Source organism: Canis lupus, chromosome 29, assembly GCF_003254725.2.
Source record: "Canis lupus dingo isolate Sandy chromosome 29, ASM325472v2, whole genome shotgun sequence".
In the NCBI taxonomy this organism is placed as follows: Eukaryota; Metazoa; Chordata; class Mammalia; order Carnivora; family Canidae; genus Canis; species Canis lupus.
Genome location: NC_064271.1, coordinates 28,557,861 through 28,629,949, shown reverse-complemented (window position 1 = coordinate 28,629,949; position 72,089 = coordinate 28,557,861). Strand labels below are relative to the sequence as shown.

At 38.4% G+C, this 72,089-nt stretch overlaps 3 long non-coding RNA genes across 5 annotated transcripts; 1 reads left to right on the top strand and 2 right to left on the bottom strand.

Annotated features, from left to right (window-relative positions):
- Nucleotides 1–25,611: 25,611 nt before the first annotated feature.
- On the top strand, nt 25,612–60,063 carry LOC112650792 (uncharacterized). 3 transcript variants are annotated; one of them, XR_007407141.1, is made up of 9 exons: nt 25,753–26,012; nt 28,758–28,814; nt 32,393–32,445; nt 35,148–35,197; nt 40,110–40,491; nt 44,992–45,147; nt 48,142–48,232; nt 58,583–58,748; nt 59,695–60,063. It is a non-coding gene; the product is annotated as an uncharacterized LOC112650792 (long non-coding RNA). The 3 variants fall into 3 exon arrangements; XR_007407140.1 differs by lacking the exons at nt 25,753–26,012; nt 28,758–28,814 and adding an exon at nt 25,612–25,746; XR_003130448.2 differs by lacking the exon at nt 28,758–28,814.
- LOC118352794 (uncharacterized) lies at nt 32,441–62,510 on the bottom strand. Its single transcript, XR_004810543.2, has 3 exons — nt 62,076–62,510; nt 57,699–57,806; nt 32,441–32,814 (listed from the first exon to the last, which is right to left on the bottom strand). It is a non-coding gene; the product is annotated as an uncharacterized LOC118352794 (long non-coding RNA).
- On the bottom strand, nt 35,469–40,684 carry LOC125753996 (uncharacterized). The gene is made up of 2 exons (XR_007407142.1): nt 40,204–40,684; nt 35,469–37,198 (listed from the first exon to the last, which is right to left on the bottom strand). It is a non-coding gene; the product is annotated as an uncharacterized LOC125753996 (long non-coding RNA).
- Nucleotides 62,511–72,089: the final 9,579 nt, after the last annotated feature.

Here is a 72,089-nt window from a genome sequence, read left to right as displayed (position 1 = left end):
TTTTCAACATCTATCAAGTTTATCACCGTTTTCATCTTTGATATAGATGGAACATGTTAATAATCTCTTAGTTGTCAATAAGGCTTGCATTCATTAATAAACATGTATATAGATATTTTGATAATATAAATACTTAAATACATATATAAATATTATATATCTTTATATATATATCTCAAATGAGAGTTTCAGTTAAAAGTAATTTATTAAGATTTATTTTTTTATTTTATTTATTTATTTTTTTAAATTTTTTATTTATTTATGATAGGCACACAGTGAGAGAGAGAGAGGCAGAGACACAGGCAGAGGGAGAAGCAGGCTCCATGCACCGGGAGCCTGACGTGGGATTCGATTCCGGATCTCCAGGATCTCGCCCTGGGCCAAAGGCAGGCGCTAAACCGCTGCGCCACCCAGGAATCCCTAATAGAGGGAGAAAAGGGGGTAGGCAGAGGGAGAGAAAGAATCTAAAGCAGGCTCCACATCTAGCACCAAGTCTGATCTCATAGCCCTGAGATCATGACCTAAGCCAAAATCAAGAGTTAGACGCAACTGATTGAGCCTCTCTGGTGTCCTTTTTTTAGATATTTTTTCTATTTGCCCAAATAATTACCTTTCTTTTTATTTTGTACAATCATGTTTGCTTTTCAAATATTACACTAGATACTTGAAATGAACTGATAGGTTTTCCATGATGTTCTATTCTCTGGAATCTTTTATATAACATGTGAATTAACTGTTGAAGTTCTGAAATAACTAATCATGATTTGTGAGTTTTTATTAAAGACACTTAAGTGATTCCCTCTCCAATTCTATCACAATATTTATTTTCCTGTTCTTTTAAGCTAATTAAAGCAATCTATGATCTAGTTTACTAAAAAATGCTTCATTGGTATTTCAACTTTATTACTACTAAATAGTTTGTTATTTTTCTACATTTAAGCTTGTCAAGCACGGCCCATTTTATTCTTAGAGAACCAGATTATGGATTGATTTATTAATTTGAACAGTTTGTGGTTTTGATTCATTACTTTCACTTTTATTATTCCTTCTTTCTTAATGCTTCTTAAATTGAATGCTCATTTCTATATTTCCCAAACTACTCAGCATGTTGCAGGAACTTTGCCTTTAGTGTCCGGGGTTGTTGGTCAAGCTGCCTAGAAGAATGAAAAGGGAGACCAGAGGAAGAGCAGTGGGCAGCAAAGCAAACTTCCCAAGGGATTGAAGAAAGCTCCTGGAGAGGGAGGGGGACCCGAGTGGGCTGCCCTCTGAGTTTCTAAGTTTAGGTGGTTTTATTAGTTTTTTTCGTGGAAGTATCTTAAGGAATTAGAGTGTGCTGAGTTGTGCCAATCAGGGCTTTGGTCATATATGGTCTATCCAGTAGGTTAATGTCCATGTGCTGATGGCCTTTTTTTTACTGACATCTGGGAGCTTATGTCTTAATTGCCCCTTGCCCGTGATAGAGATAAATGCTTTGTGGTTAATTGCCCTATTTTAGGACATTTTGCAGAAGTCATTTTTGTAAAATAGGGTGTCGGTGCTGTTTGATTTTAGTGTTCTGACTTCATATTCTCTTGTTGGGGACTCTGGCCCTGACTAACTGTCCAACTAACTCCTAACAAGAAGAGCTTTTCTCAGAGACGTTAATATGTACACTATGAAAAAAAATTTCTATGATCAAATAGTTTGGGAAACTGTGAATATTAAACTGTGAATACTATTTCTTCTTAGTGCTGTACAATGCTCATTATCATATCAAAGATACTAAAGAATTCTCAAATTAAAAAATGTATAGCTTCTTATTTTTTAAAAAATATTTTATTTATTTATTTGAAGAGAGGGAACACAAGCAAGGGATGCTACAGAAGGAGGGAGAAGCAGGCTCCCTGCTCAGCAGGGAGCCCAACTAGGAGCTTGATCCCAGGATCCTGAGCTGAGCCAAAGGCAGCTGTTCAACTGACTGAGCCACCCAGGTGTCCCAAAAATATATAGCTTTTGAAAATAGCATCTTCTAAATTGTTTTTCTACCCCAGGCCACCTTCTAGTGTATAGTATACTTCAACATAGTACTGAATAGTAAAGTATATAATTTATATACTTTGTATAGAATAGTATAGTATATTTTCTGTGGTATACTACTAACATAGTTTACTTTTTTTAGGATACTACTAACATTTTGTGACATGATATTGTGCAGGACACCAGTTCTGGAAATTCTGGCTTCAGGTCATTTGTATTCCTTTTGGTTTGCTTATAAATGAAAGCATTAAATGATATGAATTTGTCTCTGGGTACTTCTTTGACTACATCTCGTATGTTTTAATATGTAATGCTTTCCATTGTCATTTTCTTAAATTCTTTGATTCAAGAATTATATAAGGGAGTTTTTAATGTCTTTGGGTTATACTTTTTTTTTAAGATTTTATTTATTTATTCATGAGAGACAGAGAGAGAGAGAGAGGCAGAGACACAGGCAGAGGGAGAAGCAGGATCCCTGCAAGGATCCCAATGTGAGCCTTGATCCTGGATCCCAGGATCATGCCCTGAGCCGAAGGCAGATGCTCAAACATTGAGCCACCAGGCATCCCAAGGATTATACTTTTTTAATAAAGACTAACTTTATTACACACATAGCCTGTGTAATTTTTGCTCTGAAGAACTTACTGTGTTTTTTCATGACATAGTAAGTGGTATATTTTTTAGAATACTCACAAATCCTGAGGAAAATGTCTTCTCTTTGTAAAGTGCAGAGGTGGTGCACATTATATACATATATATCAATAACTCGACATTTTAATGGCACATTGTTAAAGTTCTCTATATCTTCTTTTATAGCTACTTGTTGGTCTGTGAAAAAGTGAGTGAATTGTATTAAAGAAGATGTACGGTAACTGTATTTCTGTTTCTCCTATTTCTATCAGTGGCTTTCTTTACGTATTTTAGGCAAAATAATTCTTTACTATATCTTTATCCCCTCCACCCTAACCTCTATGTCATTCTCTATCACCTTGCCCTGTTTTATTTTCCTTTATACTTTCATCTGTTTGGCTCACCACTGTGCCCTCGAACATCTATAAGAGTATATGGCACATAGTGTGCACTCAATAAATGTTGGAATTAGTAAATCAGTTACACTGTATGTCAAATAAAAAATACTCTCTGCCCATTTAAATGCTGATCTAGTTTCTTTGTGTTTGTATTTATCTACTATGTTCTTACTCATCTTGTGCTTTGTTTTAGGTCTATTCCTTCACAACAGAATAGTTTAATTGACTCTATTTGAAAATCTCTTTTAATAGGGCCATTTAATCTTTAAATTGATTATGACAACTAATAGCTTTCATGTTCCTTTTTAGCCTAATTCTATGTTATGCCATTGGCTACTTTAAAATTTTAAGAACATATTTAACCAAATTCTTCACATTATCAATTCCAAGAATAAAATTTTGTATTGATCAGGGATCCCTGGGTGGCGCAGCGGTTTGGCGCCTGCCTTTGGCCCAGGGCGCGATCCTGGAGACCCGGGATCGAATCCCACGTCGGGCTCCCGGTGCATGGAGCCTGCTTCTCCCTCTGCCTGTGTCTCCGCCCCTCTCTCTCTCTCTGTGACTATCATGAATAAATAAAAAAAAAAAAAAAAAAAAAGGAATGGCCTAATTGTCCTATGCCCAGTTTCATACTTCCAGGTACTAGGGGAAAATTCTGTACTCTCTCCAGATAGTTTTCTGTATGGAGGGAAATTTATTTGTTCTGGGGAGCTGACCTCAGGACAGAGACCCACATATCTGAGTTTAAGAGTATGTGTCATCATGTACATGGGGAATAAGGGGTGTGGAAATTAAGGAGTAAATCTTTTTTCCTTGTTTGTGAAGACATCCTGGAGGAAAAATGGGGCAAGATAATTTATTCATATTTTAAGTTTTAAAATTAGCATGTATCATTTTTTATATTAGAAATTTTCTGTTCATCTTATTGAATTTGCTTTATGACCTGACAATAATTTATAATTAAGTCTAAAGAGCCTATTCCTGACCTTTTGCAGAAAGCATAAATTTTGTCTTATCATTGACCAATTTTCTAAACTCTTTCAAAGGAGAAATATTGTTGACTCCTTCAAAGGACACTTTCTAGAGAGTTGTTAAAGTTTGCTCTCAACCTTACATTTTGTGAAACTGGTTATCTCTGGATCTGTGATCTAGCAAGACACAAGTTTCGCTCCACAGGGATATGATTAACCATCAGGCCCTATTAGTAGCTTGCACCAAAGCAGGCTATTATATTCAAATGGAGGCATGATGAGCCATTTCCATACCCCATGCCACCCTTCTCTTGACATCATGTCAATACAAATCTTCCTGTATTCTTTCCTTAACTCAGTTAGACCCTGGGTTGACATTAGCATAATTGACCTAGAAATTATAGATAATAGCAGCAAGAAAAGGTTTTAACAGGCTAGACAACATTATTTAGTCTTTTTCTATAATGCCCTTCTTAGGACTGTTATTCCACTCTCTTTATTCTATTTACTACCCCTTGTGGAAGCACCAAGGCCTTTGAGGCTGCTGTGAAGCAGCACTCTTTATCCCAAAGACAAGCCTTCTTAAACTGTCATCATTCCTCACAATAACCTTCAAGGTCAGTTACTTAATGATTTTATGTTCCAAAGAGAATTGGGAAACTCTAGGTTAAGTGCTTTCCCCCAGACAAATCAGAAGCACAGCTGGGGTCAGAACAGTACTTTTGGCTCCAGTTAATTCAATTGGAAAAAAACGCACTCGCACTCCCCACCCCACTAGGATTGCTGCCAAGACCATTCAGAAGGTATAAATGTAGCATTCTGGTTATGGGCCCATATTCTAGCTTTAATAAATGGGCATGCTTATCCTTCCTAGGTGACCCATTATTGAGCCTTGGTCTTTCGGCTTTGCTACACACTAAGGTTTACATCAGGATAGAATCCAGAGCACTGCATGGGATTACAGTAATAAGAGCCTTTTTGTCTGGAAGCTTTCAATCAGCATTAATGTGGAAAACTCAAAAAGTACTTTTCTTGCCATATGTGAAGCAGAATAACCTGGCTAATGAATACGGAGCCTGTCCTACTGGCACGTAAACACCTTTGGCCATAGTCCCGACAAATCTTAGCAACTATCCAAGGTCAAGTTTTGTCAACACTTGGATGGAAGTCATCCAGAGAAAACCCCAGGTGTGGCAAGAGCTATGTTGATGATTCAGTAGTTGACATTCTCCCTTCTGAGTCAATAATTAACCCCAGCATGCTATTATTGGCATTCTGAAGCCTCCTGTAATTTGCATGCCTTAAAAATTAGATTCAGTAGAAACTACTGGTCATAAAGGTAGTCAAGAGAAAACAATGAACCTGGTTGTAATTACATTTCAGTATTAACTGGCTACATAAATCCTGTCAAGTTCTTCAGTATTTTCTGTAAAAAAAAAAATTGCCTTAATTTCTCCATAAAGACATAATTTCCTTGGAAGAATTAGTGTGGCCATTAGAGCTGTGAATAAGCATCTTGATAGTTGTGGGAATAGTTTTCTCATGCTGGAGAATTGCTTGAGTTTCTTAAAAAAAAAAGAGGCCACATGTGAGTTTGCAGTTGGGCAATGAGGATCAGACATTTCAGTCTCTCAGTGGCTACAGAAACTTTTCAAGAAAAGACATGACACGTTTCTGGAGAAATAGCAGCTGAAATACCTATGCCTATTTACCTTAAACTTTTTAGCTTGTATTCAGAATGTTGATGCTTAAGTTTCTTACTTATACCTTCCTTTTATTGGACCATAAATTCTTGATGTTTAGGATGAATATTGTCCCTGCTCTTTTGGAATAAAAAGAGCAGTGAACAGTTACCCATATTGAGTAACTACAGCAAATATAGCCTGGATTTCTTCCTGGTTCATAGTCCAGATGATGTATTCTATGTTAGCATGTTCATGATGGCAACACGTTCAAGCAGCTGAAGAAAATCACTTTCAATAAGGATTTGTGAGGGAAAAAAACTAATCTAAAGGAAGGATGAGGGAGTATAACTGGTCCAAACATATTGGCTCTACCAAGTAATATCTTTTGATGAAGGCCATTCCACTCTGACAAAGCTGGGAAACTGCTAAACTAAGTAAGAGATCCTTTAGAAGCAAAAATAGTAAATATATAAATGTTCAAACTACTCTTGCTAACTTGATAATTTTTTTAATTTTAGCTTTGTTCAGAAATAATTGACACATAAAATTGTCAGATATTTAAAGTGTATTTTGTAGTGATTTGATATATATACACATTATGGAAGGATTACCCAGTCAAGTTAATTGACACACCCATCCCCTCATTTATTTATTTATTTTTTTTCCATTAGGAACATTAAAGTTCTACTCTGTTAGCAAATTTCAATTATACAGCACAGTGTTATCAACTACTGTCACCATGTTTTACATTAAATCCTCAGACGTTATTTATTTTATAGCTAAATGTTTGTACACTTTCACAGACCTCTCCCTATTTCCATTCCACCCTGGAAACCAGTTTTCTATAATCCGTGTCTATGAGTTTGACTTCTTTTTTTGCTGCTTTTATTTATTTTTTTGGATTCCACATGTAAGTGACACCGTATTTGTCTTTGTCTGGCTTATTCTCCTTCACATTATGCCGTAAAAGTTCATCCAGGTTGCAGCAAACGGCAGGCTTTCCTTCTTTTTTCCTTCTCTTCCTCCTTTTTAAATATATGTATGTGTATATATGCCATCTTCTTTGTTCATTCATCCATTGATGGGCACTTAGGTTGTTTCCATTTCTTGGCTCTTATAAATACTGCTGCGATGAACATGGGAGTATAGATATTTCTTCAATACCTATCTTCATTTTCTTTAGATATATTATCCTGAAGTGGGATTGTTATATCATGTGGTGATAAAACATGCGGTGCCTATTTTGTTAATTTTTTGAGGAACCTTCAGAGTGTTTTCCATAGTGGCAATGCCAACTTACATTCCCACCAACAGTGCACTAGAGTTCCCTTTTGTTCACATCCTTGCTAATCCTTGTCATCTCCTGAGTTTTGATAATAGCTATTCTAACTGGAATGAGGTGATATTGTTGTTCTAATATGCACTTTCCTGATAATTAGTGATGTGGAGCATCTTTTCATGTACCTGATGACTGTTTGTATGTCTTCTTTGGGAAAATGTCTATTCAGTTTCTCTGGCCATTTTTAAATCAGATTTTGTTTTGTTCCACTTTACTATTGAGTTGTATAAGTTCTTTACATATTTTGGATATTAAGCTCTTATCAGATATAACAGTTTGCAAATTTCCCATTCCATAAATTGTCTTTAAATTTTGATGGTGTTTTCCTATGCAATGCAGAAGCTTTTTAGTTTCATGTAGTACTACTCTTTTATTTTGCTTTTGTTGCCTTTGTTTTGGCATCAAATAAAAAGAAATTATTCCTAAGATAAATGTCAGGGAGCTTATCCTCCCTTTTTCTTTAGGCATTTTATAGTCCCAGGTCTTATGATCAAGTCTTCAATCCATTTTGAGTTTATTTTTGTGTGTGGTGTAAGGTATTATGGTTCATTCTTTTGCATTGGCTGTTTGGTTTTCCCAACATCATTTATTGAAGAGAATACCCTTCCCCATTTTATATTCTTGGCTATTTTGTTGTGAATTAATCGACCATATATGCATGGATTTATTTCTGGATTTTCTTCTGTTCCAATGATGTTTATCTGCTTTTTTGCCAATACCAAGCTGTTTTGATTGCTATAACTTACTATATATAGTTTAAAATCAGGAAGTGTGATGCCTCCATCTTTGTTCTTCTTTCCAAGACTGCTTTGACTGTTCATGGCCTTTTGTGGTTCCAAATTTTAGGATTGTTTGTTCTATTTCTATGAACAATGCCATTGGAATTTTCTCAGGAATTGAATTGAATCTATAGATTGCTTTAGGTAGTAAATACATTTTCACATTGGTTCTTCCAGTCCATGGGTATAGAGTACCTTTCTATCTATTTGTGTCTTCTTCAATTTATTTTATCAGTGCCTTGTAGTTTTTAGTGTACAGATCTTTCACCTCCTTGGGTAAATTTATTCCTAGATATTTATTTTTTGTGATACAATTGTAAATAGGATTCTTTCCTTATTTTCTAGTTCTGATAACTTGTTTTTAGCATATAAAAGTGCAACTGATTTATTTTTTATATGTTGATCTTGTATCCTGCAACTTACTGAATTTGCTAGTATGAGCTTATTATTCTAAAAGCTCCTTGGTGGAGTATTTAGGGTTTTTTTTTTTTTATATATATATACAATATCACATCATCTGCAAATAAAAACAGTTTAGATGACTTTTATTTCCTTATCTTACCTAACTGCTCTGGTTAGGACTTCCTGTAGTAAGTTAAATAAAAGTTTTGAGAATTGGCAACCTTGTCTCATTGCTGATCTTAGAGGAAAGGTTTTCAGCTTTTTAATATTGAATATGATGTTAGCTGTGGGTTTGTCATATATAGATTTTATTATGTTGAAGTACACACTCTTTATATGCAATTTGTTGAGAGTTTTTAACGTGAATGGATGTTGAATTTTGCCAAATGCTTTTTCTGCAACTATTTAGATGATCAGATAATTTTTATCCTTCATTTTGGTAATGTGATGGATCACATTAATTTGAGGATGTTAAACCATCCTTGCATTCCTGAAATCCCACCTGATTATGATGTGTGATTCTTTTAATGTATGGTTGAATTAAATTTGCTAATATTTTGTTGGAGATTTTTACATTCTTTTTCATCAGGAGTATTGGCCTGTAATTTTTTTTCTTGTAATGTCCTTGTCTGCTTTTAGTGCCCAGGGTAATGCCAGCCTTGGAAAATTAGTTTAGAAGTGCTCCTTTCTCTTCAATTTTTGTGAAGTTTCAAAAGGATTGGTATTAATTCTTTTTTAAGTGTTTGGTAGAATTAACCGGTGAAAGTATTTGGTTTTGGATCCTTATTTGTTGGGAGGTTTTTGATTACTAACTCAATCTCCTTACTAATAAATTTGTCTGCTCAGATTTTCTATTTCTTCCTGATTCAGTTTCAGTAGGTTCTGTGTTTCTAGAATTTTATCCATTTTTTTCTAGGCTGTCTAATTTGTTGGTTGTGATTATCTAGTTCACATCTGAAATTTAAATAGAAAATCAAAGGTTTACATGACTGTTCTTCCTCCACAGATATTCCCTGAGAAACCATGAAAAGGGAAAATAGGACAATGTAATGTTCCCAACAACTCTAAGCAAAATGAGGCAGTAAAGGAGATATATTCAGAGACCAAAGCCAACCTCTTGGTAGTCAGACATTCTTCTGATTCTAAAGCTTCCTTTTAAATTTTTCCACTATAATGTCCTTTCCTAATCATGCTTGTCTGAATATTTTATAACCTACCTCCTCTGAAATGTGCATGCTTTATTTCCTCTTTCCCTTGGTACTGGATGGTAGACTTGCTAATCTAATAGACTTACTATAAGAAAATCTTATAATTATTAATAATAACTTAGTATGTTAACTCCTTAATGTTACATTTTAACCATTGCTATCCATGCCTTCACTCAGTGGTTTTCTTAATTACTTAAAAAAAATTTTTTAAATTGTTATCTGACTCATGGGTGGGTAGGAATAGATAAGAGGTAGTAATGATGGGAAAACATAATGGATATTTATTCAAAATAAGCTTCCTTAGAAGACACTGTCTATTAGTTGGTCTTATAAGCTTTTTTTTTTTTTCCAAGAGAATTAGGAAGTAGGGTAGCATGAGTGGGAAGGAATAGGAGAAGCATTAGAAAGGAAAGGAAGTATTGAATAAGAATGAGAAACACTGTCATTAAGAAAGTACAAAATGATTATATAGAGTGAAGAAGAAGGCTGTTCTTGTTAAATGCTTGCCTGAAATTAAGAAACCTAGTAGTTAAAATTAGTAGTATATTCTTGAGAAAAAATAACCATCTTCAAAATTATGCTGGCAATTTAGTGTTATTTTGTGTGTTATTCATGGTAGCCTAGAAAAAGAATTTTAGCCTAAGAAGAGAGTTTTTAAAAAGTGATTAATATAAGTCCCTTACTACAGATATAGAAACTGAAGCACAGTGAATTTAAGTAACTTGCTTAAGATTAATAAGTTACAGAATTGACATGAATAAATAGCCCCTAATCTAATGCTCTTAGGCTGAGTAATGGCCATTCAAAGATGTTCACATTATAATCTCCAGAACCTGTGAATATGTTACCTTAAATGATAAAAGAGACTGCAGATGTGATTAAATTAAGGATTATAAAATGAGGAAATTATCCTGGCTTATCTGCGTGGGTCTAATGCAATCACAAGAGTCCTTGTAAGAGAAAGATAGAAGCTCAGGAGCAGAAAAGGGATGTGATGATAAAAACAAAGCTCAGACTGATGTGCTTTGAAGATGAAAGAAAGGACCTCAGCCAAAGAATAGAAGCAGACTTGATAAGCTAGGAAAGGCAAGGAAGCAACTATCCCCTAGATCCTCCATAAGAAATGCGGCCTTGTCACACCTTAATTTTGGTCTACTAAACCCATTTCAGATTTCTAACCTACAAAAGTGTAATATAATAAATTTGTGTTGTTTTCAGCCATGAGGGTTACATTAATTTGTTATAGCAGCAATAAGAAACTAACACATGCTCTTTCCTTTTAAACACCTTACTTCATTTCATTAAAATAATCATGAATGTTATTGAAAGAAACAGAGAAATCTAGAACTTTACTGAAAATTCAAGTTACTGTTACCAGATAAACTGTAACACAGATAGACAAACTAATTGGCAATTTCCCCACAGGCTAACATGAGAACCAAACTCACTATTTAAAATATTTTTTCAGGGCAGTCCCAATGGCCCAGTGGTTTGGCACACCTTCGGCACAGGGCGTGATCCTGGAGACCCGGGATGGAGTCCCACATCGGGCTCCCTGCGTGGAGCCTGCTTCTCCCTCTGCCTGTGTCTCTGCCTCTCTCTCTCTCTGTATCTGTCATGAATAAATAAATAAAATATTTTTAAAAATAAATAAATAAAATATTTTTTCAGTTTAAAATATTTTTTTAAAAAGTGACTACATTGTTTTAAAATAAAATGAAAGAACTACTGTGTTAGAAATCATATTGTTGCAAGAAAATAAGCTAATTGGCTAACTGAAGTAAAATGGAAACGAAAGTCTAGAAGAGAAGCCAAACTACAGAAGGGATAGGAACTCTTATAAGAATCAAAGTGACTACTTTCACTATCTTTCTGTCTCATCTTGCATAGTCTCCTGGTTCTTCCTCTCTTGTACATAGGCTTACTTGCAGCCTAGCTTTTTTTGTTTCAGTTAATCATGGGTTAACTTTTTCTTAAATCCCAGTTGGAGTCTAGCAGACACTGACTGGAGTCACTTTTCCAGATCCGATATTCAAGGTGAGAAAAATGTGATTGGTCCAGTCGAATAAGATGCCTGCCCTTGTCTAATCAGTTGGGACTGTAGAGTCCCAAGTTCCAACTCATTAAAGGTTGTGCAGGCTATTAGAAAAGAGGAATATGTCATAAAGGGAGCATTATATCAATTACATCTCTAAACACATTCAGACATAAATATATAACATTAACTGCTATGATTGTTTTAAAAAGACGAAATACAGAAATTAACACTTTAAAGAAGCATAAAAGGATACACAATAAAACAAAGTAATATAAAGCAAAATACATTAATAAGAGGAATTTCAAGTAAAGCAGCAAACAGAATGAAGAAAGATAAAGGCAAAAACTAATGAGTTAGAAAACGAACAAAATTTAGAATCAATCATTTAATACGGTGCTAAAATATTCATAAAGTGAATGAAAAGAGAAACCCTCAGTAAGTCAAATCAAGAAAAAGTAGACAGCGAACAGAAGTAAATCTCATTATAAATGAAAGGTAAAATAAAACCACAGAAACCTAAAAGAATTAGAAAAGCGAGAGAGTACTATATATAACATATTATTGGTGAATATTATTTAGTAAAATAAACTATTACTCCAGTTCAAAGAGAAAACCAGAAACTTAGATTTTTTTTTTAATGTAATAGCTTTGCTCAACCTTTTTCCCATCTCCTATTTAGTAGACAAGAAATACCAAATAATATCTTTTGATGACAGGCCACTATGATTCACCAGAGTGGATGTCATATTATCACCAGCCATTATCTGTTCCCTCCTCACCCACTTCCATCTCACAGAATCATAAAGGCTTACTTAGCCGTCGATAAATTTAAGACTTCTAATAAAATGATGTTTTCATCAAATAACTACTGTGGGAAATGTCGGAATTTGCATCCACATTTTTTTTTCTCGTAAAGTTATTGCTCATCAGGAACTTTAATGCCTTAACCAGATAAGGCCCTCTGCTACCTCAACAATATTGGAAATCGGACCAGAAAGAAATCCTTGATCAAATATAAGAAAATGGAAGAAATCAACCAGGTTATAAATAAACTTTTGTAAGCTCAGTTAGGTAGCAGGACAAAGGGACTAGGGTCTCTAATGAGATATAGATATCCACAATGATGAAATCCCATGGGAAAACTTTGATGTTCAGGTTTAGGTAGCAGGAAGCATGTGAGGTAAGGTGCAAGGTAGGCACCACCCCTGCTTCGATGTGTGTAGTGGGAAGAGTGGAGGTGAGGCATGCTATCCAGGTGTAGACAGCAAGTCAGGCACAAGCCAGCTCTTGTTCTCTTGTAATGTCCATTCCTAGTAGTAATCAGCCCTGTGTGGGGAGTAAAGGAAACAAAGTCTAACTCTTTCTTTGTCCCCTCAGAGTAACCTGCTGAGGCCATTGATTTTTCCTTACTCTTCAGGATTGATTCAGGAAATGAAACAAGGCAACAGAAAAGCAGATTGACTTTTATAACTAGCCTTTCTTTTTAGAAACTGAGATCTTTCTTTCCAAGGTACTCCTTTTAATTCCGTACTGTGAACATCATAGCATATGGAGAAACCAGGAGTACTTAAGACTTGTCACAGATTAAATAAAGGATATGGGTGGCAATCTCACGTAGCAAAGAGAACAAGCTTATTTTAAATGGATATTTTTAAAAATTCAGTAATCGTTTTAGCTCCTTTGGTAGTACATGCCATTTCCATCAACAGGAGTTAACCTAGCTATGGCAAAATTAGCAAGAGTCAAGACTGACAAATTTCTTCAGCTTTCTCCAGTACCTATTTTCCCTACTTTCATTATCCTAACTCTGAATTTGGTGTGAAAATACATTATAATTAATGTCTAACATGATGCAGTGTATGATGTGGTTTTAGATTCCGCAGGAAACAGAATTAAGCTGTCAGACCCATTTGCTAAGTCTAAGGGGGAAAGGTTAATGGATTTACTAAAATGCCAAACAAATTCAAAATAGTATCCTTTGGAGAGAGAGAGATGAGGAAAAGCATCCAATGCTTGTCTGGACAAATTTTTTCTCCATTCTAAAAATATTCTAAATAACATCAAAGGAAATGCAGAAAAATTATTGAGGCTAAACAAATAATGATGAGTCCTTCATTACTGCCTTCCACTGAGGGTTTTCTAGTAAATTGGAGTTATCTTGCTTCTTGGAAGACATACGATAGTAAGTCAACAGCAAATGTTATCTACATGTAGCAGATGGTGGAGATGAGACTCCAGGAAAACCGTTACGCTCAGCTTCTCAATCGGTAGTAGAGAGGGGGAATAATATTCAGACCTGGAAATCCAACTACATTACTCGCTACTTGGACGGTCCTTTCTAAGTATTAAACGTAAGATATTGCACCTGAATAAATAAAAGCTGTATCGCTTTAAAAAAAAATGGGCTCAATTATAGATGAAGTAGAAAGCTATACTGTTGTTTAAAAATATCATTCCCTAAAAAAAAAAAAAAAAAAAAAAATATCATTCCCTTTCTACCTCCATAGGAGTCTTCTTTCCTGTCTTTAGAATTTGGGCTTGCCCATACAACTTGCTCTGACCAATGGGCGGTTGGCAGATGTGCCATCAGTAAGAGCTTGAAGTGTGCTTGTGCAATTATCTTCCTGTGTCTCTGCCATTGCCATAAAAAGAAATTCTTCTGCCTACCTGTTTGCCCCAGAATAAAGACAAGTGGAAGCAACCATAGCCAAGCCCGAAGCTTAAAGCAGAACCATCCAGCTGAGTCTAGATCACCCAACTCCCGTCAACAAGCTGAACCATGGAAAATAAGCACTTATTGTTGAATGGCACTGAGATTTTTATGGTTGCATAGTAATAACTGGCCAAACATGAGAATTATGGGGTCTACAGTCTACAGGCCTGAAGAGGGTTGATTGTCTTTCAGCTCTATTTCCAGAGTTACTTTTCCAATTTTTAACTTGAGAGCCTTAATTCCCCCAGTCTAGACTGATGTGCTCTAGCTCCCAGCCATTTCTCCAATTTTGTGCTCAGCTTGGGGCTATCTTTGCTACTGTCCCAATATTTACAACTTAAATTACCATTCCCTCTGTGTCCCAGGTTGATTGGGTTTTTCTGCTATTGCCCAGGGCAGTGCATAGAATCCCCAGGGATGTGAATCAGCTTAAGGTATTTACAAATTTCGTGACTGCATATTTTTGCTCCTCTGCTATATTTAGAGAAACACCATTCTGAGGTTGCTATTTGTTCAGGAGAGGTTTTACCACCAGGAAAATCTTATTTTCATATAACAATCAGAAAGTAACTCTTTTTTTTAAACTATACAATCTGAGTAGAATCCCATATGAACGAAGCGGATAAAATATAAAAATTGCTTTATTACAAGTCCAACTTTTATAGATATATCTAGTCCTAAAATGTATATAAGGGAATGTAATTCAGACTTTCAAGTGGCAGGATGCCCGGTTTCCATACTATTGACATTTGGGGCCAGGTAATTCTTTGCTGTGAGAGGTTGTCCTGTGCACTATAGGATGTATAGCAGCATCCCTGGTCTCTACTCCCTCGATGCCAATAGCACCTGTCCCTGGGCTGTCAACAAAAAATATCTCTAGACATTTCCAAATGCCCCTGGGCAAAATTACCCCAGTTGAAAGTCACCTATACAGAGGATATTTATTTTCATTTATTGACTAAAGATTCCTCATTCAGAAACTTCTCCACTTTCCTTTTCCTCTCTCTTGATTTTGCTAATCTCCCTGGCCTCATACTCTAAGACCAAAGATAGTCATTCTTTCTTCATATCTGTTAAAGTTTAAAGAAGTGCTCCACTGCATTGAGGTCAGTTACAGCGCAATGATAAATGTCAAGGCAATATTAATCAAGATGAACTCTTAAATAGAAAGGGCCTAGTAAACATAGCATGGTTATGCGAACTTGTTGGCTCAACAGTATATATTGAAGCCAGATCAACATGATACACTAACAATGGATCTTGTGTCTGAATCTGCACATAGTCTTGTTTTGTAGATGTGGGCATCATAATAGTCTTCATGAAAGTGATATTTTACCTCTATCTCATTTTTCTTAATTGTATAGAGGCAAGAGTAGGAAATCTCCCTAAGATTTGAAGAAGCTTTCCACTCCAAAACAGTAACAACTAGTTTGATTCTTATAATTAGACAATATAAAATCTCTTGCATGCAAACACCATAATCATATTTTGTTTTCAACAAAGAACCATCTGTTTCATCAAGGATGCACTCCCAGGCATGCAATATTTCATTTAGACATCATGGTGTTGCCATATTTTCCTTGCCACGTGAACCATAGTCATTGCAAGTGTAAAGTCCACAGCCTTGTATTGCAATAACGTGATCTCCTTTTCCAATGTGAGTTTAGAGGCAGCATGTCAATATTTTATTCATAAAGTGACATAGCAAATGTGGTAGTAATTAAAACAGTTCAGCATAGAGCCAACTACGCTGGCAGATGGCGAACACTTCTTTACTGAATCTTTGAGCAGAAGCTATAAAGTCAAAGATGTTTACTTGGAGAAGGCATTGGCCAATCTAATCACCACTTTTCCCTCCAGTCGAATTTTCAAGAATTCTTATTTTTAAACATTCTCATGTCATCCAATTAACCTTTGGACTATTCTTAGAAAGTGCTATGAGAGGTAATGCCTAACATCACATATATTATCTCATTTTATTCTCTTTAAGTTCTTACAAAATGGCCATCAACATCTTCATTTTACAGATGGGGAAACTGAAGCTTAGAAAATTTAAACTCCTCTTCCAACTGAGTGTCAAAGTAAAGATTTAATCTCAGGTCCAACCTGACGACACCACTACTATCTAGCGGTAGACCAGAGTCAGAGTCATAATCATATGATGAGTTTGTAGCCAAATCATAATATACAGGCCACAGATTTTTGCCACACACATCAAACTTTCTCCATCCTTCTTAAAATTCTGTGCCTTGTGTCACTTATGAGAAAGTTCCATATTCAACAAAAAACTGATAGGCAGTGAGGAGAACCATATTAATATCTTGCTACAAATAAAGGTCTGTTCTCTAGTTTTTAAGCAATTGTACTGGTTCAAAAGTATAATTAAATTTTTGATGTAAAAACTCAGCTAAAAAGGAACAATAAAGCCTTATCATTTTAATTTTGTTATTTCTTTTAAAACTGTATATGCCAGTTAGTGAAATGGTTTGTGTGTAAGTGTGTGTGTGTGTCTGTGTGTGTGTGTGTAAAAATTTGTAAGAAGTAAGTTTTGAATTTTGGATTTCATATTTATGCCATTCTTTTCCATACTTTCAGAAATACAGCTGAAAATACTATACTATTTTCTTGCTAGAAAACTATAAAATGAGATGGCTCATTGCAGTATATATATTATTTCAGAGCAAGATGAGGAAACATAATGCCAGAAGCATACACTAGAAATGCTATTTCTGTATAAAAATAATGAAGTGTCAGAATCAAGAGGAATTCCATAAATCACTATTATTCACTTCTCTTTCTTAGTTTATTGCATGAAGTGCATGCAGCTATGGATCTGTGACCTTTTCTCCTGTTAAACCTACAATCGACTAAATTGACGCAATTCTACTCTCTCATAAAAAAAGAAAAACACATCTTATCCAAATTACATGATTTTGTTTTATCCATTATTTGACCTTTCCTTAGCTCATATTTCTTGTTTATAGTTTAAGCTTTTGAAAGCTGGCTTGAGTTATAAAAGTATTTTCCTTATGGCGAACAAAATAAAGCAAGACAATTCCTTCAGAACATTTTATTGTATTTATTTCTCATCTTATTCCAAATGCTATTTCAAAGGACTTACAAAATGATGTATAGTAATATGAAAATATTTAAAGAGACAAAAAGTCAGAGCCAAAGAAAATAAGAATAACAAAAGGGAAGACTTTATAAAAGTGAAGATGACTGACCACTTTGTACCTATTATTTAAGATTATAAACAAAAGCACTGACTCCAGACAAATAGGTCCTACTAGTTTTATTTTACTGGTCATTTCCTTCTGCTTGTGGCCTATTCTTACTTATTTCATATGAAGTCTTTTTTTTAAGTTTGTATTAATTTATTCATGAGAGACACAGAGAGAAAGGCAGAGACACAGGCAGAGGGAGAAGCAGGCTCCTCACCAGAAGCCTGATGTGGGACTCAATCCCAGGACCCTGGGATCACGCCCTGAGCCAAAGGCTGATGCTCAACCACTGAACCACCCAGGTACCCCTTCAAATGAAGTCTTTCTAGAGGAACGCCAGGTTAGTAGTTGTGAAGTAGTAATGAGTATGGTTCATGAGCACCTCCTCTGTACTACACTCAAAACATCGCTCATTAAATTTGGTCACATCCTAAGCTGAATTCAATTCAGTTAGTGGACATTTCTGTACCATTATCTCATTTTCCCCCGTACATTTATTCCTTGTGTGCCATGTGAGCATAATCCTTTTTATGGTAAGGACTTTACTCCTTTATATTGCTCTCATTACCAATTTCACCATTCCCACCCATGCCAAAAGAAAAAAAAAAAGCTTTATTACAAAAGCACTATGTGGGAAAAGCAGGCTTTGACATCTTTGTCGTGTGTGTGTGTGTGTGTGTGTGTGTGTGTGTGTGTGTTCCATGCTAAGCCTACTCATTAGGGACACTCAATCCCAATCTGAAAGCTTATAAAGAAAACAAGACCCTGCAAGGAGAGTGGAGAGAGGTTGTCATGGCTTGAATTGTGTCCTTCCCAATATTCATATGTTGAAATCCTAACCCCTGGTACTTCTACAGAGGTAATCAAGTTAAAATGAGGTCACTAGGGATCCCTGGGTGGCGCAGCGGTTTAGAGCCTGCCTTTGGCCCAGGGCGCGATCCTGGAGACCCGGGATCAAGTCCCACGTCGGGCTCCCGGTGCATGGAGCCTGCTTCTCCCTCTGCCTATGTCTCTGCCTCTCTCTCTCTCTCTCTCTCTGTGACTATCATAAATAAAAAAAAAAATTAAAAAAATAATAAAATGAGATCACTAAAGTGGACCCTAATCCCATAGGACTGGTGTCCTATACGAAAAGGAGACTTGCACACAGACACATATAGGGAGAAGATGGCCACCTACAAGCCAAGGAGAGAGGCCTGCAACAGTTTCTTTCCTCTTGGTCCTCAGGAAGATCTAACACTACTGACACCCTGATCTCAGGCTTCTAGCTCCAGAACTGTGAGGTGCTTAAAGTTCTGTTCTTTAAACCATTCTGTCTATGGGACTTTGTTACAGCAGCCCTAGGAAACTGATACAGACGTCCTTTGTTTTTCTTGTTTGTGTTTTTTTTCTTGAAGCAGCTAGGTATTTTTTGAAGAAGTCTGAACTCATGGAGTTAAGAACTATATACACTTCACTCTTCATACCTATATATTGTGAACTATTAAGACTATATACACAATAGGGTCTGATTTCAATGTTTAGTTCTACTCGCTGATTAATGGGTGGTCATCTTTAACCACTATTTCCAAGAAAATAACATACATTCTGGTCCAGTCTGGTCCAGTCTGAATGATCCAATTTATAGTATCATCATCATCATCAAGAACATTTTATGAAAGTTTTACTGGGCGACTGTTACTGTATTAAGCACTTCATGCTAAATAATTTAACCCTTATAATTAGAAATGCTAGTATTTTCCATACCTGGCTGCTTTGCATGGTACCTCTTTCTTCAGGCCTTGTCTAGTAACTATAGAAAGTTCTGTTCTTCCTTTATGTATTTGCTGAAAGTATATTCTTTTAAGAACTGTTTGGTAGCTACTTTTCTCAGAAACTTTTTATTCTCTCCAATTTATTCTGCCAAATGCTGGATATAAGCATTATAAGCTAATGAAAGTTTTTCCTAAGAAGAAGGTCTTTATAATTCCATGGATCCACCTATTTCATAATTATCTTGGCTACTCATTCAGAATTCTCTTTCCAGGGCCCTATTCCAAACCTAAAGAGTTAATTTTTGTGAGTAGGGCTCTGAAAATTGCATCTATAAACAAGTTTCTTGGGTGATTCTTCTACACATTCAAATCTGAGAAGAATGGCCTATTGTGAAAATGCCATCTGTGTTTTCACTAAATATTAATTTAATTGATTAATTAATTAATTAATGTAGACCTTGCTTATTTATCATACTGGAAGAGCATTTAAAATGATAAAGGAATACACATAGAATTACAATAAAAATGTAAAAAATCAATTTGCCTTTAAAGCAGAATGCATCCCTTGGGAAGACAAGGAAAGCAAGAATTAATAATCAACAAATGATCCAGGAAACATCATTAATCCATCTGCTTTACATTAAGTATCTCATTAAGGGGGATAATGTTCACGAATGGTTACTGACCCCATGGATTTCACCAATTATTTCATAATACTGCATTCCAAGTTACAAGTTCAGAGCATATATTGATGGAGAAATCTAATGGACCAGGAAGAAGAAAAGAATTAATTACAAAAGATATGGTATGTTCATTATTTTAGGAACTTTTCCATCAACTTGATTTGTTAGCAGTCACTAGTTTTATAGGAAAGACCAAATACTTCTAAGTTTCTGATCAGTGACAAGACGAGGCACGTTGTGGTAGCCAACCTCTAAGATACCCTCAATGATCCTTACCTCCTGCTAAGATACCCTCTAAAATCCCCTCAATGATTCTCCCTTCTTGCTATTCACTACCTGTGTCTAGTCCTCTCTGATGTTGAATAGTGCTGGCATGTCTTATCAGTAGGGTATTGTAAAAAATGTTGGAGTGGGACTTCTGAGCTTAGATCACCAATAACATTGTGATTTTCCTCCTGTTTTCTCTTCGGGATCACTTACTCTGGAGGAGGTCTACTGCCATGCTTCAGGGACAGTTAAGTACCCTGTGGAAAGATCCTTGTGGAGAACTAGGGTCTTTTGCCAACAGCCAGTGCCAACTTTCTACTCATGTGACTGAGCCATCTTAGAAGCAAAGCCCCCAGCCCCGGTCAGGCTTTCAGATAACTACAACCTCAGCTGCCATCTTGTTTGCAACCCCATGAGAGACACCAAGCTAAAACATTGCATCTAAGTTACTCCTGAATTCCTAACCCACAGAAATTTTTTCATATAGCAAATATTTAATTAGGAAGGTTTTCTTTAGCCATAGATAATTATTATGGCATAAATGCAACAAACTCAAGGATATTTGGAAAATGCTGAACTAGCATTTGGTACTATTAATGTATCTATTCTTGCTTAACTCTCCAAATCCAGGGCCCATTTTTACTTCTCCATTGTTTGTTTGTTTATTTGTTTGTTTCTTGGAGAGTTCATTCTCAGTCCTCTTCGCTTTCTTCTTTCTCCTCCTAGCTCCACTGCAAGGCCATTTCCAGAGATCTACTTTTCTCATTAGTTCATTCATCCCACACCAAACCATCTTCACTCTGAGGATAGTTTATAGCCTTGAGTGTCTCTTTTAGGCTATAACATACAAATGAAACTTGAACATTTCCACTTGGATGTTCAAAGTCAATGTATCTGCCAAAGACAAACCAGATTTGTCTTTTTTTTTCTTTAAAATTATCCTCTTCTGACTTCACCTGTGTTAGTGAGGCCATGCCTCTCTATATTGATAAACCATCAAACTACTAACTTTCTAACTCTCATTCATTTGTCTCCTGACTTCCATGTCCTATGTTTAAGTTCTGCAAATTTATGCTTCATGATATCTTTAAAATTCTCTGCTTTTTTCCTTCCTATTACCTGATTCACTGCCAAATCCTTGTGAGCTGATAATTCAATAACCGTATGAGGTAATAATTGCATTAACCACCTTACCTACCATTTTTGACTCCAGTATCTCTTCACTTCCATCCGTCATGCACAGGACTGTTGACCTGATCGTTCTAGACACGACATCCATTCCTTCTCCACTTACAAATTGTCAACGGCAATTCCTTATCCTTAATTTTACCTTCCCCAATGCCTTCTCTAATTACTGCATGATTTTAATACTCTTCAACTGAGCTGGAATTTTATTTCCACTCTACCATGCCAAATACAGTTTCTCATCCATATATCTTACCCAGTCCATTCCCTACTCACTAACGACCTCCTTTGTCTCTCTGCATATCCATATCTAAATCTTTGTAATGTGTCACAACCCAGCTCGGATTTCTTGAATTTCTAATAAATTTCTAATAAATTTTCTCTGATCTCTCCAGTTCATAAAATGTTACCAGCATATATATATATTCAAAAGCATAGGGGGATCCCTGGGTGGCTCAGCGGTTTAGCGCCTGTCTTCGGCCCAGGGCCTGATCCTGGAGACCCCGGATCTAGTCCCATGTCGGGCTCCTGGTGCATGGAGCCTGCTTCTCTCTCTGCCTGTGTCTCTACCTCTCTCTCTCTCTCTCTCTCTCTCTGTGTGCGTGAGTCTCTCATGAATAAATAAATAAAATCTTTAAAAACAAAAAACAAAAGCATAATGAATAGAAAGGCAATATTAGTCTGGAATGAAAAAGGAATGGCACTATTTGCAAAAGTTCTCTGAACACTATTAAACTTACTGCTTGTTGCATTCATTTAGCAACAAGTACCATGTATCTTCATTTTTTTCTACCAATGAAGATCTAGCTCAGCAGGAATCAACTGACATAGAATGAGATTACTTCAAACCTCTGGACATTTCATAATGCCATCTAGAATTACTAATGAATGTTGGTTATTAATTTTTGGATTTTAACTAGATTGTGCCAAGACGATTGGATCAGAGTAAATTTGTTACAATTTAAAAGAGAAAGAGTGGCACAATGTGTAGTCACTTATTTTTCTTGCCATTGTGCAATAGTGTAACGCTTAGTTGATTAAATTATACTTCCTACACAACATTTTATTAATAAAACAGAGCACTACTGTCTTTCTCTTAAAATTAAAATAATTTTAGGGATGCCTGGATGGCTCAGTGTTTGGGCATCTGCCTTTGGCTCAGGGTGTGATCCTGGGGTCCAGGGATAGATCTGCATCGGGCTCCCTGCAGGGAGCCTGCTTCTCCCTCTGCCTGCGTCTCTGCCTCTCTTTCTGTGTCTCTCATGAATAAATAAATAAAATCTTTAAAAAATTAAATTAATTTTATTTGTCCTTGAAATCTCCTAACTGCTTGCCCTAAGGGCCAAGCCCATATAATGGTTTTTCTCTAACAGCACCAACATAGAACATCTACCAAAGCCCAGAGAGCACGTCATAAAGTCAGTTATAATTTATCTAACTCCAAAATACTGACAACAATATCATGGAACTTTTTCATGCTTTTGAGTCTCTTCTCCCTTCATAGATGGCCTGCCCCTGGAAGTCAGAAACCAGGTTCAATAATTCATTCAATAAATGTTTACTCAAAATTAGTTCATGAATGATTCACTAAAATATGTGAAGCAACAACGTTGGAAGCATACAAAGTTCTGATTTGTAAGCAACAGAAATCAACTCTGGCCAATTTTAAGAGAAACAAAAAGCCCAATATATCCAAAAACCATTGAGTGTTACACAGAATTACATAGAAGACTGGAAACAGGCTCAGAAAATAGGCAGGAATAAAAGACAGCAGTGCCATGACATAAAACTGGGCAAAAATATTGATGCCCTATATCTGATGACTGGACACTGGAACTCCTACCACTGCGCCTTGGCATTGGACTCTGGAGGCCACTCCTGGCACTATTTCCTAGGAGACTGGATGTGGCTGCCACTTTTTGCTTTGGATTCAAAGTCTGCAGTAGGCATGTCTGATGGGGCTGGCCAGGTTATGGTTATGCAGCCCAACAACCAAGGGCTGGGTAAACAATGATAATTCTTTCTAGCTGCAGTAGGAAGATATAAAACCAACCAATCATAGGAATGAGATTCAGGTACCAGACAACAAAAATAACTTTATTTAAAAAGGATATACATCTACTTTGATGCATGCTGATCATTTTGCACCTCCGATAGATCACCCTAGCAGGAATAGTAAGAGTAGATTATAAAGGCAGAATTGGACTTTCCGTTTGAAGATGCATAGGCTTGAAGCTAAGGAGATAAGAATGTGAGAGAAAGTGAGATGATAAATTTGACAGAACCTGGAGACTGGACTTGAAAAACAAAGGATTGTTGATCATTGTTCTTAGATTTCTCACCTGGGGACTGCATGAATTAAAACAGAAAATTCTGGAGTATCAGAAAATTCAAGGATGATGATAAATACCAGTTAGGGGAATGTTAAGTATAAGGTGTATGTAATCATTTAAATATAAATTCTTTGCAGGTTTTCTTAACAAGACATGGAGTCTATTTTCCCACTTCTTGAAATACAGCTGGTCATATGATTTGCTTTGACCAAGAGAATGTGGCTGAAGTAACATGTGTTTGGCAAGTCTCAACCACAAGTGGTCTTACAGTTTCTATTCTCAGCTTTTCGGAATGCTGTCATCACCTTGTGAAGAAAGTAGCTTCTGAGAACCAGAGAGAACATGAAGCGAGAGAGTTCCAGCCATTCCAGCATTTTGAGCTAAGTCCCCAAATACATGAATGGGCCATTCAACACAAACCAGTCTCCAGCCAGTCCATTAGCTGCCTGCAGACACCTTCATGACCCCAGGCCAGGCCAGCAGAACAACCAGCCAGCTAAGCCCCAAATTACCGAATCATGAGTGAATAAATTATTGGTTTTTTTTAATTATTGTTTTTTAAAGATACTATATTTTAAGATGGTTTGTTATACAGCAATGGAGAACTAATATATTGATAGTAGAATATCTAGGAGCAAATGTCCATTTGGGAGTTGAATATGAGCCTAAGAGCACATGGGAGAGATAATACAGCCTTTATGATGACGGTTAACAGCAAGGACTGCATGAGATCATCCAGCATGCAGTCATATTGTTTCAGTCATGGGCAAAGTTGTTAAAGGTGTTAATTTAAGCCAACATTTAAAACATGAGTAGAGAAAAGAAATTAGTGAAAGAATTATGAACCATACAGTAACGATTCAAGCAAATCCATTAAACAACTAGGAAGTCATGGGTAACTTTGGTGAAAACAATTTGTGTTTTTTAAAATGTTGGTGTAAATTGGTGATGGGTTGAGACATCAAGAGAAAGTAAAGAAAAAGAGATAGTAAGTGGAGACATCTCTTTGCAAATATATTCATGTGACTAAAAACAAAAGATAAAGGGTTTTCCCCAAAAAAGATGGAAAAGATATCTGCATGTTTATAAAATGGCATGAAACTTAAAACAGAAATATAAATTATTCAAAGATTTTAGTGATGATGGGAGTTTCTTGAGGAAAAAGTAGAAGAGGGAACAGGTATAATGGTAGAGACAAGTCTTTTTCAGGAGAAAGACCTGTACATCTCTGATCCTGGAATTAAAAATAAAGATATAAGTATCAAAACCACTAAGGATATGGGAGATAGGGGGATAGGGGTAGGGGAGGCACAATCTACAGTCAATTAAGTGCAGGTAGAAGCAGGAAGCATAAGTAATTTCTGCCTGAGATTCTCCACTTTCTCTGCAAAGTTAGAAATCACTTATTTTCCAAAAGTGGGCATATATGAAGAGACTAGGAGACTCAAGGAGAACGGTAAAGATGTGAGTAGGAAATGGGAGAGGATGTCTGTGGTTTTTTGCTTATGGCCACATAATCTTTGTAGCTCTTCTTGTAAGAACTGTAGTCTGTTTTCCTAATCCTTGAAATCCAGTTGTCTTATGACTTGCTTTGAGTAATAGAAGGCAAAGTGAAGTAAATGTGACTGGCAAGTCTAAGCAATCTGAGTTCAAATACTGGCTCTGCCACTTATTTAGCTGTGTGACCTATGGAAAGTGTCTTTGCTCATTCATTCATTCATTCTTTCATTTAGCACCTATTTGTTGAATAACAGACTCTCATATGTGCCAGGGATTATGCAAAATATTAGATATTCAGCAACAAGAGGCAAAACGTAGCAATAGAGCCACTGCCCACTATGGTTTGAATGTTTATGCCTCCCTAAAACTCATATGTTGAAATTCTAATGCCCAATGTGATAGAACAAGGAAGTAGGGCTTGGGTGGGGAGGTGCTTAGGTCATAAAGACAGAACTCTCATGAGTGGAATTAGTGCTATTATGGAAGAACCCCATGGAGCTCCCCAACCCCTTCTGCCATGTGAGGGCACATAAGAAGTCAACAGTCTATAAGCCCGAAGGGGTCTTTCATCAGAATTTGTCCCTGCTGGCACCCATTTTTGGACTTCCAGCCTCCAGAACTGTGAGAAATAAATTTCTACTGTTTAGGAGCCACCCAGTCTGTGATATTTTGTTATAGCAGCCCAAACAAAGACACTGCCTTTATGGAATTTATAGTCCTTGGAATATATTCTGTGACTTAGTTTTCTGTCTGAAAAATGTGTCTTAAAAATATGTAGCAATTACACTGACATTAGCTACCGCTTAGTGAGTGTAAACTATGTGTGTGACACCAGTCTTATCCCTTAATCATATTATCTCATTCTACACTCCCAATAGAACTAAGAGGTAGGTACTCTTATTTTCTCCATTTTATAGATGAGAAAACTGAAATCAAGAGGTAGAATAACTTATCTAAAGTCATATAGCTAGTAAATTAGGGAGCTGGATATCAAATATGAACAAAATGACTCCAAAGTCTCTCCTTGCTATAAGAAAGCTTTAAATAAATGAATAAATGATGTTAGCAATTGTTATTATTACCATAACCATTGCTTGACTGAGATTAGGAGCCAATTATCTGCTGGTAACACGTCTCCCTCGTTACGTGCTATAAGTTTTCTATCAGTACTCAGTATCAGAGAAGAGAAAATAGACATTTAGATTGACCTGGGATTGGGCTTTTCTTGGGCAAATATAGCAGATGGTTATGGAAATCACCTACTACCAAGAAATTGTTAAAATGAATGTTATATGAGGGCCTAGGTTGGATACTGAAGGAAAGTAAACCAAGAACATGTGATACATTGGGAGAAAATTAAGTTTGAAGAGAAAAGAGTATCAGTTAGATGCAAGAATACTTGTGGTTGGAGTATGGAAGCAAAAGAACAGGAGAGACCATAGGCTGTGGTGCATGAGTGGATCACCTGAGTTAATCTGTCATGACTAGATCACATAGTCTATGCACATAGTGCTCATGTAATAAGCATGTGGGCATAAAAGAGTTTCCTAATGTAATGTTGATAAGGAAACCCTTTTGGTACTTGAACCAAAAGCCTATTTTTGTTTAGGTAGAATCAAATGTTTGTTAATGGTATTAATGAGGAAATTCACCATTGTTTATCAAGAAATGTAGGGTTTCCTTTTGGAATGTAGTGATGACATTAGGTCAGCATTTATCTCTTCTCTTGCTGAAAATAATCCAAAAAGCAACAAGAAATACAGGAGTAGGAAAGCAAAGCACCTAAAATTTTATTTCTGGTGCCATTTTTAGTAAAACCAGGAGAGGAGTTAAAACTCCAGGCTGTATAAAAATGAGAAGCCTGCCCAGAGTGGTAGACACTGGAGGAAGGAGCAGATCTAGAATACTGTGCAGGAGGAGCACGGTAGCAGCAGATCCCACAAAGAGCCAGAAAAAGAAATGTCCTGAAGGTGAAGAGACACTAAATGTAAACCTTTTGCTGTAAGGAGAATAGGGGCAACCAAATGGCAGCACAGGTTTCCTGGGCCTTCCTTGGATCCAAGAGGCAGAGAACATGAGATTAGTGGGGGAATTGTACACACTAGCCTATGTGCCTGTCTTTCTCTATATGTCTCTTGTGAATAAATAAATAAAATCTTTTTTTAAAAAAAGAGTGTAGATGGGCAGGAGAAGAGGAGGTTAGAGATAAAATAAGTGCCTTTGTCTATGTTTCCTAGAAAGCAGAACTTGTGACAAAGGCTTTTGTGCAAGTATGTTACTGGAGAGTAGTGTCTAGAGGATGAGTGGGGGGTGGTTTGGGAGAAGTGAAGCTGGACAGAGGGTCCATATCAAGATGTGCTATCAATTTACACATTGCTTAAGACCTCATTAATTGACCCAATATCAGGTCAACTGAAAAATCTACCTTTGTCTTACTGATTTGGGGTGCCACCTTCTTTGTATGTTAAATTTCCTTTTATTTTTTTTCTATTCAATTCCATTGATCTGTCCTTCTATTCAGGTACCACACTGTTTTTATTACTGAAGATTTAAAATACGTTTGAATATGAGGAAGAGCTAGTCTTCCCGGTGACTGCTCCAGATTTTTCTTGACTATTCTTGTTTTTTGTTTTTCCATGTGACCTTTAGTACCAGCTTGTCTGATTCCAAAATAATTCCCAAATGCTTCTGCTGTTTTTATTGAAGCTCAGCTTTATGATGCAGTTTTTTCCTATTAAAGAAGTGAAATACCTTTCTATATATTCGTCTTCTTCTGCATGTTTCAGTAGCATTTTAAAATGTTCTTTGTGTAGATCCTTAAATAAATCTTAACACTTAATTCCTAAACATTTCATCTTGCTTGTTGAATAGATTTTTTTCCTCCTTTTTATCAAATATATAAAATTTACTTCTGCAGACTGTTTAATTACAACCTTAACTAAATTAGCTTACTTTGCTTGGATTCTTTGAGTTTTCATAATGGAATCTGACCTGTGTCTATATTGAGTCTTAACTTTGATAGATTTATTTTTTGCCTTGAAGTCAAAAGCAAATTCTTTGCATTTAATAAATGTTATTTGAACCCAGACCACATCGTCTATAAAAGCATTACTCCAGGGCAGCCCGGGTGGCTCAGAGGTTTAGTGTGGCCTTCAGCCCAGGGTGTGATCCTGGAGACCCGGGATTGAGTCCCATGTCGGGCTCCCTGCATGGAGCCTGCCTCTCCCTCTGCCTGTGTCTCTGCCTCTCTCTCTCTCTCTCTCTCTCTCTCTCTCTGTGTCTCTCATGAATGAATAAATAAATAAAATCTTTTTTTAAAAAAAGCATTACTCCATCCTAATTTAGGCATATGAAGTAATATTATGATTGCTGTGGATCTGTTTACTTTTCTTGAGAAGAATATTGAGGACACTATTTAGTTGTCATTTTTTATTATCACCAAGTAATCCACAGGTACCCTGGGAGCATATTTACTATAATTTAGTGAATACATAAATATTTAGTAAAGATATATTTCATAATATTGAAAGAAAAAATATGTGGCTTTTATATTTAAAACGTTTCAATTATTCTGGTATATGTGTTCTCTCCTACCATGAAACATCCCACCGATTTCCCACATATGCCTCAAGCTATAACAAATCCTTCCTGAGCCACAGAGATCTGAAGCACCACCTATTGGGAACCAGGTATATAAATATCGAAGAAAAGCTAGAAGGATCAAGCTACTATCATTGATCAGAGCTAAAGTGGATAGGTGAATTGATGCACGCATATATAAATCACAATAGTCAGAAACCAAGCAAATAGACAATAATCCATGGAGGAGGAGTTGTATATAATAGAGGATAAAAAGAATCGATGACAGAAAGACAAGGCAGAAATATCAGACATAACTAATTAAAGATGAGAAACAAATTATCCAGCACAAAAGGAAGGAGCTATCAGTAAATGTGATGGGCTGTAATGCAGCTGTTAAAATGATCACTGTGATAATCAGATAGAAACATTGAAACTGTATTTATAGGGGATCCCTGGGTGGCGCAGCGGTTTGGCGCCTGCCTTTGGCCCAGGGCGCGATCCTGGAGACCCGGGATCGAGTCCCACATCGGGCTCCTGGTTCATGGAGCCTGCTTCTCTCTCTGCCTGTGTCTCTGCCTCTCTCTCTCTGTCTGTGACTTAAGTAAATAAATAATAAATAAAATATTTAAAAAAAAAAAAAGAAACTGTATTTACAAAATGATTCTAAGTGAATAAGGCATGTTTGGTATTATTATTTCTAATAAAAAATCAACTCCATGTGGACAAGATTTGTGAGAGAATATAAAGAAATAAATATTAAAGAGTTGAGATTATGTTGAGATTAAGAAAATAAACTTTATTAACTTGAAACCAGGTAATTTTTATTTTTTTCTTTTTAAAGATTGTATTTATTTATTCACAAGAGACACAGGGAGACAGGCAGAGGCACAGGTAGAGGGAGAAGCAGGCTCCTTGCAGGGAGCCTGATGCGGGGCTTGATCCCAGGACACCAAGATAATGACCTGAGTGGAAGGCAGAGGCTCAACCACTGAGCCACCCAGGTGCCCCTTGACAGTAATTTTTAAATCCTATTATTAAGATTGAATTTAAGAGAATAGGCAAAGGGATGGCAGCTAGAAGACCTTTTAACTAAGGCATTTGTTTGCTTCAGTCGAGACATTTTAGATGCCTCCTGTTATTATCATTATTAAGAGCTAATATTTATTTATCAGGTCCTGTATGCTAAGTCCTTAAAGCAAAAGTCAGTCCTTAACCATGGTTAGGATCAGCTTTGCATATATCACTCCTTGAACTCCAGTAAGAAATGGATAAAATGAGAGTATATACTGCATATGGGGAGAGAAAAAGAGAATGACAGAGAGAGAGAGAGAGGAAGAGGGAAGAGACAAGAGAGAGACACCAAAATAAAGGATTTTATGCTATTCTCTCAAGGAGGATGTGAAAGAAATCCAAGAGATCACATCTGCCCTCAAGGCATTGAGAGCCTCACTGAATGGGGAGGGGAGGGAAGGCCCTAAAGAATTGGCAGTAAAATACTCTGTTTTCTATTGCCTTGAAGTGCAAGATGAGATTTGAAAAAATAAATACTACAAAAAAGAAACTGCACCAGTGTTTCTGACCAGTATTGGAATCCGTGCAGGATAGTTCTTCAGTTTTGCGAGACTGCCACGGGCATTGCTAGATGGTTTCAATCCCCGGCCAGTTTTACCCAACTATTGTGTCAAACAGAATTGAATTGAATTGAATTGAAAATATCCTACACATCTACTTATAAATTGAGATCCTTAGATCAAATGTTTTCAAATTTCAGTGTTCCAAAGAATCTTAGTTGTTTTTGTTTGTGTTCTTCTACTTATCCATATTGAAAACTTCAGTAAAAAAATAATGCCATGAGGGGTGCCTGGCAAGCTCAGTCAGTTGGGGGTCTGCTCCGCTCAGATCATGATCTCAGGGTCCTGGGATTGAGCCCCGCACCAGGTTCCCTGCTCAGAGAGGAGTCTGTTTCTCCCTCTCCCACTGCCCCACCCCCTGCTGGTGCTTTCTCTCTCTCTCTCTCTCTCTCTCTCTCTCTCTCTGATTCAAATAAATAAATAAAATCTTAAAAAAGAAATAATACCATGACTCTCCAAAACCCTGCGGCATCTTTGCTGAAAACTCCTCTTTTTCTCACCTCCCACATGAGATCAATCAACACATTGAGTCTGCTCTGCCTTTAAAACTATCTTCACTTCTATCTTTCACTACCACACCACGTCATACGAGCCCCCCACCGTCTCTCACCTGAGTTATTGCAGTAACCTCCTGTTAGGGACTGAATGTTTGTGTCCCTCCAAAATTCTTAGTTTGAATCCCTGACCCCGTTGTGATGATATTCAGTGCTGGGGCTTTTGGGAGGTGATTAGGATTTGATAAAGTCATGAGGTTAGAGCCCTGGAATGAATCGTGCCCTTAGAGGAAGGCACAAGGAAGTACCTGTGCGCACTCTCTCTATGTGCACACACACTGAGGAAAAGGCCATGTGTGCACACAACAAGACGGTAGTCACCTACAAGCCTAGGGAAGAGGTCTCAGAATAAAAACCTTGCCAGCACTTTGATCTTGTAATTCCAGTCTCCAGAACTGTGAAAAATACATTTCTATTATTGAGCCTCCCAGTCTATAGTATTTTGTCACAGCAGCCCTAGCAGGCTAGCCAGTAGACCTCCCAACTAATCTCCCTGGTGCCCTGCTTGCCTTGTCCACGTCATTCTCAGCACAGCAATGACAGCGAGCCCAGGAAAAGTACCAATCAGTTATTATTATTATCAGTACCATTTCCTCCTCAGAGCACTGTAGTGACTTCCTTTGTTGTTAAAGTTAAAAACAAGATCCTTACTTGGCCCTTCATGACTTGGGTCCTGGGGACACTTTGAAATGGCTTTTGATATCCTTTCCTAACTTCTCCCCGTGCTAAGTTTGTTTGTGCCTCGGGGCCTTTGCAAAATCTGTTTCATTTGTGATGGGACATTCTCACTCCCTCACTCAAGAAGGCCTTGACTCAAATGTTCTTGACCACCCTTAGCTCAAGGGTCAATGTCCTTTCCTTCCATATAACCACTTCCTATGGCCTTCCTTTACTTTTTTCTTTTTTTATTTATTGCTTCCTTTTTGCCACATTATGTATTTTGCTTATTTATGTTGTTTCCTGTGGGTCCTCCTCCCATATATAAGCTCCACAAGAACGAGAGTTTGTTTTCCTTGTTGTTCACTGCTATTCACCCAGTATCCGGTACAGGGCTTCTCAACTTTTTTTTCACTGTTGCTCTCCTAGGAAGATTTTTTTCAGACATTTTTTCAGACATTTGTCTTTGTAGCTCCACTGCCTTATTGAGGGCCTAGAACATACAGTATGTACCTAATAAAGACTATTTGAATAAATAGAGGCTATCTCTATTCAAGAGGAGTTTATCATAAATCTAGAACTTGAATAGAGACTCAAAGTACATATTGAATTTCACTGGGGAAACGCTTCTCAGGGGAGAGATATTACGGAAAAAGATTGTCATGAAATATTGGGGAACCCGAAAAACCATATTGAGTATATATAAAGTGAAATTTGGTTATGAAAAGTCTTAAGAACAAATCTTGGGGGTTTGGATTAAACGCTGAAACAAAAAGAAACCATTACAGGAATTTACAGAATGAAGAAACGTAGTGAGAATTTTTTTTTTTTTTTTTTTTTTAGGAAAATGCCTGGCAGCAGTATGAAAGATGAATCAGAAAGAGGAGAGAATGAAGGTATATAAATTTACTAGGACAGTGCCAGTAGTAGATGTGCATTGAAGAGATGACAATTATAATGGGGAAGAATGGAAAGAGTCGAGGGTACTTCTGAAGAAAACTTGGCAGGGCATTTTCTCACTAAGAGGTTCTGGCTGTAAGTAACAGAAAGTGATTTAAACAACAAGTAATGACATGACTCCCATTGCTGGATGTCCAAAAGTAGTGCACCTGTTGGGACAGACTTAATCCAGTTTTCTGAGTTCCATTCTCTTGAGATTTTTTTTTTTTTTGACTCTGCACTCCTCCATTTGTTGGTGTCATCCCCAATGTGGTATTAATATAAGGATCTTCCTTCCAGATGTCACATCCACCCGGGAATATATCCTGAGAAAAAGCAAGGGAAAAAGAATTGCTTCTAAAAGCTCTCTCAGAAGATAAAAGAAGGGGCACCTGGGTGGCTCAGTGGTTGAGCATCTGCCTTTGGCTCAGGTCATGATCCCGGGGTCTGGGGATCGAGTCACGCATCAGCCTCCTCGCAGGGAGCCTGTTTCTCTCTCTGCCTATGTCTCTGCCTCTCTCCATGTATCTCATGAATAAAGAAATAAAATATTTTTTAAAAAGAAAGAAAAAAGAGCTCCCAGAACCCCCAACAAATATATCCTTGAATCTCAGGGAACTGCACTGGTTTGCATGACAATTGCTGAACCAATTGGGCAAGAGAGGAGATTCTGCTTAGACCATTTTGGTACATTTCTGGACTTGGGAGAGGATTTAACTTCTTCTGAGCCATATGGGCTACCTAGGAGAAGATTGGCTGACAAGTTAATCAAATGGACAGTGAGAAATGACCCTGGGACCAAGGGGAAATATCAGAGTTGGAAACAGATATTTACATGTCACTCGTCTAGAGGTGAATGAGCTGCCCAGAGAGTGAGTGTAGAAAAGGGGCAGATGATAAATCTTGTGCTCAGATTGGGGGAAGGAGTAAAAAGAGAACCTAGCAGATTACAAAAACAAAGAGTTGTCAGGGAGAGATCAAAGGAGTAGTAAATATAGTATAATAATAGCAGTTGAAGAAAAAAATTTCATGAAGAAGGTGTCAAATGGTACAAGGAGATCATGGAGAAAAGAGCTAACAAAGTCAGGTCACGGGCTAAAAAGGAATAAGAAGTTTGTAACAAAATCATGAAAAGATTCATAAAATATTTCCAAACAGTACCAAAGGCCAATTTCAAGTTCTCAGCATAAATCTGCGATAGGTCAAGTCAACTGGCTTCCTCTCACAAGTTAATGTGACTTCTGCACAGATAACAACTACAGAAAGGTTGATCCCAGCATTGAGAATGTGTTACTGGGCTTGGGAGAAGACAAAGTATTGACAGAATTTAGAGTCCTAGTTGACTATATCCAGTGGTTGACTATGAAATTTAAAGTGGAGGGGGACTCGTAAGCCAAAGGGTGCTAATAGACTGATTTCCCTCACTTATCAGGTGACACAGCCAGCTTGCAGTTCTGTTTTCATCGGATTTGCAATATAACATAGCAGACTTGCTAGCTTTGTGCCTTAGTTTGAGTTCCCTTGAAAACAGCACTTAAAATAAGGACTTGGGGTGTGGGTAGTTGATTTGGGAGGTAAGTCTAGGACGAAGAGCATTGGAGGTAAGACAGGTAGTGATAAAACCCATAAGGCCTATGTTCCTGATTTCAGCCAGATACCACAACAGGGCAGTAGAGTTACCAGCCTTCCACCCCCAGCTCAGGTGGGAGTGGCTTTGCCCCAGTGCTCCAAAGCTTTCTCTGGAATTGCAGAGGTGTGTGACCATCCTGGGGCAACCCTCCACCAGCGGGAGATGGCACTAGGTCAGTAAGTGCCTGCTGTGCCAGTGGGTCACCGCTGTAGGCAACTAAGATGGAGTCCATGGGGGGGACATGCAGAGGAACCGTAGAGAAGGCCCCCAGATTTCTGCCATCTGGAATAGGGAGAGTTGCCTCCAGGTGTTAACGCTTGAACAATCCCCTGCACCTACACAGGTGTTTCAAAGAAGGCCCCGAGGCAGAAAAGCAAGGAGGCACTAGGTCCTGTGGTGGTGAGATGCAGGCAGTTGCAGCCCAGGGTCCACCCCAGCTGTCGGGCACAGCTGCTCTGAAGTCAGCAGCTTAGGGAACTGTGACGTGGGCATCGCACACACCTGCTGCACCAGGGTTTCTCAGCCACAGCGCTATGGACATTTTGAACCAGACGATTGTTACGGAGGCTTTCTTATGCACTGTAGAATGTTCTGTAGTATCCCTGGCTTTTTCTCACAAAATGACAGTTGCCTCCTGCCCAGTTGTGACCATAAAAAGCATCTATAGACATTGTCACATGTCCTCAGGAAGGCGCCATCGTCTTCAATTGAGAACCGCTACGCAACACTGCCAACTTGGGCAAGTTGCTTCACTTCTCTAAATCTCAGTCTCTTATCTGTAAAATAATATAGTACCAGCCCCATGGGCTTTGGGGGAGGGTGAAATGAGATAGGAAACCTTAAGCACTGAGCAGAGTACCTGGCACATTGTTTATGTTTAATAATAATAATAATAATAATAATAATAATAATGTAGGAAACTTCTGTACTGCAGAGTGGTGTCTTTTTATGACTAGAACTCAGTTTATTTTCCCCTTCTCTGATTAAAAATAATGATAATAAGATACTTATCCCTAATATCTGTTTCAGCAGGTGAATCAGAGGCTGAATCTCAGTGTGAATAAATCAAAGTGGAAAAGGTCAGCATCAATCACTTTTGATCATCTTCCATTACCAAACACCAATTAATGCTTTTAAGTTAAACATGACCATGTGTCATTTTGTTGGAGCTAAGTGATCACGGCGTGTGAAGGAGATAAAAGAACTCAGCTTAGAAAGTGAATAGAAAATTAGAGTATTGTATTCAAGAATAATCCCGCAGAGTTTACACTTCATTATTCTACCAAATGCAGATTTAAGATGTACACTTACTAAAACAAATTTTTTTAACACAAGTCTGCAATCTCAGACTCAAAGGCATGAATATTTTAGGTTTATTAGCATACACTGAATACCACCAGCATGCAAACACTGAAATGAATTTAAGGAAATTGTTAATGATTCATTACACAGAGTTATTAGATTTTTGGGTGATCGGAGCAAATGCATTAGCAAAAACAATTATGCACTGATACAATGAAGAGCCGCTCTCAGGGAAAAAGTCATTAGTGTAATAAAAAGGACATTTTGCAGGAGTTCCTCCTGTACGTTCTTTGACTCGATCACAAACAGCTGTTGCCATCTGCCAGGGAGAGCCCTTGGCAGAGATGCTTGACAAACCTCTGCCAAGCCCTCATGTGTGGAGAATGTCTACCCCAGAACTCTCAGAGACTGAGTATTGAGAAGCAGCAAACGAATCTCCAATGAGACTGATTTATCTCATTCTTAAGGGCTTATAGGAGAAAAATAAAACAAGATGAGCATGAAAAGTATATTCATGGGAAGTTGCTTTTGCAGCTTCTGCTTCTGCCTCTTTGAAACTTTTACAGGGTGTGTGCTTTCACCCACAGTAGACTCACTGTTCAAATCTATTCCATCGTAGCATATCTCCTTTTTAATGGGTCTTTGGGCAGTTTCACGTGTTTGTGGCAAGACATCATCATTTTTGTATCCTCGGGACATGGTGCAGAGCGCTCATAAATGATGAATGAGTGAATGACTGAAGACGAATGTCGCTTGGTCCAGTTCACCATGACTGGTGTAACAGACCCTTAAGATCAATTAAGAACTTAAAATAGCAGTCTGAGCGTTCACAGGGATATCTTCACAAGAGCTGTACCTCAGAACCCTGAACCTTTCTATTATGGCTTAGCCTTCCTAGAATAGATGCGGTCCAAGGCAGCAGGAAATGAGGCAATCATGTGTAGACACCGAATGCTCAAGCTATGTGACATAGACCAGATCCACACTCCCCCCCCAAAAAAAAGAAGGTAGTCAATCTTCCAGATCAATGAAACAGAAAAAGACACTTGCCAGAAATTTCCAGATAACTCAGGCAAAGTGTGTTCCTTTTTCTGCTTGAATTAATAGTATAATTGCCTCACTTCTCCATTTGTCTATTCATGTTCAGACATAGCTTCAGATAAAATAACTTGAGGCAGAGAGTCCTAGGGGGATAAAAGAGAAGGAGCCCAGAGACAAAGGAGGAACCTTCAAAATTAGCTCAACTGTGTGTCACAGAGCAGCTTGAATGCATCCAGGTGGCAGTCTGGAAATTATGAATCGAAACTGGATCTACACAAATGATTAGGAAATGCCTGTTTGAATTTTACAAATGAGAATGTTAGCTATTTTCACAATGTGAAACATTTGGTTTTACCTTCACGTATGAATATGTCAAAAGTATCTCTCTTACTGTTGATTGCAAAGAGGCTTTCCTGTAAGAATTCAATCTGGAAAACTTAAAAGAAATAGTGATGAAGATGAAATGGTTTTAAAAACTAAGGTCTCCCAGGAAATGATTTTGAATCATAAAAAAATCAAATTGAGTGCACTAAAGTCTCACGATGATGTTATCTCTGAAGTCCTGGCTCTGAGATCATGCTAGAGATGGAACAATATATGGACGAGTGCCTTCCGGGGCTCCCATTATCGGTCTGGGTTATATTTTATCCAAGACAACTCAACCGCTGTTGCCCTCGTCATGTTTGTAGCCAGTCACGAACTCCAGATTATTACAGATCATGGCAGAGTTCTAAGATCTAATAGAAAAATAAACAGGCACCATATAAATTAAATAAAATAATCTGTGAAAAAGCTTTGTTAAGCTGCAACACACCATGCAAATCTGAGTTATTATTATGGTACAGAAGGCTCATTGGAGTTTTTTTTTTTTCTTTTAATAAAAGAACGTGACTAATTTCAAGAATGAAACCTCATTAAATTTTTTAACCTGATTTTCCTTTTTAAATTGTTGGAAGCTTATCTATTTCCGGTGACTAGATTTCTGTCTTGAAACTAGATCTCTCCCTGCTGGGATTGGATTTCACAGAGACTACTGGGAAGCATCACCTCTGGAACTGTTTAAGTCAAAGGAAGATGGAATTAGTCTACCTGCAGTAAGGGAATTTACCATAGAAAACATAGAACAGGAAAAAAAATAATGAAAGGAAAGCAAATCAAGATCACTGTGGACTTTTGAGTACCGGTAGTTAAAACTGTAGCTAGGGTACTCTTGATTACTTGGAATTCTATTCTTGGACCTTGAAAAGAATGCACAGACTTCCTTTGAGTCAGACTCGGGATATAAAATAAAATGATTTTATTGTATTAAGCTAAATGACCTGCAAAATAATTTTTTTCCTGGTAGACTTAATCCTTTTTCCCCAGCCCTAATAGTTTAAAAATGATATGTAAAACTGATATAAATTTAAAAAAATAAAATACATAAACATTCATGCATTTTTAAAATAGTCTCCAGGAGTCATAAGACTGTAGTGAATGACATTATAAACCAAATTGTCAATGATATTTTTCGCTTTAACATTCTTATTCGTTATTTAAGAATTGTTGGTTTTTTTTTTTTCCTTTCAGAGTTTGGTGCTCTGAAAAGAAAAGGTGTGCTTTTAGATGTCTTATCAGATTAAATAATTTTAATATTAAATTCCTTCGGAGACTTTGTCATATTTTGTCTCCCATTAGTTAAAAAAATGAGCACATCCCAATTGATCTATATTAAAACATTTATGAAAAACAGGTAATTTAAAGATGTTTTAATTAAAGCATTTGATCTTAAGAAGAGATCATTAACTCCAAATCAAAGATGCTTTTTATAATTACCTTTGATGGACTTAAGAATAACACATCCTACTCAGCCATTGCTTCATTATTTGTTATTGTTGTTTTCACTGTGTCCTTGGGCTTTCATCACTTCATAAATTGCTTTTAGATGCCTATGTTGCTACTCTGAGTCCCATCTGGGAGATTCTATACTTTGAACACATTATGATGCAGTTTGCAGCAATTTTGTCTCAGTAGAGATCAGTTTTTCTGAGTAGGATCTAGTAAAATTCAATTTGAATGAAATTTAGTGGGTTAATCAAATTCTCCTGACAAAACTTTGTAGAATTAACTATTTTATAAAATGAGAGGTCTATTTTTAAACACTTAAATTTCTTTATTCAGAAATTTGGGTCACAATATTGCTTTAGTAAGGTATACTTGAAAATATCTGTTTTCATTCTCACCAGTTTTACTTTCTTTTACATTTTTTAAATAAACAAACAAACAAACAAAAAGAAAATCAAAGGACTCACTAGTGTATTGATAGTGGTGCTACAGTTCCCAAAATACTCTTTAAGATGGGGATTAAGAATGACCAGAATTGGAAACCTATTACCTTTTTATTATTGTTGTCATTTAAAATACTTTAAACCATATTTAATAAAATAAATTCACTCAAAAATATTTAAATACATAGATGTTATATTGTTTCGACCATAGGAAATGGTATGGGGAAAATTATATTTCAAAATAATTCTGGGACGCCTGGGTGGCTCAGTGGTTGAGCATCTGTCTTCAGCCCAGGGCATGATCCCGGGGTCCTGGGATCGAGTCCCACATCGGGCTCCCTGCATGGAGCCTGCTTCTCCCTCTGCTTGTGTCTCTGCCTCTCTCTGTGTGTCTCTCATGAACAAATAAATATATTTTTAAAAAGTGATTCTGAGTGATCTCATACACACACATACACACACACACTCCACCCATGATTTTTTTCCAGAGCCTAAGAACCTGTAGTAGTCTTGTGGTCCTACAATTGAAAGTAATCTTGGGAAATATGAAAGATTGACATGAGATCTTCCAGGTCACGTATGATTTACCCCAAACATGATGCAACAACATACTTTCTATTCCTGCAATGAAAATTTATATAAATATATTTAAAAACCAAATGAAAACTTTTAGAATCAGGTAGTCATTACAGTGGGATTCACATATCAGCTTTGCTTTGCTTTTTGTGGATAACACAAGTTGGAGGCGTATTCTATTTTTGACCATATTTCTGATTAACATTATGTAGTCGTATTAAAGGATAATTCGAGTAATACTCTCCAGTGCTTAGCCTTTTTCATTTAATGGATTATTTTCCCTTTCAAGTTTTTGCAGAAGCTGAACGAGGATGGGGCCTTAGATGCTACTCTCCTAATAAGAGGAAGAAAGTACATTCTATCAAATGTTCAAATGTGTCTATTCTTAGGTTTTATTCTAATTTAATAACATTAAAAATTAATCTCTACTCTTTAGGAAAGTAAAAATTTTAGAGGAGGGATTGGAGAAAGGATTTATGTGGATACTTGATTATTTAATTATTCAAGTCCGTCGCTCCTCCTAGAGCTATAAATCAGACTAGATAGGGCCTGGTGCTTTGTGACAGTGACTTGGCATTTAGAAATCCGTAATGATGGGTCACTTTAAACCATGGGTATTACCCAACCTCTTATCATAAGCAACATCCCAGGGCAAAGGGAAACCATCTTTTTAAGGGTGGATGGTATATTTCATTAGACTTTTGCTATGGCCAGTTTTTTTTTAATTTTTATTATTTTTTTTAATTTTTAGAATGTATTATGCCAACTTTGTTCCAAACATACTATGTCCCTCCTTTGTTACTAGCCCATCTCTTCCAAGCTAAGAAGAAACAATCAAGAGAGACCTCTCTATTCTTCAGTTTCAGAAGCTCCACACCTCCTTGCTCCCCTCAGCTCACCTCCTTTTCGAAGACAGCTTGCTGCTGACACCTCACTGCTGACTTCCACAGCCGGCCTCAGCAAACTGTCCCTGGCAAAGCCTCATGCACTTGGAGGTGCTTGTCAGAGGCGGCCTAGGATTGGACCTTCCCTTGCGGGAGCTTCCAAAACACCTTCCTCTGCACAGGGGTCATAAGTTCAGACACAGAATGATCCGTGGTAGCACTTTCTCCCTCTGAAAGGAAATTTCACAGAGACAAGGGAAGAAATCTAGACTGGAGCAACCAACTGGAGATTAGAAACTGAAAGTAGGTCTGGATGAGGAAGATTGGAGCTGTTGATAGCAGCAGAATTCTGAATTCTCAACCATTCTTGAGTAAATGGTGAAAAGAAAAGTCATAAAGATTAATCATTTCTGACGCTAAAGGAGGCGTTTGTTTTATTGGCCACCAGATACGTATATAATCCTTTCCCTTTCTTCTTCCACAGTGCTGTTCTAGAGCAAAGGCATGGGAGGAAAGGAGGAGACCGAGTAGGGAGGGGTGGAGGCCAGTCTTCAGGGGTGAAAATGCTAGAGTTTCACAATGTCTTCCCCTGTCAGCTTCCTGTGTTTCTGTTGTCTTCCTCTAAAACTTCTCTATTTTTACTGTCAGGCTGAATGAGCTGGAACATTCTCAGGAGGATCTTTGCCTATTACACAGGATCTCTCTCTTAACAGACAACTACTTCATCATCATTAAAAAAAAATGGCGGTAACAAGATCAGACTATATAGACTCTTCTTAAAGTCAGTGTTAGGGACTTTGTAACACCTCTTCCAGTTTCCTCCCCAGATTTCATCTGATTTTGTGGTTGCTGTTGTTCATCAAAACAGAGAAAGATCATCCTCCATATTCATTATTTGGAGAAAAAAAAATGGTAGCCTATTTATAGCTGAAAATTGTTGCCCTGTAGAAAAATGGGGAGGGGATATCATCTTGTGCCAAGGCTCTGTGACCAGGCAGGGGATGATGGTGCGCCCATTGATTCCAAGGACTACACGATGGGGTACATCGCTCCATCTAATTATCCCGATTCATTGGCTGTTAATGCTGTCAGGAGTTTTTGACAGAAAACCAACACATCAGAGATAAAACTGAATGCATTAATTCTGGTCCTTTAAGCCTAAAATATTAACATAGCAACCAATCTGATGGAGGGGATGCGCTGAGGGGGAGGGGCTAGTATCACAGCTGCACAATTGCATGTTGTAATCACTGCTGTTATCTTGTGTGCTTTATATTCAGTAGTTCTCTGATAGTCTCTGTGCTGAGCACTGCATATTGATTTGGAGAAAAGTAAATGAGTTTATGAATGCACGAGGCCTTTCTGGTATACTTAGAACAATTCACTTCCTTTTTTTCTCCTCTGATTTATTTTCTAACTGCAAATGTCACATGACTCACTTATTTTTAACTTTTTTATTATCTAATTTACTAGGCAGGCTATTTGATAGGGTTAACATGCAAAAATTAAATTAAATTAAATCAGCAATGAATTTCTTCTTAATAAGAGCCTGGTTCAAAACTCACATTCAAATGTTCTGACACGGTATACAGGATATTTATGTAAATCATCCTACTCAGACATCTAGAAGGTACAGGGGAGCAGAGATTATGTGAGAAAGGCGGCACTTGGATTCAAACATGAGGCCTTGGAGTTGTTGGAAACCTCAAGTGTTCTCGGAGGAGACACTTCAGATTGTAGATATGCCCCGAGGCTGGCTGGTGGGAAGTGAATGCTTTCCTTAAAGAGGACAACTGTGATGCTCACCCTTCATGAAGAAGGCTGGAGAGCAAAGAGCACCTGTCCTGGGGACAGTGTTATTTAGAGTCCCCTCCCTCCATCAGCTGGCTCCATTTGAGCCACCATCTCCAATCTGGGAGGACACACTGAGCTAGTGGATGTCATTGAGTTTAAAAAGAACACCTTGAGGTGGGACGCCTGAGTGGCTCCGTGGTTGAGCACCTGCCTTTGGCTCAGGGCGTGATCCGAGTCCTGGGATTGAGTCCCATATCGGGCTCCCTGCATGGAGCCTGCTTCTCCCTCTACCTGTGTCTCTGCCTCTCTCTCTCTCTCTCTGTGTGTGTGTATCTTTCATGAATAAATAAATAAAACCTAAAAAGAAAAAAAAAGAACACCTTGAGGGCTAAATTCTCTCTCATATGATAGGTAGCTGTCATTTATTGTGTGCCAAATGCACCAGGCATGATGCTGGATACTTGATATAAGAAGCTCATTTAATCCTAAAACAACCCTGCAGGATAGGTTTTATCATTATTCCCTTTTTGGGGTTAAGGAGATTGAGGCTTAGGACGGTGAAGTCACTGGCCCAGTCTTAACATGGCTAGAAAGAAGGAACATAGACTCTGACTCATGTTCTGATTCAGGCACACCCATCATTGCTCTCGAATACTCCCCAGGCTCCCTCCTAACCTGCTGTCAAGATGCCAAGCAGGCAGCTGGTACCTCATAAGATGACCCCCGGCTCTGGCATCGAGAGACCTGTGCTCACAAGGTGTCCTGCCTCTTTTTAGTACATGACCAGTATGTCAGGCTGTTCCCTCATCCCTGGCTGGTAAGATGGGGAAATTAGACTTACAGCAAAGAACAGAATTAAACCCATTTTCTAAGCAGAGTACTTGGTATATAATAGGTGCTCAATTCATGTGTGTTGAGTCTGTCTCTTGTGTGACTTAATTCTATCAAGAAAATAGATTTGTCAGAGGCACCTGGCTCAGTTGGTGGGCGTCTGCCTTCAGCTCTGGTCATGATCCCAGGGACCTGGGATCGAGCCCCGGTGAGGCTCCTTGCTCGCTATAGGAGTCTGCTTCTCCCTCTGCTTGCGCTCAACCTTTCTCTCTCTCTCTCTCTCTCTCTCTGTCAAGTAAATAATTTTAAAAAATGAAAATAGATTTGTCTATTTTCTATAGCTTCTCATGAAATAGCATCTTGATAACATATCAGTTCATCTATGACTTCAACTTAACGGAGTCTCAGTGTGTCTCTAAGAACATAATTTTCTATCTCACTCTTATCCTGTGCATAGATACCCAAGCATTTGCTTCCGCATTTAGACCTCACATTCTCAGCCAGACGTGCGTACATATGTCAGGGAGATAAAAGCACAAGCCCCCACAGCAGGAACTCAGTGACACGTTGTCGAGCGGAATCTTGGGTTTGTCAGAGAGCGATGCCCACGATTACATTCACACATGCTTGTTTCCTGATCCAGGCTCTGCGGTCACGGTCACGCAGGGTTCTTGCTCTGGGCCGCATGGGGCTCCTCCCAGCTCGCAGCCCACAGCACTCCACTGCACCTGCTTCAAGAAGGAGAAGGTGCTTGCTGCCAGTGGGGCTGGAGGGGAAACATAAGTTGCACAGGGTGACAGAAAGAGAAACAAAGGTCAAGGAGAGACAGGAGGTGCAGCAGGCCGGGACAGCCTCCACTCCCCTGGGGCGGTAGGCCGCCTCAGCACAACGGAGTGAGGTGCACCTGCAAGCTGTGAGAATATTCCTGGCCTTCGTGACACCGGGAAAAGCTTTGCAGAACCACACATCTCAGGACCTCCTCACATGCTGTTGTTGAAAGGCTGTCACTCCAGGCGAGGCAGCTGGTGTCTTTCCCTCCAAAGCCTCTCTGGCTTCTCTATTTAAAGCAGTCGTTATCATTCCCATGACATTGTGTCATCTTCCTGACACCTTATCATGATCTGAAATTAAATTGCTTCTTGAGTTGCTTGTTTTCTGATTCGCCAACCCCTTCTAGACTAAAAGCTTCTTACTGCTAGCTCCTCAATGCCCAGATTGACTCAATGTATGTTTATGAAATGAGTGACTATTACCAGTGACCTTTCATCCCCTCTTAGGCTGTTAATTTCCTTCTTGTTCTGGGAGGTCTCTACTTCAAAATCCCATTTTTATTCAAAACCAAGCTCAAAAATTGAGCTAAAAATCCTCCTTTCAGTTTCTAAAGAAGCCAAGATATTTCCTATCTCCCAGCTTTTTCATATTGTTCCCTCTGCCTAAAACATCAACCAGTTAACTCCCTCCTTCTCCCACCAAATTCTTTGCCATTAGGAAGGCTGGCTGCTTCTCACCCAAAGGCAATGTCATTCCTCAGAAAGGACATCGATGATCACCCCAATCAAACAATCCCTCATTATTTTCTATCAGAAAAATATAGATTTTCTTCTCTTTTTTCACATAACATGTTAACTTCAGGAGTCCAGTGTAATGATTCAATATTTGTATACATTGTGAAACGCTAACCACAAAATGTCTAGTTAACATTCGTCACCCCATATAGTTACAAATTTTTTTAAACAAAAGGTACAAATTTCCAGTTATGAAAGTAAACAGTCCTAGTGATGTAATGTATATGGTGACTACAGTTATTACAACTGCAATACATACTTGAAAGTTGCAAGGAGAGTAGATCTTAAAAGTCTTCATCGCAAGGAAAAAGTTGAGTTTCTTTTCCTTGTTTGTTTATTTTTGTTTTTCAATTCGGTTACTAATTTGTTTCTCATCTGTGTCCCCCACTAGACTCTAAGTTTCATTAAGGCAGAGACCGTGAATATATTATAGTGCATGCATAGGACATAGCACAATGCCTAAAACATAGAGGGTACTAAATGAATTGTTGAATGAATGAATGAATGAATGAATGAGTGGTTTTAAGTCAGTTACTCACATTTGGATTAGGAGATAAATCTTCCTTCCAGATTTATTATTTAATATAACTCCTTACCTCCTTTTAATTTCTAGATAGACTCTCCCTCTGTTAAAGGCCAAGTTAAAATTCTGTTTTGACCGTGAGATTTCTCCAAATATTTCAACCACAGTCACCTCTCCTTTTGCCATCTAATTCATTTAATTCACCAACTGGTGCCAGGTACTATAAGAGATATGAAGATACATCAGGTATGATTCCCGACCTCAAAGAGGTTTGAATATTTATCACATACTTTTGGATTTGAGTGTAATTTGTATGTGTCAAATGAATGAATGAATGAATGAGCTTAATTATAGCTTTGATGACCTCTCAACTCATTTTTCATGATATTAAACACAACACATAACTTCTTCCCATAATCTTCCTGGGAAGGCTTATGAAAGATCATCTTTCCAGAAGAACTGAGAGAGCGATCTATTCCCAGGGAAAAACTAATGCTGAGAAAAGAAGTAGCTTCCCAGCATCTCCTGCGTCTGGTTTGCACTCCACTTATTTATTATATTTAAATGAACTTCCAGAAAACCACACCCTCTTGTCTTTCCTAAGCCAAAGGTAAAGGTTTTTCATTAGCTGTTAGATGCAATAACATCCTCTCACTTTCCGTTTGCTCCCCCCCAGATTTTTCGTGGTCATAGAAGGCAGCACTGTATCTGTGTTCCCACTAATTTACAACCAAGTTTGAAATCAAATGCAGACATTTTTTTCCCTTGCTTCATCTATTTCATCCAAGCCTTTAAAAAAAGTTTTGTATCTGTAGTATAAAAACAAGTAGCTAGAGGCACCTGGGTGGCTCAGCATTTGAGCCTTTGGCTGAGGGCGTGATCCTGGGGTCTGGGGATCAAGTCCCGCATCGGGCTTCCTGCAGGGAACCTGCTTCTTCCTCTGCCTGTGTCTCTGCCTCTCTGTGTGTGTGTGTCTCTCATTAATAAATAAATAAAATCTTTTTAAAAAAGTAGCTAATATGTGGGAAATGCAATCTGTTGGCCGGCTGTCTATATGATGCTCCAATAGGTTTAAAAGATTTTTCTCTGCATTGATAAATGGAGCAGCTGTCTTGGATGTGTGCTGGCATGATTGCTGGGCCACCAATCTCCTGTAACATTTCTCACCATCACTCTTTGCAGTGCTACTTTCTATCACCCCCCAGGGCAGGCTACTACTTTCTCATTCTAGTTTCGCCTCCTCCTTCTGCTCTGCCCATCCCAGCCACACGATCAAATTCCAGTCTCCTGTAGGTGTGTGACCTCCAGATCAGTCCTCTTCACCAGATCATTGGCTCGAACTTCCAACCAACAGACATTGGGAAGCTCAGCATCTGTCTTCATCTCCTATAAGGCTCTGGTTCTGTTTTCCACTTAATGGAAACCAACCTGTTAGTCACCCTCTGCGTCCACTCACTAACTCAGTGGTTCAATGTCCTCCTAAAATCCTTCAGCCAGTCCTGCCCATTCTACCTGCAGGCCATACCCCAGCTTCAAGCACTTCTTGCCAACATCACTGCTACAATTTAGCCCACGGGGCAATCACATCTTGTGTAACAGACTCCTGGGCCAGGCCTCCCTGAGCTTCCTGCCAGGACACCTCCTGCATGGTGACTACAAACAACTCTGCAGATGTACTTTCTAAAACCTGAGTCAGATCATGTCACTTCTCTGCTTAAAATGTTCGGGTACCTTCCATTTGAGACCATGACGAAATCCATATTTCCTCCCTTGGCTCCCCCAGATTTTTCATGGTCATAGAAAGCAGCACTGTATCTGTGTTCCCACTAATTTACAACCAAGTTTGAAATCAAATGCAGACATTTGCATGTCTTGGCCTGCAAGGTGCTGTGTGAGCTGATATCTTCCCCCCTCTTCATCTCTTGCTCTCTCAATTCATTCCGGACACACTGGCCTGTCTGGCTCTCAGGGCCTGGGACCTGCTCTTCCCTGCCCTTGCAGTCCTCTTTCCCTGCATTGTCTCCACACAGTTTCTTGCTTCTCAGGATCTCGTGATCACTTCAAATATCACCTCCAAGAGGCCTTCTCTGGCCTCCCTAGTAAGCAACATTTCTCTTCACTCTGTCTGATGGATCCAGAAATCATGTATTTTGTATTTCTAATCTGTGTCCTTGGCACCCAGCCACACATCAGGGATAAGTCCAATTTTCCTGCAGAAATACTGTGATGCAAAAAAAAAAAAAAAAAAAGAAATACTGTGATGCATTTGAGGTCCTTCTCTTCAACGACCTTACCCTGCTTTCCTAGATAAGCAAAAGCTAAAGCATCTTTCTTTTTCAGTGCCCTTAGTGTTTTGTTTTGTTTTGTTTTTTTTTCCAATATGAGAAGCGATAAAAGGCTTTAAGCCCTTCTTTATTTGTAAAGAATTGGTTCCTGGGTAGCATCTTTGATATGGTTAAGGAAACTGTAGATAAGGAAAATAATGAAATCTGACTCTGTATTAATAGAAGGGATATTAAAAAGAAAATTAAGTTTTTCTCAAAGAATTTGAATGGTGGGAAAGTACATCAAGACAGCACATACTTTAGTACCAGCCAAGCAGTTCTTCTCATTCTAAAGATACCCCGGGTACCCCTATGAACAAAAAAAGAAACAAAGGGCAAATTTATCCAGTTAAAGAATATAATGTGGGGTGCCTGGGTGGCTCAGCTAGTTAAGTGTCTGCCTTTGGTCAAGGTTGTGATCCCAGGGTCCTGGGATCAAGCCCCACATCTGGCTCCCTGCTCAGCAAGGGGGTTTGCTTCTCCTTCTCCTCCTCCCCCCTCCCTACCTCTCCTCCTCCCCCTGTTCGTGCTCTCTCTCTCTCACTCTTTCTCTCAAATAAATAAATAAATAAAATCTTTAAAAAAAAGAATATAATGACTACTGTTATAGGATAGACAAAGGAAGACATGATTTTGTTGCATATTATACCGGATTTCAAAATATATGTGGTTTCCTGCTAGAAACTTAATTTCTAGTCTCATCTCAGAACAGTTTGGGTTGGGCTGTCATAGATTTCCTGTGTCCCTCTCTGATAGTATGTGTATAAAAATAGAAAACAAGAAGAAAACACGTCTCAGCCAAAAATATATCATATTGTGTTTCAAGTGTGAGGTAGGAGAAAAAAAAGACAATACCATTAGCTAAATCTCTATTACACGTTCAGTTTTTATGCCCATCAGTGTATCTCCCTAACAGCTACTGATGCGGAATGCCAGAGACCCATTGGATTGAGCACCTATTTGGCATGTGTGATCCAAGCATCTGGAGAAGATCTATGTTTTGCAAAGTAAGTAGAGAAAAATCAATGCAAGTCTGCAATCTATATGGAAAGTAGTATGAAACCATTTTTGTTTTAGGCAATATAAGAACTACCATATCATAAAGCCTGGAAATGTGGGTCTTTCTTGTCAGTCTGCCACGGTTGTGGGAACCACTAATGGATCCAATGAATCATGTTTTAGCTGTCTCATAAATGGGATCCTTTGGAATGCTCAGCAAATAAAGCTTCTATTATTCATCCATCTTTGACTAGCTATTGTACACAGTCCACATCTTGTTTGCTATGCCTATGAAAAGAAGTTCTTAATGATAAACACTACTGTCAAGAATTTTCCATTTAGAGTTTTAATTATTGTAGATATTTGGCGAAAAAAATTTCTCAAATGTGCTCAATTATTTCTGCTATTCTGTAGGTTAAAAAAAAGGGTGCATGTGGAATAAAATTGCATCAAATCAGATTGGAATGTTTTGACAGCAAGATAGAGCAAAAGGTTACACTGGTATTATAAAGCAGGAGAGCATAACAAGTGATTTACGACGGCAGCAGAGACACAACCTTGAATTACAATGAATAGAGTGAGCTGGCTATTAAAAATGTATAGCTGCTAATAAAACTGCATTTGATTAGATGAAGATTTGGGGGATCATATCTAATGGATAATGGTTCTGATATAGCCAAGTGGACTTCTTTATTTCGATTTATAATGCCCACTATGTGGTGGACCCTCCAGACATATGTATAACAGCCCAACAGAATACAAATAGGTCAAATTGTCAAGAGAGCCCATGTCTGTTTTTATCAGGAAAATCCTGGTTTAACAGATGTGCTTTGTGTAATGCCCCAAAGGAAAGAGGTTTAGATTTTTCTAAATCAAAAGAAACAAAATTCCAGAGCCTTACATTTCTTTGTAAAACTCTCCTACTTTCATCTTTAACTAAAGGACAACTCAGATAACTCAATTTCGACTTTAGAATGAGACATCCTTCTTTAAGCCTGAAAGACAATTGAATGGAAATCCAAGGAAATGGCAAAGATGTGTTACTTTCACTATTTTAAAAGCAAGTGTTTTTATAAGAGGGATAAAAAAAACAGTGTGTGGGTGGGTTTGAAATGGGTTGATCAGACCTGAGAGGATGTCATTGATAAAACAGAAGAAAATAAACATAATTATCATGCTATGGAGTACCGATTTCAAACTGTTTTCATGTCTTCTTTTCCAATGTTCAAAATATTTTTTTAAAAAGGAAAATAAATTTTATCCCCATTTTACAAATTAGAAATTAGATCTCAGAGTGGAAAAAACCAACATAGTAAGAGAGTTAAATGATCAAAGATTAGAAACAGTGCTTTGAAACATTCTTTTATTACTTTCCATCAAATATTTTTAGGATAGCTATATAAAATAGTCAAGTACTGTCTCAATGTCCTCTTACCACTGTCCCAACCCCGAAATTCATTCTTTCCTGGTACTACCCAACCCTACTTCCTAGATTACGTATTATGCTCACGTGTAAAACTAAAGATACACAGAAAACGGTTAAGTCACTAAGAGAAAAAAATATATCTACATTAACATATTTAAAAGAAACATTTATGTTAAGATAATTAAATATGTGAAAATGTTCATCTTCAATAAAAACTTTAAAAAGCAGACATGAGATATTTCTCCACCATTAGAATCATAAAATTTTTAAAAATTAAAAAATAATTTTTTTAAATTAGTAACAACTAGTTTTCACAAAGATGTGAGAAGAGGGGAGGTCTTATATCATACACTGGTAAAAATATAAATTGGTACCACTGTCTATTGGCAGTATCAATGGGGAAATATTATGTGTACACTGTGGTATACATATACACATACATCATATGTATACACATATATACATACGTGAACACATGAATACTACATATTTTGTAGTGCTATTTTCCTCAAGGGAAAAAAGATGCACAAATATGGGAGGTTATCACTTTCTTAAAGGATTGCTATATTCATTTTTAACATAAAAAGTTGCGGAGCGTTGTTTTTAAGCTGATCTATATTAAGAGAAGAAATATATACGCTACACAAACATCTGCATATATATAGGAACCATATAAACTAAAGTGTTAACAGTACTTATTTTTGGGAATCGTGATTATCTGAAGAATTACATTACATTGTTTTTACATAGTAAAAGTACTGTGAATTTTAACTTCTTTGTATATACTTCTCTATATTTCAAATCGAGTATACACCCCAAACCATATTGTGTTTGAGAACTATTATAGATCATGAGTGTTGGAGTCAGGCAGGCAAAGCTCCGGTCCTGGCTTCATCATTTTAGCACCTTAGATGTCCTGAATCTTTATTTCCTCGGCTTTAACATAAGAATAAACTTAGTTGTTATGTCATGAGGTAGGAAAGACTAGTGAGATAATGCAGAATGATTCATGACAATGCATACTGTAGTAAAAAAGAAAGCTCAGTAGGTATTGCTGTTTTTGTTGTTACTATTATTTTGCATTTGAAGTCCAAATTTATCTGCCCTATTAGACCAATTTTAATTCCAGTCCATTCTTTTTTTAAATATATATATTTTTAATATATATATTTATATATATATAAATATATAATTTCAGTCCATTCTTTATATATATATATATATATATATATATATTATTGGAGTTTGATTTGCCAACATATAGCCTATCACCCAGTACTCATCCCGTCAAGTGCCCCCTTCAGTGCCTGTCACCCAGTCATCCCAACCCCCCGCCCACCTCCCCTTGCACTACTCCTTGTTCATTTCTCAGAGTTAGGAGTCTCTCATGTTCTGTCTCCCTCTCTGATCTTTCCCACTCATTTTCTCTCCTTTCCCTTTTAATCTCTTTCACCATTTTTTATATTCCCCATATGAGTGAAACCATATAATGTTTGTCCTTCTCCGATTGACTTACTTCATTCAGCATAATACCCTCCAGTTCCACCCACATCGAAGCAAATGGTGGGTATTTGTCATTTCTAATGGCTGAGTAATATTCCATTGTATACATAGACCACATCTTCTTTATCCATTCATCTTTTGATGGACACCGAGGCTCCTTCCACAGTTTGGCTATTGTGGACATTGCTGCTATAAACATTGGGGTGCAGGTGTCCCGGAGTTTCACTGCATCTGTATCATTGGGGTAAATCCCCAGCAGTGCAACTGCTGGGTCGTAGGGCAGGTCTATTTTTACCTCTTTGAGGAACCTCCACACAGTTTTCCAGAGTGGCTGCACCAGTTCACATTCCCACCAACACTGCAAGAGGGTTCCCCTTTCTCCACATCCTCTCCAACATTTGTTGTTTCCTGTCCTGTTAATTTTCCCCATTCTCACTGGGGTGAGGTGGTATCTCATTGTGGTTTTGATTTGTATTTCCCTGATGGCAAGTGATGCAGAGCATTTTCTCATGTGCATGTTGGCCATGTCTGTGTCTTCCTCTGTGAGATTTCTCTTCATGTCTTTCGCCCACTTCATGATTGGATTGTTTGTTTCTTGGGTGTTGAGTTTAATAAGTTCTTTATAGATCTTGGATACTAGCCCTTTATCTGATACTTCATTTGCAAGTATCTTCTCCCATTCTGTAGGTTGTCTTTTAGTTTTGTTGGCTGTTTCTTTTGCTGTGCAGAAGGTTTTTTTTTTTTTTTTTTTTTTTTTTTTTTTTATGATAGGCACACAGTGAGAGAGAGAGAGAGGCAGAGACACAGGCAGAGGGAGAAGCAGGCTCCATGCACCGGGAGCCCGACGTGGGATTCGATCCCGGGTCTCCAGGATCGCGCCCTGGGCCAAAGGCAGGCGCTAAAACACTGCGCCACCCAGGGATCCCGCAGAAGCTTTTTATCTTGATTAAGTCCCAATAATAATTTTTCATTTTTGCTTTTGTTTCCCTTGCCTTCATAGATGTATCTTGCAAAAGTTTGCTGTGGCCAAGTTCAAAAAGGGTGTTGCCTGTGTTCTCCTCTAGGATTTTGATGGATTCTTGTCTCACATTTAGATCTTTCATCCGCTTTGAGTTTATCTTTGTGTCTGGTGTAAGAGAATGATCTAGTTTCATTCTTCTGCACGTGGCTGTCCAATTTTTCAGCACCATTTATTGAAGAGACTGTCCTTTTTCCAGTGGATAGTCTTTCCTGCTTTGTCAAATATTAGTTGACCATAGAGTTGAGGGTCCATTTCTGGGTTCTCTATTCCATTCCATTGATCTATGTGTCTGTTTTTGTGCCAGTACCACACTGTCTTGATGATTACATCTTCGGAGTACAACTTGAAATCTGGCTTTGTGATGCCCCGACTCTGGCTTTCTTTTTCAATATTCCCCTGGCTATTCGGGGTCTTTTCTGATTCCACACAAATCTTATTTATTCCAACTCTCTGAAGAAAGTCCATGGTATTTTGATAGGGACTGCATCGAACGTGTACATTGCCCTGGGTAGCATAGACATTTTCACAATATTAATTCTGCCAATCCATGAGCATGGAATATTTTTCCATCTCTTTGTGTCTTCCTTAATTTCTTTCAGAATTGTTCCATAGGTTTTAGGGTATAGATCCTTTACCTCTTTGGTTAGGTTTATTCCTAGGTATCTTATGCTTTTGGGTGCAATTGTAACTGGGATTGACTCCTTAATTTCTCTTTCTTCAGTCTCATTGTTAGTGTATAGAAATGCCACTGATTTCTGGGCATTGATTTTGTATCCTGCCATACTGCCGAATTGCTGTATGAGTTCTAGCAATCTTGGGTTGGAGTCTTTTGGGTTTTCTATGTACGGTATCATGTCATCCACGAAGAGGGAGAGTTTGACTTCTTTGCCAATTTGAATGCCTTTAATGTCTTTTTGTTGTCTGATTGCTGAGGCTAGGACTTCCAGTACTATGTTGAATAGCAGTGCTGAGAGTGGACATCCCTGTCTTGTTTCTGATCTTAGGGGAAAGGCTCTCAGTTTTTCTCCATTGAGAATGATATTGTCTGTGGACTTTTCATACAGGGCTTTTAAGATGCTGAGGAATTCTTAAACCAGGTGGGATCCTTGTCACTCTTGGTCTCTTAGAAGTTTGCATTTGCTCTTAAAGTCCATTGACTTCTCCACCCAAAAAACTGTGATTTCTTTTGACTTGCCTCTTCACTGAAAAACTTTTGTCTGGGTCCCTATTTTCCAAATTTTTTTTCAGATAGACCTGCCCCACCACCCTCTGCTCATCTACTGAGGCTCATTTCCTTGGAGTTCTAGCCAAGTCAGAACTCCAAACCACTCTGTCCCTTGTTATGTCTGACTGGCCTTTGCTTTCTAACTGAAAGCTGACTTTTGCTCTTTATTAGAGAAGGACCCAGGAGCCTGGGATCTCAGAGAACTCGTTTCCCCGATGATATGTATAAAATGAGAAAATGATCACCTTACAAAACATTGCACAGAAAGCATCAGTGCGACCATAGAAATATGCTCAGGAACACTGATTGAGCCATTTATGGAGGACAAAGACCAAGATGGTCCTATTTGGGAAAATATTTTCATCTTTCAAGTGCATTCCTTTTTTTTTTTTTTTTTTAACACAACGTAAAATTTCCCATTCCCTGCAGTAGGCCCTTGCAACTCTAGGTGTTCACAGAAATTGCCATTCTTCTTGACTCTGCATGTAGACGTGTGGTGCTACTGAAAGAAGAGTCAAGTGGGAATGTGAGGAATAACTGTTCTTTTAAATCAGAATTTTGTTTTGTTTTTTTAATACTTTATTTACTTATTCATGAGAGAGGCAGAGACATAGGCAGAGAGAGAAGGCTGTCTGTGGGGACCCCAATGCGGAAAGCAATCCCAGGACCCCAGGATCACAACCTCAGCCAAAGGCAGATGCTCAACCACTGAGCAACCCAGCTGACCCAAATCAGCAGAATTTTAATTCTTTCTTCTTCTGAGCAACAATATACTATAGGGTTGGTTGTTCACCCAAGATTTCTCTGAAAAATACCTGGGTTTTGTTAATTTTCTTAGAGCTAATAACAAAAAGATATACAGAAACCATGTTTGCCTCCTGACTATAACAGAAAATAATCTCCAGGTTTAATGAAATAGTCCATCCTCCTGCAATAAAAAGCAAGGAAAGCAGGACAGTGAGACTTGATGCTCTCAGTGGTTTATGTCCCTTAAGACCTTTAGCAGTAATAATCATTCCACCTTCTATTTCGGTGGTGCCTGATGGCTTGCAAAGTATTTTCCCATATATTATTTCATTCAGGAAAAGAAATGCATATTCTATAAGGGCCATTCCTGAGAGAAAATAAAATGTCCAGTAAATGAAAACTATTCCTGGATTGAATAATTCAGGGAGTGGCTCTATCAAAATAGTGAACCATTTCATGAGAAACAGAGGAGCCAAAAAATAAAATAAAATCACCATCACTAGTATAAATATGAAATATATGGGGCTTACTAAATCTTTTTCATTATGTTCATGATTTAGGGACTGTAATTTGTTCCGTATTGTTGCAACTGGAAATAAAATGATAAACGTCTTAGCCCTCATGTACCCTGTGGAATTCCAATGCCTTGCCACCTGAGGCAAAATGCATAGACATTATTTGGCCATGTGATGACTTTCCTTTGCCTACTGATTGCCTCTGAATTCCACTGCCCTGATGTGATACCTGCCCCATCTTTGCCTCTGTGTACCTTCTGCTCCAGCCAGGCTGGAGTCCTTCCTTTGACAAACATGTGCATGTCCCCCACCGTTCTTCACAGCTAAAATAATCTTTCTTCCTCCAAGAACTACTCTGAGTACTGCCCTGAGTACTTCTTCCTCCCAACTACTCTGAGCTACAATCATCTTTCTTTGTCTTTCATTAGTTCATACTTTTCATCCATTTATTAAACAACTCCTTAATGAGAATTGACTATGTGCAAGGCATCATGTTAGGGTAATGGAGATAAAGAAATGGAAAAAGAAAAAAAGCAACCCAAATCTCTGCTCTTGAAAAGCTTACATCCTCTGGGGGAAGGACAGGCAATAAACACAAACAAAATAGAAGATTATTTTGGATGTTGCTAAGTGTTATGAAGATCTATAAGAGGGTGATATTAGAAAGTGCCTGAAGGGGGCAGGGATTGATAGCTTAGATTAAGGGATCAGGGAGGGCTTCACTGAGATGACATCTGAGCTGAGACCTGAATGAAAAGGAGCCAGCCCTGCAGAGATGGAATGCAAAAGGTCCCAGGTAGAATGAATAACAGATGCCAATGTCTTAAAGAGGGACCAAGTATGACAGTTTCCAGGAACAGAAAGAAGGGTGGTATGCATGTAAGGTAGCAAGCTAGGGGAAGCTTGGTAGAGATGCTGAGTGCTAGTGCTAGATCATGTGAGGACCTCCGCTTTTACTCAGAGCGCATCCAAGAGCCATGGGAAGGTTTTAGGCAAGAGAAGATAGGGTATAGTTTATAGTTTTTGGAAGATATCTTTGTCTACTGGGCAGTGAAAGGACCATGAGGGAGACCCAGATTAGAGCATGGGAGACCAGACAGGAGGTTGTTGCAGGTTAGAGGGCACAATGAGTTTTAGACTAAGATTGTCTGGTGAAGATGGAGAAAAGCTGACAGATTTAGGATGCATTTTACAGGTTAAGCACTCCGGACTTACGGGTAACTTGAATGTAGAAGAGTCAAGAAAACACAAATGTGTTTTCTATTGTGTCATAACTAAGCTATTTAATATGTGTTTGTATATGTGTTCCCAACAAGACTATAATTACTTTGCACCCAGAAATTAATTATATCCTACTTTTTTTGGCTCTATACTGCAGAAATAAGGATGGCCTTTCGCAAAAATGAGCACATAACAAAGACTTATTAACTTGAATCCAATTAATATTTTTATTTCTATTGGGGCCAGAAATAGTCCAATCCAACTGACCGTTGCAAAACCAAGTGTCTCCCCTCTGTTTCTTTTTCTTCATGCTGCCATCTGTCCTTTCACCTCCTGCTACTGTTTTAGTCTCTATAATTCTCTCTGTGTGATTTCTTGGCAACCACCCTCTGCTGATTAGATCTCTGCTTCTGTAAGAGTGTCTGCTTCCTTGCTTACTGCACACCACACTTATGCAGCTCACTGTGGTCGCTTATTCTGCACAAAATCTCTGCCAGGTCCTCTGCTGGGTGATAGGATCCCAAAGATAAACACGAGAAGGCATAAAAAACCTCACTGGTCTTCACATAAGAACTAGGTGGGAGACTCTTAGACCACATGGATACATGTAAATAAGAAAGGGAAGACTTATACAGGAAAACACAGATTTGCTTCTCTTCTTTCGAGCTGGGTCCTCTAAGGGCTGCATTTAAGGAAGCTCCATCTGCTTCCTTGCTCTTTATTTCTCAACTTCTCTAGATACTATGGGCTTCGGGTTCCTGGAAAGGAGATCTTTCACCTCTCCATGAGAAACAAAGAGAATCTAGCGAGCGTATGTGCTGAATGAAATGTATTTGGGATTGTTTAGATAATGCTGCCTTTCTTCCCCCATCCTCTCTTCTCACAAACAAATGTCTTTTCCTGCACTTGGGTTAATTTCTTCTCAAGAAACATTTGTCAAATTATCCCTCCTATGCATAAGTCCCAGGAACGGTCCTAGAGATCAAGTCCCTGTCCTCTACCTCTTTGAAGAAAGCACATAAGACAAAGTTAAATGAAATCCATGCCAAACACACATCAGCACAATGTGCTGTTTAGCACAAAAGGCGGGTGCTGCATCCTGAATTGACGGCACAAGAGAGATGCCTCAGAGGAGAAGGAATCTACATGGACATGGAAATGCGAGTCGTATGTTAAGAGGCTGAGAAGGAGAGTGTGAGGTGCAGGACCAGCTGGAGCGAAAGCTCAGAGACTTCACACTACATAGGGGTCTGGGGAGTGGTGTTAAGTTGTCTGGCTGGAGAACAAGAATCCGGAGGAGATACCCTTAACATAAAGTAGACAGCGTAGATGAATCCTATGTCAAGGTTGCGGAAACCTCCAATGCATGTTGGACTTTATTCTGTAGCCACCAGGGAGCTATTGCAGACCTTCAGATCGGGGAGCAACATGAGCTGATCCAGAATAAAAAAGATGATGCCACGGGAGTGCCCTCCCAAGGTTTCCCTTCAAGACAATGAAACCTCATGGGGAGTCGAGATGATTGACACCCTCCAGCAGTCACTCCTTGGGTTCACCCCAATGGTACATACCCCAACGCCACCCTTTCTGACCAGCAGGCTGCCTCTTCAGTGGGAAACTTTGCCTTGAGTATTTCCCATTAGCCTGGCTGAGACTGTCTCAACCCTGGGTGCATTCTGTGTGCTCATCTTTCCTCCCCTCCCCTCTCACAGGTGTCAGGTCTGTGGGGCAGTCTGAAGGCTCCCCCTGTCTCCTGTGCTCCCTCTCTCTGTGCTCCCCACAGACAATGCCCCAGAGAAGCCTCTTGCACACTCACCCTCAGTCCCCCAGAGAACCTGGACTGACACAGTCATGAAGGGAGAAGAATGAGCAGCCCTGACCCATGGTAGGGGTATTCTCCAGAGCCCCACGGACAGGCCAGCACCTGCAGGGCAGAAGGGAAGTATACGTGAAGAGGAAGGGAAGGGAATGCTTTCTATGACAAACAGAACAAATTTTTCCAGATCATCTCCAATATCCTTCTGGGAGAGGGGATTGTGCTTCCTACTCTGAAATCTCTCAATCACCAATGTCTTTTTCACCTATGGGGGGGGATAAATATTGATCTTTTTTTGTCACTGCTGAGTCTTTGCCTGTGGCTTTTTGTTTTGTTTTGATCTGAGTTTTTTTTTTTTTTTTATTTTCCGCTTTGGGTCTCTTAGTTGTGTTTATATAGTAACATAGTGTGGGACTGACCTAGTAACTCAGGTCAAGTACGTATTGTTGAAAGTTTGAAACACTAGGATGCCTGGGTGGCTCAGCGGTTGAGCATCTGCCTTCAGCTCAGGGCATGGTCCCCGTGTCCCGGGATCGAGTCCCGCATCGGGGTCCCTGCGTGGAGCCTGCTTCTCCTTCTGCCTGGGTCTCTGCCTCTCTCTGTGTGGCTCTCATGAATAAATAAATAAATTAATGAATAAATAAATAAATAAATAAAATCTTAAAAAAAAAAAGAAAGTGTGAAACATTTGTCTTTTATTGGATAGCAATAGCGGAATAACAGTTCATATGATCAAAATCTTCTAATTAAAGAATACTACAACCATTTATTCATATGCTGTGGGCACAACCCTGAAGAGTGTCTATGGAGAATACAGTGAGACTTGTAATCTTTCTACTAATATTTTCTTTTTTTTTTTTTTAATTTTTATTTATTTATGATAGTCACAGAGAGAGAGAGAGAGGCAGAGACACAGGCAGAGGGAGAAGCAGGCTCCATGCACCGGGAGCCCGACGTGGGATTCGATCCGGGGTCTCCAGAATCGCGCCCTGGGCCAAAGGCAGGCGCCAAACCGCTGCGCCACCCAGGGATCCCTACTAATATTTTCATGTAAGAAGTTATAGCTTTATAATAGTGTTTAGCTAAAATGGGCAATAATTTATTTAAGAAAATAATTCTCTTCTCTTATCCCCAAATACTCTTAGTGTTTAACAAGAGAATGGTAAGTATAATCCATAAGGCCAATTCAATAGTTTCCAAGCATTCTCTTTAAGCTTTTAACAGGTTACTTTTAATATTTAACTTCTGCGGGATTCATAGTGGATTTCCTAGTCTCATTCTCTGTGTTCCCATTTTTTTCCTCTACTAAAAATAAACATATCAACAATCATAGTGAAAAAATATGAATTTATACATAACCTAATGTGGACCATTTAGTAATAGTTCACAGCTACTCTGGTTTGATGAGAAGAGAAACTGTTTTATATTTAAGAAAAACTGTGGAACTGTAAAAATGATGGCACGTTTGAGTTGACTATTTGACCAGCTCATTAAAGATGTTTCAAAATTCATAATAACATGATAGCAATTATACATCTGTCTGTAAATATGGATTTTTTAACCCAAAAGGGGTGTTTATGTCTTATGATTCTCCCTAAACTGTGTCATGTAAACTGGTTTCATAACTTGTTTTCATCTCCACATCCTGTGAAGTGTTTTTGTTTACAATATTCTGTTTGAAGTCAGGAAAGCTTGGCTGATGAAAGAGATAGCACAATCTTGTCCTTTCATATTGTAAAGTAAATAAAGGGAGTTGTTCATTTGATCAGTAGCTGTCACTCTGAAATAATTTTCTACCAAGTTCAGACTCTTTGAATTGTTTGGGCAAGAACAGTCACTACTAGAAACCTTTATAATCCATATGGAAAGTTGGAAGGTTGGTTGCCTTTGGCATACCATGAAGTTCACATTCCTGCAAAGTGCACAGGCCCTTCAGAATCTAACCTACAAGGACAGCTTCTGTTGTCTCCTGACATCAATCTCTCTCTTCTTCTAGGCCTGAAGTTCTGCTTGGAAATCTCTGTACCCATTTCTCAGCAGTGTTCATAGTTGTCTTAAGCAAATTATGACATTCTGTTCTCCATAACTTCAGCTTCTCTTGTGAGTGGTAGCCAGTAAAACAGCAACAGAAATCTGTTACGGGGGCTTCTGAAGAAGCTTTGGCTTTCCTGAGGCAGAGGACAGCTGTGCTGGTGCCACCCTTTCCTTCCTCCTTGTGGCCTGAATGTAGATGTGAGATCAGAAACTGAGGCAGCTATTTTGGCACCATGGGACAAATGGTACCAACACCATTTAGTCACCGAACCCATTCCTCAGCCTCCTACATTTTGACTTTGAGAAAAAAAATAAACCTATATTTGTTTAAGCCACAGTTGTTCCCTTCTTGTCACTTATAATAAAAAGCATTCCTAACTGAAACAGACTGAGATCACTTGCTTTTCCAGCCTCATTCTGTGTGCCCTATTCCTCGAGTTACAACATCTACATTCAGCACATCCACAGGGCTATTTTGTGAGGGGCACAAAAATGTTTCCCTCCAAAATCCTGCTCACCAAAATGACTCTGCTCAAATTCTCCCCAATGCATCACCTCCCAAGTTCCTCTCATGCTTCTTTAATGCTTTCCAGGAGCCTTGTGCTTACTATCTAGCCTAAGGGATCCTTGAGGAAAAGACTCAATACCCATTCTTTGAGTCCCCAGTACCATGACACTATTCCCAGAACCTAACACAGTGTTAACTTCATTAAATCTGCATTTCCTAGACATCTTGAAGAGATTAATTTGGTCTTATCTCAAATTTTCTTTTTTTTAAAGATTTTTATTTATTTATTCATGAGAGACAGAGAGAGGCAGAGACATAGGCAGAAGGAGAAGCAGGCTTCCGGCGGGGAGCTGGATGTGGGACTCAATCCTAAAACCCCAGGATCATGACCTGAACCAAAGGCAGACACTCAACCACTGAGCCACCCAGGTGCCCTTTATCTCAGATTTTCATTAAGAGAGTTTCCTCTGGGGCAGCCCTGGTGGCTCAGTGGTTTAGTGCCTGCCTTTGGCCCAGGGAGTGACCCTGGAGTCCCGGGATTGAGTCCCACATCAGGCTTCCTGGATGGAGCCTGCTTCTCCCTCTGCCTGTGTCTCTGCGTCTTTCTCTGTGTCTCTCCTGAATAAATAAATTTAAAAAATCAAAAAAAAAAAAAAAAAAAAAAGAGAGTTTCCTCTGGTTCTAAATGAACTCCCTCCACCAGGCTAGGTGAAAGAAACATGCTGCCACAGTTTGGTTGAAGGACACTTAACAACTAAACAACACTATAACAACTAAAAATTTTAATATATGAATTTTTGATCTCGCAGTTCTAATTCTAGAAAAGTTATCCCCCAGAGATGTATCATAAAAGTAGTCAAAGACATCTGCACCTAGATATTGATGAAAACATTGCTTATAACAGCAATGATTGAAAACAGGCCACTAATAGGAGACAGGTTATGTAAATTATGGCATATCTATTTAAAAAGATACTATACCACTCTTAAAAAGAACCAGAAAAAACCACATATGGTGACATGTAAGGATTGCCAAGACATATCACTAGGAAAAATAATCCAGTTGTAGAAGAACATATTTTTATTCCTTTTCTATAAAAAAAATATTTATATACATTGGAAAAAATCAGGATGAACAAACACTAACTTATAAACAGTGGTTAGTTCTGAGGTTTAGGGCTTTTCTTCTCTTAGATTTGAATAGTGGTATTAATGGATTTCTATAATCCAAACATAAAGGCTCTTTACAAGCAGAAACAAATTACTAAAGAAACAGATCTTCTCTGGTGTATGTTTTCAATAATGGTAGGCGGCCAGGAGCATCTGCAGGAGTGCTGTCTCTGTGCAAAGATGAAGAAATGCAGAAATGCAGGATAGAGAGAGGCCAGAAATTGTCAGTAAAAGGTTTAGGAAAGAAGAATCATGCCGGAAACAGTCCCAAAATGGAACAAGTTGCATTGTGAGGTAGTGAACTTCCCATTTACCCAATTGTGCAGGCAAGAAATCTGGGAGCGTGCCCTTATACCTTTCTGTCCCTCCTTCCCCAAGCTTCCTCTAACACGTACAATTTTTTCCCATCTCTACCAACACTACTCTTGTCCAGGGACCCGACCTCTCCCACTTGAACCATTAGAGTAACTCTCTAATTCGTAGCCCCATATCAAGTGCAGCAGTAGACAGAATTTTGGCTCCGTGACCTTTGCCCCTGATGTCACACCTATGAATAACTTACATTACATTGGCAAAAGAGCTTTTGCCAATGTAATAAAGACTATTCATAAATTTGATTTTAAAATAGATGATCCTGGATGATCAAGGTGAGCCCAAAGTCATTACCTGAACCCTCCGGAGTAGAACTGTCTGCCGACAGAAGGTAGAAGAAGAGGAAGAGAGAGAGGCAGCAGACGGGGAAGTTGCAGAGATTGGAAACAGGAGAGTGTTACTGGCTGGAGGAAGATGGGAGGGGCTCCATGGAAAGCAGGAGAAGGAAATGAGTTCTGCCAATAGCCCATGAGCTTGAGATGAGAACCTCAGACCCGGCCAACATGTTGTTTTCTACCTCCTGAGATCATCCACAGGGAACCCAGCTAAGCCATGCTGTGCCCAAGACCTCTGACCCACGAAAACCCTCTGTTTAAAATTGCTTAATTTGTGATCATCTGCTTTGGCAGCAATAGAAAACAAATGCACTAACCTCAGCTCATCTCTGGTCTACTTTTCAAAACACAATGTGAGTGATGTTTTTTTCTCCCTCTAACACAGATCTGGTCAAGACACACCTGTTTCCAACCCTAATTAGTTTCCTACTACTTTTTTGGAAACATGGCAAACTCCTTAACCTGGCATTCAAGTCTTTTGAGGTTTTCAGCTTCCCTTAGCCTCTCCAACTGCATCGTCCCCATATGCCTTTAATTTTGGATTCAGCAACTCCGGCTTTCTTTTGTGTACTCACCATGCTCCATGTTGTCTCAGGGCTTTTGCGGGAGGCTTTCTTTTTGCCTGGAATATTCTCTCCCATTTTTATCTTCTGGGTACTGCAGACATCTTTCCTGAACTTTCTGACTAAATCAAACATAGAAATGATAGGTCCCTATGGAATTACAAATTTTCCCTACAACCAATTGTCATGGTTACAATGGTTTGTGTGATTGCCTAACAGTCACCTGCCTCACATATTATGCTGTCACCTCCATAAGGACAGGGAGCATGAACACCTTTCCTTGCTACTGTATCAATAGCTTTTAATAGCATCCCTGAAACATGGTTCAGTTCTCAAATAATATTTCCTGGCTGAGTAATTGAATTCATTAGTCATACTGAATCAGTGAATTGGTGCTCTAGGAAAGAATACATGAGAACACACCAGCCACCAATAGAAACTCGAGTCAAGGGACACACGGCACCCTATCAGTTCTAAAATTCCATGATATCAAGTATTCTGTGCCCATGTAAAGTATGATAACTATCTTAATTTTGCAATACCTAGGGAACCTTGGCTTTTTTTCATGAAGACAGCTGCCAAAACATCACTTTATCACCAATATATGTCCTGCCTCCCCAAATAAATTTAATAAGTATTGTGGGGTAATGACCAAGTGGAAGACACTGCACTGTGTGTCCCCAATGATGTAAATAAGCCCTTAATTATTAATATATTAAATTTATGTATTGAGCCTCACACTTTATAAATACACTTTTGCATACATTATCTCCTTTAATTGTCTCAATAGCTTTGCAAAGCACTTGCATATTTTTTACCGCTTTTTTCAATTCAGCACAGATCAAATCAGAGACACATTGCTCAGACGTTAACTGACACAGTCAAGCTCAAAAAAATTGGCAGTGATAGAATTCCACCCCAGATCTTTCTGCTCCACCTGCAGTTTCTAACAGCCTAGACTTTTCAGGGACAAACTAAGCTTCCACTTCCCTGTATATGTCCCTTCTTTCTGTCTCAACCCCTGGTGCCAGCATCAGTGCTTCCAAAGTGGTCTGGGTAGCCATCTACCACACCTGGTGTAATTTCTATTCACATCTGCCATTACATATCCCAAAGATAACAAGATGACTCATGGTGGGCAATCCATAGTGTTTGTCAAATGGATTGTCTACTGTACCCTCACATGTTCATACACAAAAGCAGTTATTCAAGCTTTAAGATCCTTAGATTGGAGATTATAAATTTCTACATAGGAAGCATCCTTGAAGTGCCTGAGTAGCTCAGTCGATTGAGCGCCTGACTCTTAGTTCTGGCTCAGGTCATGATCTCATGGGTCATGGATTGGGCTTTGTGGTCAGGTGGGAGTCTACTTAAAGGTTCTCTCCCTCTACCCCTCCCCCTACTCACATGAGTGTGCACTCTCTCTAAAATAAATAAATCTTTAAAAAGAGAGGCATCCTATTTATTATTTGTTATTTTTGGATAGATTTAGAGGATGCAGGCAGCCCGGGTGGCTCAGCAGTTTAGCGCTGCCTTCAGCCCAGGGCCTGATCCTGGAGACCCCGGGATCGAGTCCCACGTCAGGCTCCCTGCATGGAGCCTGCTTCTCCCTCTGCCTGTGTCTCTGCCTCTCTCTCTCTCTCTCTCTCTCTCTCTGTGTCTGTCATGAATAAATAAATAAAATCTTAAAAAAAAAAGATTCAGAGGATGCCTCTTTTTAAATAGTTAACAGCTTGAGGGGAAAGTCTTGCGTAATTTCTGAGAAGTGTGCTTTTTTTTCCTATGAATATACATCATGATACCTCAGATTAGAGTGGAATGCATCTTACCCAGAATGACTGGGACAGGGTTTCCTTGTAGAGATGAGCAAGATAAATTTCTGCTTAACTGGAGTGAGCGTAACATCCAATGATTCTACTGAATACACTGGAAAATCCAAAATAAATTTCAAAAACAGTTTTAAATAATCATTTCTGGAATAATGACATGCTCTTCCTTATAATTACTTTAAAAGAAATTATTCTCTTTGAATTCTTCTGGTATGTTCCATTTTCAGAAAGAAACTTAAGAGTAGGATTAACAAGTCAAAGGGCACAAATTTCTTCCTTATAAATTTTTTAAATGTCTGATTGTTACATTAATGCATCCTTCTGTATAAAATACATAAAAGTGTCCAAAGGGAGAGAAAAAATTTACTTATAATCATCATTATACTACATAGAAGAACACATTGTCAACATTTTCATCTCCACCATACTCCTGTTTGTTTTTCTTAGTTGAGATATAGTCTATTGTTTCTACTTAGCATTATTTATTTTTACCAGTAAAGCATCTATTCCAATTCTTTAATTAAAGATACTACTTCCCTGTTACAGTTCAAAAGTTTTCCCAAGTAATGTAATCACTGTTAAAAATTTGGCATGTGCCTTCCTTACTTGTCCCTTTGCTAAACTAACATATAATATACATATAAATATCATTGCTGCTATTGTTGTTTTACAAAAATGAAGTGCACGTAACTTTTTACTTAACAATGAATCATTTTGCTATCCTAAATCCCTTCATATAGATTTACCTCATTCTATCAAACAAGTACATAATACCCCATAGAATGGAAGTACAATCATTTATGACACCATCTTCTATTGAGAGACATCAGGATATTTCTCCTTATTTTTTCCTGTTATAAGAAACAAAGCAATAAAAACCATAGTACATATATTGAAAATTTTGCATTTTTATTTTAAAAAATATTTCTTTGCTGACAATTACAAATTTAACTGATAAATACAATTAGGTTCTTTCCATTATTTTCCATGAGGGCATGACCCTCATTTTGTCAGGTTTGTTGCTCTTTTGCCCAAATAGAACATAGAACGTGCCATAAAGAAAATTTGAGTCAAATAAATATTCACTGAATTGAACTGAACAGATAACATTATTGTGTGAGCCCTGAATTTAAAAGTAATCAATGTGTAAGTTCTACACTATGATGTTTAGGTAGGACACCAGAGTCAGGATTTAATCGGACATTCACAAATCCATCATCAGCATCCAGCTTGGTCACCAATGGGCAGTATGTCTCATCTCCTTCCCCTTCATTTTTTATTTTTAAATTGGTTAAATGGCATGCTTCTCGTGTTTCACAGATGTATCCCATTTTAATTCACATTTTATTCTTATCAAGTGTCTGACAATAACATGCTCCTTTAGCATTAAAATAATACATTAATAGTATATATTTGTAATTAGGAGAGCACTGATTGACATCTTTTTATAGCACATTTCACATGCAGAGGATGAAATGATTATTAAATTAAATTCTTCCCACTAATTGGCTCAGTTTAAAGTATTCAAAATCTGTGAGAAATTATTCCAGTAGGACACAGCCACCCTGAAAACTGCATGGCTCCATCAAGGGGGGACAAAAGAAAGCAATGCAAAAGACTCAGTATAAGCCATCTATTTGAGCAGGAAAACCAGAGGTCCCCTGGGGTAGGGGCAACGACTTCTTGAAGGTCAGATATCAAGAGTACTCAATAATTACCGCCATTGTTTTCCTCACTTGAATTCCAAATAAAATAAGACATAGATAGAGCAGTCAGGTAGATGGAGGCCATAATATAGCATTTATTACCAATAAAGATGTTATTGGAAAATGTGACTCGCACACCTGTGGGCAAGCAGGAGTCAGCACGGCAAGCCCACTTGTTCTGCTGCAGTGGGTGCTGGACTTTGGGAGCAAATCAGTTTCTGTAACACCAAAAGAAGAGAAAGAGCAGAGCAAAGCAAACCACTCACTTCCTCCCAGCAACTCATACCTAAAAGAGAAGAGAAGGTGGTGGGCTATATATGTCCTGTTTCTTCTCTTAACCTTACCAGTTAGATAAGTCACTCTCCCTCCCTGGGTGGGGAACTAGTAACAGGGAGACAGGAGTTTAGGTTAATGGAATCCCTTTAACATGGAAGAAAATATCAGGATAGGAAAGAACCTCTTCCCCCTCACTGTTCACCATTTAATAATAGACACTTTTTAAAAAAAAATACCCATGTTGTTGCCTTTTACAGGGCTTTGGGTTTTGAGATAGCAGACAACCCATGCAATCTCCGGCTACCTCCATGGAAAGATACCAACCACCCCACCCCCACTTCCCTTGTTCTTCACCCCCGCCCCACCAAAGGGAGAAGACTAACACATCTGCCAAAGCATACAATCAGGGTGTTTCTGGAGATCCTGAGCTAGAAGAGACTGTAAAATTGTGTTGGTGTCTAGACTTTATTTTTTTAAAAATTTATTTATAATAGTCACACAGAGAGAGAGAGAGAAGCAGAGACATAGGCAGAGGGAGAAACAGGCTCCAAGCACCGGGAGCCCGACGTGGGACTCGATCCAGAGTCTCCAGGATCGCACCCTGGGCCAAAGGCAGGCGCTAAACCGCTGCACCACCCAGGGATCCCAAGTGTCTAGACTTTAAATTCTTAATCAGTTTATAATGAATTTTGGCATATAACCTCTTTTTTAGTTTATTTTGAAAACAGAGAATGGAAATCAAGTGAGTCGATGATCCCATGTGTACTTTTAAAATTTCCACAGCATATATTTTTCCTGCTGACATCCCTACTATGTTCTTTCTTTTAAATAACATATTTATCCAAAGCATTTGTTGAATACTTTTAATAACATTTATGAGTATCAGCGATGATCCAACTCTGTCAAGGAAAGTATTATCAAGCCCATTTTATAAATGAGAACATTAAGGCTCAGTTAGATAAACACAGATAGGAAAGAAAAATTATATTTGAGCCCAAGTCTTCCCAACTCACACAAGCTCTCCATCCTGTTTACTTATGCAGGTGTCTATCATGTTAGATAAAAAGTACTTACAGTTGGGATCACACCTTCAATTTATTTGCATTTTTCTATCATTTTTATTTCTACTGATTTTTTTTTGTCCTAGCAAAGAATACAATGTTCTCATTTAGTAGGTATTTAGTAAATATTTAAATTTAGGTAAGTAGGCTATTGTGAAATCCTAGATATGGAATATTCCAATTTGAATCTGTCATTTTACAATTTAGGAGATTAAGGCCCATTTTACAACTTAAGATCTTAAGTCCACACAGCTAGGAGGGTGTCAGAATCCAAACAAGAATATAACTCCTCATGTATGTCTTTTAGTCTCTTCCTGCCACCATTTCCCCTTCACAATGGGAATTGTGCAAGTGATAAGTGGCTTGTCACGAATTATGGGTGGCTGAGCAATAGGAGGAGGCAGCTGCTGCTTCTCCTGGAACACAAGACCCGAGGGAACAAAGGTCATGTCTGTGCCACAAAGTTGGAAAGATTTACAGGAAGGAAAACAACAATAATAAAACATCACACTTATCGATTAGAGAAGCATCAGAAAATAGTCACTAAATGCATGGATTCAGAAGTCACATGGCCTGAGTTAAAACGTGCAGAGGCAATCTGCTACTTACTAGCTGTATGACCTTGGGCAAGTTACTCAGCCCACATGTACCTCAGTTTCTTTATCCGTAAAATGGGAATGTGGTATCTCCCACTGTGAAATTTAAAGGACTTACATATATTTAATGCACAGACTTCCCCAGGCACAGAGTAAGCACTATTGGTTACTATTTGAATGCTTTTAAGTTCCAGAGACTGTGCCAAATGTTTAAAAATCATTAGTTTTGTTTGGTATCTTATTATTAAATGTTACATAAGAAAGGTCATTGCTACATTTTATAAAGGAGGCTTCTGGAGACACGGAGAGAATAAGCAATTGGACTAGGATTCTGTACCTGTCAGTGGAGCATATAAACCTGGGTTACCTTCCCCCAGAGCCCACGCTGCTAACCACTGTGCTGGGGGCCAAATCTCATAATCAGCTCTCTTCTACATAAAAGAAAGACTGCTTTGGGATCCATACTGTAGCAGATACAAAACCCTAACCTAAGCCACTTTTTTTCTAACCAAGCCCCCATCAATTCTCCTGTCGTCTCAGGCAAGTGGGCCTACAGTGGGCCTTATCATCCCTAATTCAGAAGAGTCTAGATTAGTTGAGACACTGCTCTGAAACTTTGTAAGTCTGAAATTACCCCAAGAGATAGATCTTAAAAGAAAACTAATCTGGACTCCTTTGGAATGAAATACTGTTGAAATATTAAAATCAGGCCAACTCTGAGGCCATTTCTTAAAAAGTCGTATCACACAGGTGTCTCCCATTGAAGAGCATTTGCATGCAAAAGCTTGTATGGAGCAGATGTCCAAGGTCAGGAGCATGTCACTATCTATGCAGGAGTATTCTGGAAATGAAGGACCATGAACTTTTCCCTTAACTACAAAATGGCCACTGAAATTATCTACTTTGTCTCTGAGAAAAGTGTCACAAATAGTGTCTAAACTTAAGACTTGGGAAAACAATTATTTCTGCCAGTGTTTGCCATTTAGATAAAGCTTCTAGGGAAGTGGTCTGAAATACAGCCTACCAACACATGTTTATTATCAAGCTTGTTGTATACTCAGCTTGATTTATGGGTTAAATAAACTTTGAAGTTTCCTACCACATGTTTGAGGAGAACATAAAGCTCTTTTTTTTTTTCAAACGTAAAGCTCTTAATGGGTGTGTTGCATGTTGTCAAATAGAATGCTATAGTAATGACAGTTCCCTAACTCCACTTGCCATCATTTTCAGAGATTCTGTTAGAAATAAAGTAAAAGTTTGGTGTGTTACAAAAGCAAGTAATTATTTCTGAAGAGTAATCAGATAAAATAAAACGAGATTTTTCTCTCTGTTCTCTAGTCTGAAATAAATTGTTGGCTGGTGTTCCCCATAGCCCTTAAAAATTCTAGCTGCTAAAGTTAGTTTCAATTCTGATTTATCATGAAGAAGACTCAAAAAAAAAAAATGAGTCCAACTCCAACTCAATAGGGCTAATTAAATTTTAACCTGCTAGGTAAGCAATACAATTATTTTTATACTCTTGAGATTTCTTTTTTTAAAATGTTTGTTTCTATTTTTGTCAATCTTGAAGTATATTTCTCATCATTTTTAAGAGTGTACATGTTAAATTAAGTTATATCCCTAAACTTTTCTATCATTATAAATGATGCATTGACTTCATTTGGCAAGAAGACATTAGATTTAATTACAAGTGTAACACCAGTGAGAATGGGGAAAATTAACAAGGCAGGAAACAGCAAATGTTGGAGAGGATGTGGAGAAAGGGGAACCCTCTTACACTGTCGGTGGGAATGTGAACTGGTGCAGCCACTCTGGAAAACTGTGTGGAGGTTCCTCAAAGAGTTAAAAATAGACCTGCCCTACGACCCAGCAATTGCACTGCTGGGGATTTACCCCAAAGATACAGATGCAATGAAACGCCGGGACACCTGCACCCCGATGTTTCTAGCAGCAATGTCCACAATAGCCAAACTGTGGAAGGAGCCTCGGTGTCCATCGAAAGATGAATGGATAGAGAAGATGTGGTCTATGTATACAATGGAATCTTACTCAGCCATTAGAAATGACAAATACCCACCATTTGCTTCGATGTGGATGGAACTGGAGGGTATTATGCTGAGTGAAGTAAGTCAATCGGGGATCCCTGGGTGGCGCAGCGGTTTGGCGCCTGCCTTTGGCCCAGGGCGCGATCCTGAAGACCCGGGATCGAATCCCACATCGGGCTCCAGGTGCATGGAGCCTGCTTCTCCCTCTGCTTCTCCCTCTGCCTATGTCTCTGCCTCTCTCTCTCTTTCTGTGTGACTATAATAAATTAAAAAGAAAAGAAATAAGTCCATCGGAGAAGGACAAACATTATATGGTCTCATTCATTTGGGGAATATAAAAAATAGTGAAAGGAAATAAAGGGGAATGGAGGAATGGGAAATATCAGAAAGGGAGACAGAACATGAGAGACTCCTAACTCTGGGAAACGAACAAGGGGTAGTGGAAAGGGAGGTGGGTGGGGGTGGGGGTGACTGGGTGATGGACACTGAGGGGGGCACTTGACGGGATGAGCCCTGGGTGTTATGCTATATGTTGGCAAATTGAACTCCAATAAAAAAATTGCAAAAAAAAAATAATAATAATAATTACAAGTGTAAACATAAGGCCAAACGAACTCTTCTAAAATGAATGACAAGCACACCATGCATCATAAAACCTGATTCTGAGCTTTGTTGGCTACTTCACCATCTATCATTATCCATATAGCGGTTGGAACTGAAAATGACCAGTAGCTCTTACTACTCAAAGAGGGTATGATTAAGTAATGAAGTAATGGGCTCAGAAATCCAAGGGAGATGGACTTTTTTTTTTTTTTTGAGATGGACTTTTAATTTCAATTCTGGTCCTAGCTGACCCTAAGATCCTAGGAAAGAAGCTTATCTATGGCTTAGCATTTCCTGTTTATGAAATAAGAAGAGAGAAGAAAGAGAGTATTAAAGCAATGTCCACAGAGAGAAGACTGTTAACTAGGCATGTAATGCAAGGTGAGTGTTATCATTATCAAGTGCCAATTCGTATATCATCATAAAACCAGAAAGCAGGTCATTAGTACTTAGGACTTTTAAGACAATTCAGTAGGCATGATTTGAAATATATAGATGCTGAAAATGTGGACTTGATAACCAGAAGGCCTCAGTTCAGTTGAAGGATTAAGGTGCACATACTTAAATTTGTTGATAACTTCACTGACCGTCAATCAACACTGGAGTTTGATGATAGAGACATAAGCACTTGATATAATTGCTCTCTTCTGAATCTTGTGGTGGTGATATCATTTCTGCTATATGCTAATCCAAACTATAAATAAGGCAATGCCATGGTGTGTTTTAAAATGCACAATGTAATATTGTGTTCTGACACCAAATGGGTGTCCCACAATTTAATTAAATTCCGATACTAACTGGAGTTAGTGTCAGATCCCACAAGTTAATGGGCAGGGTCCCCAATAAGATTGCCCTTACATCACATGCTAGCTGCAAGTGGGGTCCCCAGGCTTCCTGCACTTCTGTCTCACTTGGCTACAAATTCACACAACCCTCCTTCAGATTTGATAATTCAGTAGAATGACCCCCAGAATTCAGGAAAGCACTATATTTAACAGTTACTGTTTTGTAATAAGGCATACAAATGAACAGCCAGATGAGGAGGTCCGTAGCACAAAGTCTGTAAGAGTGCTGAGTGTGGGAGCTTCTGTCTCTGTGGAGCCAGGGTGCACCACCATCCCAGCACATCAACATGTTCATCAACCCGGAAGCTCCCCAAGCCTTGGTGTACTAAGTTTTGTTTTGTTTTGTTTTTTAATCAGGGTTTCATTACATCGGCATGATGGATTAAATCATTAGCCATGTGATTAAATTCAATCTCCAGCGCCCCTCCCTTCCCCAGAGGTCAGGAGGT